The sequence below is a fragment of the Chelon labrosus genome (assembly GCF_963514085.1).
Source record: "Chelon labrosus genome assembly, chromosome: 2".
In the NCBI taxonomy this organism is placed as follows: Eukaryota; Metazoa; Chordata; class Actinopteri; order Mugiliformes; family Mugilidae; genus Chelon; species Chelon labrosus.
This window is the reverse complement of record NC_140338.1, coordinates 17690531-17750401: the sequence shown is the minus strand read 5'-3', so window position 1 is coordinate 17750401 and position 59871 is coordinate 17690531. Positions and strand designations below refer to the sequence as shown.

At 41.1% G+C, this 59871-nt stretch overlaps 5 protein-coding genes across 7 annotated transcripts; 1 reads left to right on the top strand and 4 right to left on the bottom strand.

The window, feature by feature from the left end:
- Nucleotides 1-1729: 1729 nt before the first annotated feature.
- Nucleotides 1730-8493, bottom strand: LOC311502682 (group XIIA secretory phospholipase A2-like). The gene is made up of 4 exons (XM_084565011.1): nucleotides 7990-8493; nucleotides 7600-7676; nucleotides 4717-4882; nucleotides 1730-2401 (listed from the first exon to the last, which is right to left on the bottom strand). The coding sequence occupies exons 1-4, from the start codon at nucleotides 8243-8245 to the stop codon at nucleotides 2283-2285; spliced, it is 618 nt and encodes a 205-aa protein (XP_084421137.1). The 5' UTR covers nucleotides 8246-8493; the 3' UTR covers nucleotides 1730-2282.
- Nucleotides 8494-9333: 840 nt separating this feature from the next.
- dnajb14 (DnaJ heat shock protein family (Hsp40) member B14) lies at nucleotides 9334-18938 on the bottom strand. The gene is made up of 8 exons (XM_084565022.1): nucleotides 18789-18938; nucleotides 14431-14605; nucleotides 12346-12491; nucleotides 11917-12105; nucleotides 11042-11127; nucleotides 10804-10913; nucleotides 10323-10495; nucleotides 9334-10234 (listed from the first exon to the last, which is right to left on the bottom strand). Exons 1-8 carry the CDS (start codon nucleotides 18925-18927, stop codon nucleotides 10110-10112), a joined length of 1143 nt encoding a protein of 380 aa, XP_084421148.1. The 5' UTR covers nucleotides 18928-18938; the 3' UTR covers nucleotides 9334-10109.
- A 1531-nt stretch (nucleotides 18939-20469) lies between these two features.
- LOC311502536 (tetratricopeptide repeat protein 39B-like) lies at nucleotides 20470-28578 on the bottom strand. 2 transcript variants are annotated; one of them, XM_084564809.1, is made up of 18 exons: nucleotides 28208-28578; nucleotides 25456-25487; nucleotides 25039-25143; nucleotides 24753-24884; nucleotides 24588-24664; nucleotides 24238-24367; nucleotides 24031-24136; nucleotides 23835-23900; nucleotides 23609-23717; nucleotides 23409-23476; nucleotides 23254-23313; nucleotides 23014-23175; nucleotides 22832-22923; nucleotides 21990-22110; nucleotides 21806-21917; nucleotides 21606-21723; nucleotides 21247-21363; nucleotides 20470-21063 (listed from the first exon to the last, which is right to left on the bottom strand). In XM_084564809.1, the coding sequence occupies exons 2-18, from the start codon at nucleotides 25479-25481 to the stop codon at nucleotides 20949-20951; spliced, it is 1716 nt and encodes a 571-aa protein (XP_084420935.1). In that variant the 5' UTR covers nucleotides 25482-25487; nucleotides 28208-28578; the 3' UTR covers nucleotides 20470-20948. The 2 variants fall into 2 exon arrangements, with proteins under 2 accessions (XP_084420935.1, XP_084420934.1); XM_084564808.1 differs by lacking the exon at nucleotides 28208-28578 and adding an exon at nucleotides 27222-27889.
- Nucleotides 28579-29969: 1391 nt separating this feature from the next.
- snapc3 (small nuclear RNA activating complex, polypeptide 3) lies at nucleotides 29970-37313 on the top strand. The gene is made up of 9 exons (XM_084564944.1): nucleotides 29970-30230; nucleotides 31108-31191; nucleotides 31278-31356; nucleotides 31472-31576; nucleotides 31675-31824; nucleotides 31964-32046; nucleotides 32898-33056; nucleotides 36773-36880; nucleotides 36972-37313. The coding sequence occupies exons 1-9, from the start codon at nucleotides 29998-30000 to the stop codon at nucleotides 37117-37119; spliced, it is 1149 nt and encodes a 382-aa protein (XP_084421070.1). The 5' UTR covers nucleotides 29970-29997; the 3' UTR covers nucleotides 37120-37313.
- Nucleotides 37314-38304: 991 nt separating this feature from the next.
- psip1a (PC4 and SFRS1 interacting protein 1a) lies at nucleotides 38305-48548 on the bottom strand. Of its 2 annotated transcripts, XM_084564836.1 has the most exons (17): nucleotides 48412-48548; nucleotides 47979-48068; nucleotides 47713-47789; nucleotides 47093-47231; nucleotides 46541-46630; nucleotides 46091-46210; nucleotides 45145-45204; nucleotides 44996-45056; nucleotides 44757-44850; nucleotides 44411-44594; nucleotides 44234-44313; nucleotides 43958-44013; nucleotides 43791-43861; nucleotides 42391-42492; nucleotides 42098-42299; nucleotides 40421-40514; nucleotides 38305-39207 (listed from the first exon to the last, which is right to left on the bottom strand). In XM_084564836.1, exons 2-17 carry the CDS (start codon nucleotides 48048-48050, stop codon nucleotides 39177-39179), a joined length of 1533 nt encoding a protein of 510 aa, XP_084420962.1. In that variant the 5' UTR covers nucleotides 48051-48068; nucleotides 48412-48548; the 3' UTR covers nucleotides 38305-39176. The 2 variants fall into 2 exon arrangements, with proteins under 2 accessions (XP_084420962.1, XP_084420963.1); XM_084564837.1 differs by lacking the exon at nucleotides 46091-46210.
- Nucleotides 48549-59871: the final 11323 nt, after the last annotated feature.

The following is a 59871-nucleotide window of genomic DNA, read 5'->3' as shown; positions in this document are numbered from 1 at the left end:
TGTGCGTCAGCTCATTACCCGTACCACAAAAGTGCAACTACAATGTTTTAACTGCAGCCCCCACTGATTTCAAAAATACTGTCATTACGCAAGAATTTTTTCCCCCTAGAAGACGCCGCATCGTTTAACAGTTAACAAAACCAGTTCCCCAGAATACGTTGACCCAGGGCAACTGGGGGCCAGTTCATCAAGGTGTCAATCATATTAAACCTTATTAACACCATATAAATAATTAACTGCATAAGGCGTTAGCCATCATATCTAAAGACGAAGGCCATTTTTACAGTGACTTTGTATAAACACAAACATATATCTAAAAATCCAATAAACAGATCAGTGCCAGTTAAAGACGCTCTGTCCCTGAGAAAATCTACAAGTCTGAAAGCAAAGTTTATTGCAGGCACTCTTCAGTTAGTGTTGTGTTTCTGACAGTCGGACAGTCTTGTGGAGCCGTGCGGTGCTGGTGTCACAATTCCCTCTTCACTTCATACTGACAGACACAGGACTCTCGCTGACTGTCCAAGTACGGCTTACATCCCAAGTGCATAATGGCGTCAAAAAGCAGAGTCACTGCTGATTCGCATGCTGTTGAAACAGAAAGAGAAAGCATGAGGAAGTAGTAGTAGTAGGAAGAACCGTCACTGTTACTGTCAGTCTAAATTTAAACACACGGCATACAGCATGGATCAATACAGATTTTTATCACAGATTAAAATCAGATGTATTAATACCTTTGTTTTAAGAGGATAGCTTTTAAAACAGCAGCACTGAATCTAAATCTGAGTTTAATCTATTCAAGTTTTCACATCATCGACATCTGAATTAAGATCAGAACAGAGACGTAACCACTGTAATCTCGTTTATGACAGACAAACAGTAGTCATACCTCTATCTCTTACTGAAAATATTGTATGAAGGTTAGACTCTGCATGTGAAAGGAAGTCGTAGTAGTAGGAGGAACTGTCACTGTTACTGTCAGCAATTAAATTCTTCCTTTGCGAGTTCCCTTCACACAACTAAAATGAACAACTAAGTTCAACTAAAGCAAAGGCAATAATCTTTAATCCAAGCATAGCAAATAAATAAATAAATAAATAAAGTAAGCAAGTACTGTGTACAAAAGGGTGGAGTGTCAGCAGAATACAAGGTGCTATTAGTTGTGCAATACTATCACAGTTCAGGAAGACAACGCTTAGGATGTTCCTGTTTTCAGCTGTGGTCTAAGTTCAGTCTTAACGAAAAGAAAACTCTAATTCAGGATGAGGAGTGAAAGCCATCAAGCTCAAAACACAGGGGGGCTTGGACCCGATGGGAGCTTCCTAAAAGGTCGATCACACTGGCAGAGTTGGACATCTGGAGATGTTTCATGTCTCCTTTGTGCTCTGGACTGTAATAACACCAGCAAACATGCACAGGCTGGGAAGAAAGGAGGACTGTTGTGCAGGTTTTGTGGAGCTGAACCCCACTGGTTCAACGTCACAACCCAAGGTCGCGATTGGTTTTCGCACCTGTCAGTCAAACAGCCTGGACTTCCGCTTTCGCCACTTTGCAATACAGCTGAAGATCAGAGCTAAAAAGTGCAATACAGACTAATCTAAATATGTTTCTATCACGTTAAAAACGCATAAGGAATAAAACATTTGGTTAATCTTAACAAAGATTCTCATACTCAAAAACTTGGGATAGGAAATTATTACTAAGCATGTTTTTTTATTTTTTTATTTTTTATTTTTTAGGACAATTTAACATTTTTATTTACACAGAATTCTGCATCAGCCTTGTGCGTCAGCTCATTACCCGTACCACAAAAGTGCAACTACAGTGTTTTAACTGCAGCCCCCACTGATGAGCTCACAAGACTCATGGAAGAATGAAGTGAGTGGCAAGATTTAAAAAACGTCATTACGCAAGAATTTTTTTCCTAGAAGACGCCGCATCGTTTAACAGTTAACAAAAACAGTTCCCCAGAATATGTTGACCCAGGGCAACTGGGGGCCAGTTCATCAAGGTGTCAATCATATTAAACCTTATTAACACCATATAAATAATTAACTGCATAAGGCGTTAGCCATCATATCTAAAGACGAAGGCCATTTTTACAGTGACTTCGTATAAACACAAACATATATCTAAAAATCCAATAAACAGATCAGTGCCAGTTAAATACACTCTATCCCTGAGAAAATCTACAAGTCTGAAAGCAAAGTTTATTGCGGGCACTCTTCAGTTAGTGTTGTGTTTCCGACAGTCGGACAGTCTTGTGGAGCCGTGTGGTGCTGGTGTCACAGTTCCCTCTTCACTTCATACTGACAGACACAGGACTCTCGCTGACTGTCCAAGTACGGCTTACATCCCAAGTGCATAACGGCGTCAAAAAGCAGAGTCACTGCTGATTCGCATGCTGTTGAAACAGAAAGAGAAAGCATGAGGAAGTAGTAGTAGTAGGAAGAACCGTCACTGTTACTGTCAGTCTAAATTTAAACACACGGCATACAGCATGGATCAATACAGATTTTTATCACAGATTAAAATCAGATGTATTAATACCTTTGTTTTAAGAGGATAGCTTTTAAAACAGCAGCACTGAATCTAAATCTGAGTTTAATCTATTCAAGTTTTCACATCATCAACATCTGAATTAAGATCAGAACAGAGACGTAACCATTGTAATCTCATTTATGACGGACAAACAGTAGTGACACCTCTATCTCCTACTGTAAATATTGTATGAAGGTTAGACTCTGCATGTGAAAGCAGCAGCTCAGGAGTTTTTAGGAAGCTATTATCAGTCATCATTATGTACAAATGTTGAGGCTTATGAGTTGAAATGTATGCAACCTGCAGTGAGGCCAACTTTAATGAAGATTACTATATTATAAAGAAACAGTTGTTTGTCTTGACATCCAGGGCCTCATCACCAGGTACTTTGAGAACATCAAACTAAGATTCCCATCCTCCAGCTTCACAACAACTGGAGAAAGTAATAGTAACAGGACACGCCATCTCCCCCGTCTTGTTGTTCATGGACATGAACCTAATGCAACCATTAAAGAGTCAAGAGGGCCAATGGTCGTCACAGGACATTAACATCCAACAGGGGTTTTATGGATGACTTCACAGTGAAATTAACAACCCACGCGCAGGCAGTATGGGTCTTGGCAGAACTCCACCGCATGGCAACTTCACTTTCAAGACCAAGATATCAAGGTACCCGGTGAAACAAAGAGGAAAACCAACTGAGAAGTTCAAGCTACACACACGGAAGGTAGTCTGTATGTGTGTAGTTCTGTCTCTAATTTTGGATGAGGAGTGAAGGCCATAAAGCTAAAAACGGGGGGGGGGGGGGTTGCTTGGACCTGATGGGACATCTGGAGATGTTTCATGTCTCCTTTGTGGTCTGGACTGTAATAACACCAGCAAACATGCACAGGCTGGGAAGAAAGGAGGACTGTTGTGCAGGTTTTGTGGGGCTGAAGGTACCATGGCGCACGGTAAATGATTTGTAAAACAGGACTGACTCAAAAAAGACACAGTGGCACCATGACAAAGCATTAGCAACTCGTAGACAGACGTCTTGGCGCTTCAAAGATGGAAGAAACGACCAGTCAAAATGAAACTACCACTGAACGCTATCATCTATGTGAAGGATGAGCAACAGCTGGTGGTTAAGGTGAAGTCAAACATAATCTACTGCATTCAGTCTCAGACCTTGGCAATTCCATTCACTACTCTAAGACCGGACGTCATTATGTGATCCCATTAGGGAAAGAAAGAAAGACCTCCTGGTAGAACCGACCGTCCTGTGGGAGCTGAGCTGTGAGAAAAGAAGTGAGGTAAGTACGAACATCTGCTCCAAGACTGTCGTGACAAAGGGTGTACGAATGGTTATTACTACTGTGAAGGTGGGGAGAAGGTGACTAAAGGAACGGTAAATACATTCATCATCAGCACAACAAATTACAGCAATGGAAGGCTACTGTTTTCTTTTAACGAGGTGTAAAGAAAAAAGACACATAAGAACTGAGTCACTGGTGAATCCGTTTGACCCTTATGACACAGCAACCACGCAGATTTCTAAATCTCTGAGTTTCTAAATAACAGAAATATAGGGAATTCCTGACCATAATACATACAGCAATTACAGCAGTTTGGGTTTATGCTAAGTATCTGACTCAAAGGTGTGTTGGTTTGCCCATTTCGTTTCACTTTTGCTTTGTAATTCTTCTCAACTCAAGCTTAAACCTTTTTTAATACTATGTAACTATGCGTAAATTATGATAGTACACATAACAGTAACAAGATCTGCAAACATATATATATATATATATATATATATATATATAGTTTTATTTTTTTATAAATACACCACTTTGCTTCCCCCTGCTGGATGTACTGTATATTACAACTATATCTAGTTAGACTACACAGTAAAAAATGCATCTGAACTTTTAATATTATTCTTGAACTCAATCAAATAAGTTATGATAGATATTAGATATGACATGTTATATATGCTGTATAAGATTTTATTGTCACTGCTGACTATGATAATGTCAGGATCGATAACCCAGAAAAACATTTAAGAATACTAATATAACGAGTTTTGCAAATGTATACATACAGGACATACAGCCCTTCACTTCTTTAGTGAAGGTCCCCCCCTCCACTAGGACAACCTAGAATCATCTACAGTGCATCACTTGAGCCAGGTCTTACCTTGGACACTCTGGGACAGTCCCAGAGTCCTTTGCACATTCCTGCAGATGGTCTCGAGACAGTCCTGAAACTGGTCATCGCAGTCATGCTTCTCATTGCCGCAGGTGTCATAGCAGCGGTCGTGCTGGTTACAGCATTTGGTCATGGACGGGATACCTATATCAAACTGGAAATGTCAGCACAGTTACTTTTAGGTTGTGATACAGGTGTTCAGGATTGAGATAAGAAAATTATATGATGATCATATTATATATTGCACTTCTGATGTTAAAACTGCCACGCAGACATGACATTTTGAAGTACCTAATAACATTATGACGACAATTTAAACGCAAAACACTTAATAAGAATCACTGTATTTTTTAGATGGTGTGATGAAAGTCCACAGCTGCAGAAATGTGTCAGTTGCAGAAATGAATCATATCTTATTAGTCACTCATAATGAAACTTCAAACTCTAGATTAATCACAATTTACACATTTAGTTTGTATTAGTAATCTGGATAATGTATTGTTTACAGTGCAGAACATAGCAAACGTCTAACACACAGAGTGGCCCAATATATACAGACGTTACTGAACTTATGTCTAGTCCATCCAGTCCAGTTTGTTAAAATAAAAAAATATACCAGATCCATCATAATAATAATAATAATAATAATAAATTTTATTTATAAAGCACTTTACATCAAATATCTCAAAGTGCTACAGGTTAAAAAGAAGAAGAAAAGGTTTTAAAAAAGAAAAAACATCTAAAGGGGACCAAAAGCTTTGCTAAAAAGAAATGTCTTAAGACCTTTTTTAAAACAGTCAGTGGATTGTGGTGCCCTCAAGTCATAAGGTTTTATAAAGCAAACAGGACACATGAGATCACAACGTAGAATGCCACAGCCAATTCTCTGAATGCTTTCGGAGATTCGAGATTTCAGTTCTGAACATTTACTGAGGTGACTTTATTCCATTGAAAGAAGATTTCACATTGTTGCATTGGGTAACTGAGAGACAGTAGGTGGAAATCTACCGTAATAAGTACCAAAAGTAAGTATGAAAAATGTTACGTGCATTATGTTGCATAAATGTGCATAAATGTTTTAGATGTGCAGTTTTTAAGTACATCATATTAAGCTTGTGGCTGCGAGTAGCTTCATATAAATTACACTACCCACCAAGATGTCTCCCCTTCTTCTGTACAGTCATCACATAATATAATATACATTAATACAAAAAAAGAATAATAAACCAGAGATGCAGACACATACAGAAACATTGTTATTTTGTTGTTTATTTTGTTTTAATGATTTTAAATTGAATTTTAATTTAGAATGAGATTAATTGTAGGTAAGTTTGTAAAAGTTGTAGGTGAGGAGGTGTGGGAAGATGGAGATGTGAAGATGAAGGAGGAAGAAGAGGATTTGAGGAAAAATGTAGAGGAGGGAGGTGGATGAGAGGCATAGAGGGAAGGCTGGGGGGGTCATTGAGAGGATGTAGAAAGGGGAGTTTGAAGGAGGTGGAGAAAGGGTAGAGAGAAGATGGAGACAGGAGGAAGAGGAAGCTTCTGTTGTCCGGCCTACGCCGAACAAAAAGGTTCAAAAAAGGCAACTGGACTTGTAGAGATTTTGAGAAGATGTTTCACCACTCATCCAAGTAGCTTCTTCAGTTCTAGGGGACTTGTGGGAAGTTTGAGGTTTAAATAGGGAGCTTCCTCTCCTCCTCAAGTTGTCTCATGGCGTCTAATAGAACTTTCTTGTCCTCCTCAAATTATTTTCTGTCCTCCCTCAGTTCTGTCTTTTCCTCCGACAGCACCTTCTTCTCTTCTTCCAGTTCTTTCTTAGCTTCTTTCAGATCTTTTATCTCCTCCTCCAGTTTGCCATTCTTCTGCTCCATTTCTTCTTTGATCTCCTCAAGTTTCCTATTCTTCTCTTCCATCTCTTTCTTTGTCTCTTCCATTTCCTTTTTCGCCTTTTCAAATGTCGCTTTCTCCTCCTCCAGCGCCTTCTTCGCCTTGTTGAGTTCAAGGATTTCATGATCTTTCTGGCACAGCAGCTGGTTTAACTCCTGCTGGTGTTCATTGGAGTTACTCTCTGTCTGTGAACCGACCTCATGCTTCAGCTTGTTGTTGTCTGACTCTTCTGCGAGTTTGGTCCGTGTAGCCGGTGATTAAGTCAGATCTGTTCCGCTGTTCTGCTAGGACTCCGCTAGAACCTTTGTCACCGGTTCTGTTCATAACTTTTATGGACAGAATTTCTAGGCGCAGCCGGGTGAAGGAAGGTGTCGGGTTCGGTGATCGGAGGATCCTTGCTTGTTGCAGATGATGTGATTGAACAAGGCCCTCCAGCTCTTGCTGGGGCAGTTCGCAGCCGAGTGGGAAGCGGCTGGGATGAAGTTCAGCACCTCCAAGTCTGAGGCCATGGTCCTCAGTCGGAAAAGGGTGGCTTGACCACTCTGGGTCGGGGAGGAGGTCCTTATCACAGTTTTATATCTTTCTTTTCTAGACCAGATGTTGAATTTATTGAATTATCAACAGGAGTCGTCCAGTTCTAGACACTGAGGGTAGAATGAGGATCACTGAATTTTATTTTATTTTATTTTTTGTTTTTCAGTTATGTTTTAAATGGACCAAAACATGTTTTCAAGTAGAAATTGATTGGACAATGTGAATTTTAGGCAATAAAAATTACTGACAACACTAATATCAACATATCCCATGTATTTGCCAGGTTCCCTCCTTTGTCTCGTACTGCAAATAAAAAGTGTAGTATATTGTATTTCTATTAATTTGCATTTAAAAAAAATAATAATTAAGCCAATATATATGCTGCACAATAAAAGCCACATAGCAACATACTTATTGTGACACAGACTCACAACCATCTCCTCAGATTACCTGAAATCCAAAGAGCGGGGAGCCACATCCATTGGGTGGTGGTTGCTTGTACCCAGGACGAGGCACCGGCTTGTACCCTGTAAGACAGGAGCAAAGGTGAAGAGGTTTCTTGTTCTTGCACCGTCCGTTATCTCGCTGTCAGAGATAACCACATCATGACTGAGTAGCTTACTATGCCGATCAATGGGCAATGATATATTTTGCATTTACCAGCTGTAAACATGAGCTCAACCTTCAAGCTTTTTGTGTCTAATTAACCAAAGTTCTTCGGTACATACATGGAAAGTGTGGTTTGGATGTGCAAGGCAGAATGTCTGTTACTTCTACTGGGTTGACAGCTGTTGTATTCTTGGAGAAAGGCCTTGAAGGAAGAAAGAAAGAAAGTCTTACCATCACTACATCTGTAATGACACAGTCCGTCATCGCCACCAAACAGGTCCAGTGCTGCGTTCAAGTACGTGTCAATCTTGTGTATTCCATTTCGAATAGTTTTCAGAGTCATCCTCCAGTCTGGAGTCTCTGGCTCTTGTTTGCAGGCAGACACAGGTGAGAAACATCCGCAGGAGTACAAACTTAACAGGAAAACACACATGTAGCTGGGGCGCTGCATAATAGTCCACTTCACGTCAGAGCCGGAAAGACACATTTCCCGGCTAAGCGGTTTGACTCAACCGATTTATTCCTCGAAACGCTGTCTCATTAGCATCTTAGGTTCTACCTCTGTTTGTTTGCATTTTCATTCCCAGGTCGCTGAAGAGGCACTGCCGCTGCTCTGATGTCGCTTCCGGGTTTGACGCTGTCACGTGACTGCTGATAAACCAACGTGGATGATGTCACCAGTTGCAACGAAGAAAAGTCTCGAATACATTTTGAGGTTTGAACAAAAACACACTATTATTGCAGTTAAATTGTTAGAATTATTAATTAATTAATTAATTAATTATATAATTAGATTTGTTTATTGTTTACGTCATCCACAGTTAGTTAAAATGGTAGCGGGACACCAACTCCCAGAAAACCCTGCAAAGATTAGCTTATCTTTTTTAGTTTAAAAGTTTAGTACAAAAGTGTAGTTACTTCATTAGATCATCGCTAGGCTGGCATTTTGTTTGTAAAATACACGTTTAATGTAAAGATGCAAGCCAAAAGAAATAGAAGGTAGGAATAAAATTGTTATTTTAAAATTAAGATCCATTTTTACCTAGGATAAACCTTTAATTCATCTCGCAGTGGGATAAATAAACATGCTTGAGAAATACACTTGTGTACCTGCCATTGATATACTTTTTAACACCTCTCTCTGCGCTTACGAAAAAAGCTTAACGTTATATCGTTTCAATTCTGGTTTCCATGGTAACAGCAACACGTATCCAACTAGCATCTGTGTTGCTAAGGAGATGCATCATTCAACATTACTAGCCAAGAGGTTTGATTTTATTTATTTTATTTACATCCAGGACAATAAAATGTATTTAAATGAAATTTACGCTTTCTTTTGTATCTCAAAATTACATTTGCCGTTATATTTTGTGCAGTACTGGCCCAGTTACTAAGGGTAACCTACAAACACTAAATAATAATAAAAAATAAATGAATGAGAAAAAAAAAAAACATGACTCAAATTCTATTTACATCTGCTATATTGGAGTAGCAGCAGACATTTTAGTAAATTAAAATCTCCATTTCAGCTTTTTGAATTTGTGCAGATTAAGAGACACACAATCACACACAATCTATGGTAACAATTTTACTTTATTTAAATGATTAGTCGAGCACTGAAGAAAACCCTTGTGTCTTCTATAGTTACTTAAATTACTGCATAAACATTCAAAAATGAAAATGTACAACCGCTTATGAATGAACAGCTCCAGTGTCCTTCCATGTATAGTCCCAACCAGCTTCACATTTTGGAGTGGACAATATAAAATGTTCTCTAGTAGCAAAGTCACTCTTCATGATCTGTTGATCTTCATCCACGCGTGGAGGTGAGTAGGCAGCTAAAACAAGCATTCTGGTATTTTTTTATATTTCCTTCTTTTGTCTGAAAGTGCCCCCAGATGAACCATGTCTCCTACTTTGTATTTACGACAAGCAGATGATGCCAAAAGCTGTTTGTGGTTCTTAAGAGAGTAACTTGCTTGTGCCGAATGCCTCTCAGGATGTCACTACTCAAAGCACATGCCTTTACAATCAAATGTCCTTGTCCTTCTTGCTTCCAGGAAAACACAAGAAAAGCAAAGTAAAAAAAAAAAAAAGATAAAAGGTGTGGGGCTTTCTACAGTGTGTGTAGATTGGTTCAATATGATATAACAAGGCAATCCCTGGGGTCAGGATGGAGTGAGGAAGAGGAGAAGTTCCAAGGGGATACGAGGAGGGACATATTATAACTTCAGTAACAGAGCTAAACTATATCATTAGTTTTTTGCTCCTAGTGTAAAGATTCTTTCTTTTAAAAATCATGAACATACACATCTATTCATATACATTTACATCATCTAGAAGCATCCAACTCATCCACCTCGGAATAGGTTATTTAGTCTGTCCAGCTCCCTGCAGTTATCCATGGTCATGAGCTCTGCCTTCTTGCGCATTCGATCATCCCTGTACACCTTAGCAGCATAAAGCAGGTCTGTTTCTGAATGAGACAAGCAAAGAAACAACGTCAGAGACTTCTGAATTCAGTAAAGCAGTGCTAAAGGTATTTTACAACCACGGTTACTTACTTGTCTGTCTCTCCTTCCAGCAGTTATTTCTGACATTAGATACATAGTCCTCCTCTACGTTTTTCTCAATTTGCTGCAGTGCTGTGCCCTTGAACTCTGACTTGAAATCTCTAGTGACGTAGTAGTCAACACGCAGGTTCTCCGTCTGCCTTTTTATGGTCTGACCTGTGGACCTGGGAGAGACAGAGGAAGTACGAGCTTGTGTAAAGTGTCTGACAACGTAACAAGTTTCACCCACATTCCTACTCGGCTGTAGAACACATTTCCTGCAAAGAACTATAAAGAGACTGTGTGCTAAATTAACAAACCACAGTCAACAGAAGTGTTTAAAACACACCTAAAGGCCAACTTAGAGAGGTAATGTTTATCAGTTCTGAAGGTACAGTATGACAGGTGAATAAGTGAATGTTGCACGTGAGATTCGAGACTTGCTGCGTACTAGTGCAGGCTAATGACAGGAAGAGATTGAGTGTTAACATACGGTCTAGAGTAGAGGCTGTAGGGTGGAGGGGACACCATCATCTGGCTCAGTATTGACACTAAAATCAGGACCACAATGGGCATCAGCTGGATAAACATTGAAAAACCGCCCTGTAGAGAAGCAGAGAGTGGTTACTTTCGTTTCAGTAACAAATGTATTGCATAACGTAGAACAACACAAGGAGACATGCATCAACTAAACACGGGCATTTATTAAAAATTACAAATTTTGAACGTACATCTCCTCTTTCTTCTGTTCTCTCTTGTCGGTAATCCGTCTGTTGGCTGTAGCTCGTCCTGCCGTTGGTGAAAGTGTGTGCACTTGCTGTAGACAAATATGAACAAAATATACAAATATTAGCCAGACACAAAGTTATGGAATAGATATGTCACCTACTGTACCTATTCTGAAAAAGCTACAGGATAAGTTCATGCCATGTCATCTGGCCCTTTGGGTAAATTCAGGGGAGAGGACAACAACAAAGTGCCTCTGTTGTAGTAATTATAACAACGACTGGTCTGTTTTACACAAACTAATGTCTGGCACAATTGTAACATTTGATGAGTAGACCTTTTCTGAACCATAAACTCATTGGTATGCGGTCTACTGTTTTAAAGTCTTGAGTTTACTATTAGTCATCATATTCAAAGAGCTGGGGTGGCTCTAATGGAGAATCTAGTCATGGCTCATCAATCACTACAGAAAAGATCTGCCAATCAGGCACATTCCCCAACAATGCCCTCTTTGACGCCTTATATTTACTCAAGGAAATCAAAGATCAAGAATATCATGATGACTAGTGGGAAAATTTTTCGGCTTTGTATTATTTACGACTAAACTGCGGACGTAACCGCTTCACTTTTCAGACCTGCTGGCTAAGTATATTTCTCATATAGAGTCTTTGTTCTGAACCCACGAACATCAAGTTATTATCTAGGGACCTTAAGATTCACCAAAAAAAACAAGAAAACTAAAAACAATCTAACTTAAAAACAAGGTCATTGACAATTAAATTGATAACTGACACCATGATCTAAATATGTGGAGCATACACCTGTTTTAAGTGTAAAGTTATGTGTCAGTGTCACGATAGACATATAAGTGCTTACTCACAGGAGGGGAAGCCGCCTCCAAAGAACATGTTGAAGAGGTCCTCAGGTGTGATGTCTGCCTCGAAGCCCCTGTGGAAGTCAAAGCCCCCTCCATGTGAGTGACTGGGGCTGCTCGGCTCCTCCCCTCCCGTCAGGTCATACTGCCGCCTTTTGTCTGAGTTGCTCAGCACTGCGTATGCATTGCCAATCTCTGAAGAGGAAGAGGGTCACGTTAGAGGGCTAACACCGAGCCATTCATTGCCTGTGCATATATGTATGTTTATGTACAATATAGCTTCGATTTTCCAATACAATTTAAGCTATTACAGAATGTAATACTATCCTGTGCCAGTTGTCAGGTCTAGACACAGATTAACTTAGAAAACGTCAAGCTCAGTCAATTACTATCAAACTGAAAAAGAAATTAACAAAATAAAAGTAGTAAATTTACTCTTAAAGGCCTCTGTTGCTCCAGGTGTCTGATTTTTGTCCGGATGGAACTTGAGAGCTAGTTTCCTGTAGGCTTTCTTAAGTTCCTCTTCATTGGCTTCTTTACTGACTCCGAGCACTTCATAGTAGTCCTTACACCGCTTTATTCTGAAAGACACAGACAGAAGGTGAAAGGCTCTAAAAAAAATCATTTGTTAATCTACAGTAAATGCATGTTGATGATGCCATATTGTCACTGCAAGTAATCTCGGGTCTCACAGACGAGTGACAGCCAAATACTAACCCTAACACAAACAGCTATATTCACATACATTGTGGCTTATGAAGTTTACATTTCTACACTTACACAGACAGTACTAAGTGCTTAGATGCCACGAGCTTGCTGCAATCATCTAGGTTCTCATAATACATGACGACCTGGTGAGTTAAGAGTGTATACATCAGGTATAAAATATTTTATGAAGCTAACTATTAAGTCTTAATAATGTTTTTTTTCAGCACTTTCTAAAATGTAAGTTCGGTATCAGCCCCTCACAACAGACGTGTCTCTTCTAAAGTATGACGCAAAAACACATCCTGTCATTTTTATTACCCTTGTATGTTTTGCTAAACAATGAATTAAATGACCACAATGTACACGATGTAGACAAGGCCGGAGCAGTTAATGACATGATGCAATTTTAACTCACTAAAGCATCCCCCACAAGATTTAAACCACCAGGGGAACCTGTGAACTTAAACTGCAATACACTGGTAAGATTGCGTAACAACGAGCTGCATGTGTTATCTTATAAATGAATTATGCATAGGATATGATTGGTTGTTTTGTGGATAAAAAGGTTGGCTCACCTTTCTCTCTCTCTCTATATCTAGTCCTGTCTTGTGGTCTAAAATTAAATTTATGCGTTGGTTACTGGGTGTCTACTTGACACTCTCATCACGCTCATGGGAAATACAGACATCAAGATGCAAAGGTTCCCTGAGCAGTAGTTATGTGTGCATGACACTGCATGGCTGCCCTTGTTTAGCCAGAAATGAACAGTAGATCTTCCACAGTGCCCAACATCCATGTGCGGGGGGTCCATAGAGAGCCGAAGTCCCGCCCCCTCTACTTCCGGGTTATGGGACCTATCTTTCGAAAAAATATGAACGGCAGTCTATGGCGAAAGATAAATTATTTTCTGGTCCCGATCGACTTGTGCCTTGGATTATACATATGTTGTTTTTCAGAATAAAAAATGATTTTGCATGTCAAGAATGTCACAGTTTGTCGCAAGATAGTTAAGTAAAACGCTATGGAAAACTACAAGTCCCGCATGCTGGCGCGTACAGAACCGACCAAAACTCCCTTCGTGCAACTACAGCTCTCGACATGACCCGATTTATTTTCACCTCGTTTGATGCTTCTGCCTTCGTCCTGGAAGAAGACGGTAAAGCTCAACAAGGAGACAGCCATAGTTCTCTAGTGACGTACATTGTTCGAGACGAGAGATGTAGTTCACTAAGCGATCTCATACAAAACCTAATGTTGTTCAGCTTATTGACGTCAAATAATTTATCTCTTGACGTGAAAAATTATCTTTTAAATTCACACACATCATATGTGAAATTCATGCCACAATTCGAACGGGACCAAAAAATAATTATGATCTCTCCATAGACTGCCGTTCATATTTTTTCGAAAGATAGGTCCCATGACCCGGAAGTAGAGGGGCGGGACTTCGGCTCTCTATTCCCATTGAAAAATTATGTTGAAAAGCTGTGGCCATAATTAGCACTAAAATTCATTCTTCTGTAATTCTTCAAAAATGCGAAAAAAAACAGTCGACAAATGCGGGTACAGAGGAGGAAATAACCAAACTCTCTCTCGCCTTCACAATTCTATGGGAATGGACCCCTGTATAGTTATTAACTGTCTAACCTAGCAACAGTAACACAGGAAGTCAGAACCTGTCAAAGGCTAAAAGCCCTCTGGTTGGTGGTCAACAGGCCAATCAGAAGGCAAACAAAGCATTCATTGTAGGAAAGGGTAAAACAACTGAAATGGGACAAACCATAGACTCTAGTCGGGGGCCAACATTCTCACCTTTGCACACCTTCCAGCTGCTCTTTGGTGAAGGATTTAGAAGAACCACTTCCTCCAGATTCTTGGCTCTCTCTTTCTGACTGGGCACCAGTAGTTTCTGAGCGTTCGGTTGGTCTCCTGCGATATGCGCCATTTCCCGCCGAGCTCCCGTTCTTTGTTAATGCGTCCAAGAAAGCTAAAAGGAGACAAATTAAATGATGAGTTATTACCATCTGGGTTGTGTCCAACCTTACTTGAGTGAAGGTGAATGTACACAACTATAAATTGCATCTGAATACCACACTTCATACACTGCTTTCACCGCTTCAGACTTTAGAAATTGTTTTTTTAAGGCACCTACATGCTGCGTGTTTTCAGCAGTCTCAAAAGTTTATGGCAAGCTGCAGCGTGCCACTTGCATCGAATAAACTTGGAAATAAGTCAGCAGACAGTGTTAGTCTAGAAACAATACACAGACAGAAATCGCACACACCTTCCATCTGTACTGACACAGTGGTAAACAATGAAACTCAGCAAAATGTGTATAGAAAAAATATGTCTGTGAAGGTTCTCAGTCATCCAGGTTATGGTATATCCAACAAAGGTTAAAAAAGGCAACTGGACTTGTAGAGTTTTTTTTGGGAAGACGTTTCACTACTCGGATGAGTGGTGAAACGTCTTCTCCGCAGGTCATTCCTCCCTGCTGCTGTGAGGCTGCACAACCAAGCCTGCTCCCAGTAGACCACAGACACACACATTAGACAACCTCAAGGCAACGGTAACATCTCTAATATGTATGCAATACCCTACTTACACCGATCAGCCACAACATTAAAACCACTGACAGGAGAAGTGAATAACATTGACCATCTTGTGATAATACAATGTTCTGCTGGGAACCTTTTGGACCTGGCATTCATGTGGATGTCACTTAGACATGTAAAACCGACCTAGACCAGAGCAGGCACCCCCACCCCATAGCAATGACACTCCTTGATGGCAGCAGCCATCCCCAGCAGGATGCAGCCTGACACAGACACACACACACAAACGCTTTAGTAACAACTCAGAAAACATGAAAAACAGCCAAAGGTGTTGACCTGGCCTCCAAATTCACTAGATCCCAGACTGATCAAGGATCTGTCTGGGATGCACTGGACCAAGCTGTTATTATATTTTTTTTGTATTTATTTAATGGTTACTGTATGCACTGTCCCTTACTGTATGCTACAGCGACACTGCAAATCTCCCTATTGTGGGGTAAATAAAGGATTATCTTATTTCATCTTATCTTAGAGCAGACCAATTATTTCTGACTTGGCAGCAGAAGGGCTTTTAGCTGGTACATTGCACTGAACTGTTCTCTGAAATGCAATATTTATTACAGTCCTCATAAAATACCTGCTAGTCCTCTAGGCTAATTTACATGATGAAAACAGTGTACTGTCAAGTGTAACTGTTTCTACTACTACTCTTTGTATTCTAGCTGTGTGTTTACGTTTCGTATCCTCTGATGTTCAAGAATATATCTTTGGCAGCCACAACAACTTAATTTGTCCACAGTGGACAGCAGCAACCCTTACACTAATTAGATTATTAGATTATTAGATGACAACATTGTACAATAATTTCTTTAGAGTGAACTCATTCACACCAGACTGGAAAATCCTGGGTTACGGGTGAGCTAGTCGATAAGCAGCGTACTGATGCCAGATAACTCCTTTAGGACAAATATGAACTTGCTGTACGACACGGACTCCGGCATCATGTGGGTGCTTAATTGCCATGATGAAAGCTACGGGTGTCACCTTGGCCCATCTTTTCCTGTCTACCCTTTGTTTAGAAGTATCACGGTAAGGGACACACTACCTTACACAAATATTACACCATTTAGTGGTTTGTTGGCTTTCAGTTCCAGCAGTGTAAAGGTAGCTGCAGAGGTAATACAAGGTACTGAACCTAAAACTTAACATCAACTAATGGTGATATCTTTTCCCCATCCTGTCTTTCTTATCATTACTTATGAACTTATTTGATACAGACTCCTTTCAAATCATATCGTGATTAGGCAACAATTATTTTTGTGTAGTTATCAGTCTGCTTATTAGGAAGATATGTGCCGTGGTCTTTACAGTTACTAAATCCCTGCACTCATCCAGCGTTTCAAACGAGAATAAGAAGAATCAGAGACAGCGTTTGCATCAAAGCCACCTGGAATAATGGATTTAACTCTAATATCGCCAGGCCCTGAAGGTACTCCACATACCCTTTCACTATAAAGCACTTAATGTACATTTACCTACACATAATCAGGTTTAAACCCTGTTTATAAATTATCTTCTATATGTTTTTATAATATACACTTTATTCTGGTGTGCAGGAGAAGCTGGCTGTTATAATTTTACATAAGTATTAGAATCGTTTTCATTCACCTGTACCAAACAAACAGATTCAACTAACAGAAATGCCATATTTTCACATCATGAACTTCTTCTATGGTTCAATGGCACATCAGGGGAGAATTAGTGTCACTAACTGAAAGCAATTAACTTCTGAGTTAGTTACTATATTAGCTGTTGATAGATATCGAATGGTGAGGGAAACAGGGTTGTGCAGTGGCGGTGTGGAGGGGGGTGACTCCAGGACGCTGGAAGTCACTGTTAAGCCTTCTCGAGGTGTCGTGGGCCTAACTTAACGAAACATTGGTGAAGGGAGGTGCCCACTTGAAAACCCCAATGACATGCTGCATACTGCTGTTGTCTTCTTGTTACGTGGTAGCTATGGTTAGCTGCTGAGCGGGCCATACAAGCCAGCAGCGTTTAGTTAGTTTATGTTTTACAATGTCTGAACTATGCTGCTCAATGGGCTTACAAGCCAGCAGCTTTTACTTAGTTTATGTAGATTATAGGTTAATTGTCATATTATATGACCATAGGTTTGGTAGGGTCTCTTAGCTGAACAGGGCCTCTAAATGTGTTTTGCCTGGGATTTTGGCACAAGGGATTATAACATCTTATCCTGTGTATTACTGAATATGATAACCCATGTTCGACCGCAAGTCACAATTACGTAGTTTACAATAATTTAGTCAAATGTAATGAACACCGTACCCCTGCAATTAACAATTATTATCAAGGTTATATACAGTAGGATTATTATAGCAAAATGTGGCTACTTTAAAGGATCTAAACTACAAAACATATTCTGGTTTGTTTACTACATAGTTCAGTGTGTGTTCCTTCATAGTTTGATGTCTTCAGTATTAATCTAAAGTGTAAAAAATAAAAAATAAACACTGAATGAGAAGGTGGGTCAAAACTCTGGACTGGTACTGCAGCAGAGGATTTGAGAAGCTGTCAGAAAGAGCATATTAAAATGATTATGTGTTGCAGGGAGTAAAAAAAATAATAATAATAATCAAAGCTTAAAGAAGATTTGCTTAAATAACTGAAAAGGGTTCACTTGAATTAGCTGCCACACCAAATACTGAGGGTGCAGGCACAGACTGACATGCTACACTTCAACAACTGAGGAGTTACTGGTCAGCAATGTACACTTTCAGAGTCTACGAGAACCACAATCCACAAAAGAACAAACACTTTAGCCAAGCACTTCCTTGACATCGGTTTACTCTCATCTCTCAGATGTCTGTCCTGGATTAGCCTCTACAGGGAAGCTCTCTGGGTTAGTCGTTCAATTAAAGGATTGGTGGGTGGTTGAGTGGCCTGGACAGCATGACCTCAGCGCCCCCCTTTCCCCATCTCCAGGCTCCACTGCGGTGCTTTACCCGCACAGAAACCCCTACAAACTCACGACAAGTCGCAGAAGCTTCGTTAAAATCTACTACTTTTGAGTAAAAGTGAAATTAAAACTAATATTGGTGTCGATGTGTTCGTGTCATGACCGACAGTTAGCATTGCGTTATTGAAGAGGTTTAATCTTGTATTGACGATTCCGGGCTAGCTAACAACTTCTATAAGATGGCTGATATTTTGAAACACAGTATGATCACAGTTAGCTACTCACTTACTCATCATATGACTAAGATCTCATTTTATTCACTGTTAAGTTTTTTGGTTTTTTTTACGGGAAGTGCTGTGCAGGGTTAAGCTATGAGGCCCACGACTTAGCTAACAGGGATGCTAAATGTGCCCTTTTTTTTAAAGCAGGTTTCTTTTCCCACACACATTGAGTAGTCATATAAATACAAATGGCCCATAAACACTCGTCAACAAACAATTTTATGTGAATTTAAACCCAGACTGATGCTACCAGCCGCCGGCTACATGCTAACAGCTGATAACACACGGAGCTGGTTGCTGCGTCGCTAGCTTAGCTTTAGCCGGCTAAACAGGCGAGTTAGCCGCGGACGGCGTTACCTTTGGCTCTGTCAGTGGGGTAGAGCTTCTCCGCTTTGTGGAGAAACCTCAGCGCTTTCTCTTTATCCCCCGCTTCGATGGCCTTCGTCGCTATATTTATACATTTCTCCGCTTCGTCTCTGTTCCCCTCCATCTTCATTCCTCTTCCTTCCTCCCCCCCAAACGGTCAGCTGAGCGCCGCTCGCGCATCACGTGGTCAACGCCACTGACAGGCAGCAGCGTCAGAGAAACATACACACACACAAAAACCTCATGTGTCACAGACGGGATGTTATGTTTGTGTCATAGGAGTTTATCATTTCATTCATCATGCATACTCTCTTACTAGTTCATTAGGTAGGCTACACTCGTGAAAAGAAAAGAGAAAATAGTCTCCCTTGTGTCTCCAAAACAGTTGGGACTCATCAGAGAATGGACATGGTCCTTCTGAGGGTGTCCTGTGGTGACCGTTTTTGTGTGTGTGTCTGTGTCAGGCTGCATCCTGCTGGGGAGTGTCATTGCTATGAGGATGAGGAGTCTGGTCTGGTCTGGTCTGGTCTAGGTGGGTGGTACATGTCTATAGTATAATGCCAGGTCCAAAAGTTTTCCTGCAGAACATTAAATGTTTTGTCAAAAGACGTTATTTACGTGTATTTTTTTTTTTTACATGTTTTGCCCAATTGGTGCAAGTTAAAGCAGCAAAAGAAAGGTGGCAATTCAATGTTCACTGAACACTGAAAACACATCAGATCTCAATGAGGAAAAAAAAAAAAATCATGGCATCTGTACCGATATTGACAGGGTAATGCGTTACAATAATATGCCACATTGTTTGATAAAAAATAATTTCATCGACTTACAGAGGTCCGCTGAACTCAAAAACACCCCCAAAAATCAAAGCCAAGAACTCATACGGCAGGTTAGTCTATTTTTCTGAAATTTCATTAAAGCAACTCAAAATGGTACTCAGTAGTTTGTACGGCTCCAAAATGGTTGTATGCACACATGACAACGCTGGGGGGCATGCTCCTGATGAGATGGCGGATGGTGTCCTGGGGTATCTCCTCCCAGATCTGGACCAGGGCATCACTGTGCCAGTCTTAGGTGCAACCTGGCGACGTCGTATTGACATAATGTCCCAGAGGTGTTCTACTGGATTTAAGTCAGGCAAGTGTGGGGACCAGCGAATGGTATCAATTCCTTCTTCCTCCAGGAACTGCCTGCATACTCTCGCCACATGACTAGTCTATGACTACTATTGTCATGGACCAGTAGTGACACTGATCCTAGCCTAATGTTGTTAATTTAATTAACACCATAGCAGCTGAAACTGATTAACAACCCCCTCTGCTAATCCCAGAAGTTTAACTGACTTGATGCTATACTCTGACTAAAAAGTGCTCTTTATTTATTTTGGGGCAGTGTAGTTTGTGTTGCTGTTAAAGTGTATTGAACTAAACACCAAAGTGTTTGTTATTTAGCCTTGAAATTGCTATCTCCATCGCACACAGTACTGTCGAACATGCATGTGCAAGAATTGGATAGAAATGAATGAATAATAGAAACGCATGTCACACTACACCACACTTTGTGTTTTTCCTTATTCATATCAATTTTCAAAGGTAATTTTAACTTCAGTGATCAAATATACAAACACCTCGCTAATGCTTGATGTTTTGCGTCATGGAAAAAAAGGCATTTGAGTAATAAGATTTATTCAGTAAATACCACGTGTCATTTAAGTAGACAGATTCATTATACAGACTTATTAACAAGAAGACTGACAAGGACCCATTTATTTAAAAATAAAACTTTAAAATATGGAAGTGATCAAGCAGGACAGCTGGACACTTTGAAATAGTCTAAAATGTCATTTTTTTATTTTATTTTTTTACAAACTCCAAAGAGTAAAAACTATCATTTATTTATTTATTACTTACTATGTCACTTATTTCTTAGTTCCATCTTCAATTGCAGCATTCTCCACTGAGGATTATAATAATATGATAAGTAGAAAGAGAGAAAGAAAAAGTAATCTTTCATATTCAGTCACCAGCTTAGGCCATTTCATCATTTCTTATCTCAGCACCACAAAAGGACTAAAAGACAGAGCGCTATCCTGACATACTAGTGACCCAGTTTACCCAGCTTTCTTTCAGGTTTCCTGCCTTTTAAAGTCTTTTAAGCTGGAGTACGTGAAGGAGGAAGTTTGGCTGCAAAGGATCCCATCGTGTTGAGTGCTGCATGGATGCGGAAGTGTAGCCTCGACTCCATGCTGTAGTCTTTGTAGTTCAACCTACAAATAATATCACTTTTTAGCTGTTGGACTTTACAGATGCTACTAGAAACAAGACACATCGTCTAATCTCAACACAACAGCCAACATAATTACCTCATCTGCTTCATATATACAGGGAGATCTTTATTTTTGGAGGAATTAAAACTTTTTAACAAGGAATAGTGGACTGAAAGCACTTACTTGGCATTTTCGATCACAGTGATGGCCTTGTTGATGTCACCTTTCTGCTTGTGCAAAAGGCCCAGCTCATACATGGTGTATGGAACTAGATAGTTGTCATGCTTGATAGCGTTTTCACTGCAAAAAAGAGTAAAATTGTTCAAAGCATGGGTTAAGCGGATATGTGTTTTTTGTTCTTCCAGATACCTAAATGTTTATTTCCATTTTTAAACATATACCTTCTTCATTCTATTCTAGAGGAGGGGCATTTTGTACATGCCTACTGAGGTATTCAATTAAATACTTGCAGGACCACAAGCCAGAGAGTGAGCAGTTTGACACCTGGCACATTGTCAAAGTACAGGTAGAATCAAACTCACCAGGAAATGACATGGTTGAAGCAGATCTCGGCCTGGACCATACGCCCCAGATGCCTAAGACACAAACCCTTCAGCAGCTGGATAACACACTGGTCATCCAGGTGATACTCCGATGGGTCTACACATAAACAACAAGCCATTAGTTTCACTTAAGTACTGAAAAAAAAAAGCAATTAAGTGTTTGAGGTTATTGGTCTCACTTGGGTCATTTCTGAGCTCCTCCTCTGCTTTCTCTAAAGTAGACAAGATGGCTTCAGTCAGCTGAGGTCTTTTTCCTACTACCGTGAAGCCATTCCACACATACATCATTTCCTGTGGGCAAAGATCATCGTTGTTTAGTTTAACAAACACAGTTGCAGATTCAGCGAAAGAATTTGTCCTCACCAAAGCAGGGACGACTAGCTTCGCAGGGTTAGAGGAAGAGTATCTCTGAGCCTTCTTCGCTGCAAACTTCTCAGTCGGAACCGACTTGCCAGCAATTCTTAGTCTCAGCCCATCCACCTGCCTACAAACCACAATTACTTTATTAAGATGGAGTAGGACGTTTCCACACATGAAACAAAATTTGAACTGTTTGACCATAATGACCATCGTTATGTCTGGAGGAAAACAACTGGAGGTTTGTGAGATGAAAAACACCATCCCAACTGTGAGGCACAGAGGTGGCAGTATCATGTTGTGCTTCACTGTAGGAGGGCTTTTTTGGGCACTTCAGAAAATGGATGCCAGCATGAGGGAGTGTCCAGTATGGGTATATTAAAGTCGCATCTCAAGACATCAGCAAGGAAGTTAAAACCAGGTTACAAATGGGTCTTCCAAATGGACAATGATCCTAGGCATACTTCCAAAGCTGTGGCAAAATGTCGTAAGTACAACAGTTGAGATATTGGAGTGGCCATCAAAAAAACCCTGACTCCAATCGAAGGGGAAATTTGTTGGCAGAACTGACAAAGCATCTGCGAGCAAGGATGCAAAAATTCCTGCAGCTTACATTACGAAGCTTTTGGAAAGGTCTGACCCACATTAAACAATTTAAAGGTAATGTTACCAAATACCAATACACGAAAAGCTTAATTTCTACCAAAGACAGTAAAGGTTTATTAGGATTAAATGTCAGGAATCGTTAACAAAAAATTAATGAAGTATTTGGCCAGAGCGTATGTAACCTTCTGACTGTAACTACGCAACTGTAAAGATGAGTTATTGATCTTTTTCTTTACACACACCTGAATAACTCCACCACATTTTCCCCCAGTTTAGTCACTTCTTCTTCTGGGAGCATGCTCAAGATCGCAGCTTTCTGGAACATATAGATGGCCTGCGAGAAAGAAGGAGCTCTCAGTTTGTTGTAAGAAGGAAAAGAAACTGAAGGGAGACCGAGTAGCAAAGGTAGAAACGTTTACATTACCTGGGACCATTTGCTCTCTTTGCAGAGCAGGTTGGCGTATCGATAAGCCTCTCTCCAGTTTTGTTCGAAGGAGTAGGCCCACATCAGCTCCCAGTAGCAGAGGTGGTGAATCTGACGCCACTCTTCCTGGGACGCGATACAGGCCAGGAACTTCTCCTCAGCCTTCAGAAAAGACCACACTTATTTCAGTTTCAACAACAATATCAGCAACACTGTTGTTAACACATTACCAGTACTCACAAATGTGAAGTTCCCTTTGAGCACAGCAATTCTTGCCGTGTAGAAAAGAATGAGGGCTCCCTATGGACAAAAAAAAACTTTTAAAATAATGCAATTTCACTGAGGGTACATTCAAATAGAAACATATGCATCAGTCAGATTCAGTGACTGCTCACATTAGGGAACTTTTCAACGTATGGTTCCAGCAGAGCTTCAGCCTCAGCAATGTTTCCGTCCCCGGTACCTCGAAGAAAGAGAGCAGAGAAATTATTTTGTGACCATTAAAACTTCCAGCACAATGAAAAATGCCATTTCATTTACAGTTTAGATTTTAATCTCGGAGAAATGAAAGCCCCACTGCACACAGTCCACTCACCAAGTATCACTGTGATGTAGAGATGAAACGTGAGCAGAGTCAGGGTGCTGAGGATGGAGCGAAGGCTGTTGCTAGCTGCTCCTTCTCTCAACTCTGACAAACCCAAGTCCTAGGGAAAGTTTGCAAATGATTCTTTTAACTGATGAAAACCGTTCCTTTAGTAATACTGTTATTGGATTATGACAAGAGAGGACTTCTGTATTTGTTTATAGGTGTTGTGACCTACTCTGTCTCCAGAGAAGCCCAAAAACTCCATCAGTCTGAGGACTCGGGATGGAAGCAGAGACAGCATCTGGCAACAAGAACACATGCAAACAGTTCATTAGGATGCAACTTAAAAAAATACTTTTTTCTCCAAAACCTTCAGTTTTTCAAATTAATATTTGTTCCTTGTATTAATGTATGCTTTCTGCAGCTCTCACCAGATTAAACGATCCAATGCCCATGCTGACCCCGCCTCTAAAATGGATGTGTGTACTCTTTTGTTGTTCTATATCTTTCATGACATTTGCCATGGCCTGGCATTCCCTGTCGTGGAGAGACATTTTAAAATGCACCCATTATCACTTAAATTATACAATATTTTTTTAGGTTAAGGATAATTTCCAAATATCCTCAAGGCTTCTCACTTGTAAATCTGATAACTGTTCCGGATTCTCATCCCTCCTTTGATGAAGCCCATTATACTTTCATCCAGGAATGTGAGAGCGGCTTTCTGCAGCAACACTTCAGCATAGCACAGCTCTGCATGCATCTCTTCTGTTGATGAAAATGAAAAGGCGAAGAACAAAACATTTTAAGAAAAATCTGTTAAAAAGGAGACATTTTCAGAAAACAGGTTTTCACAGCAAATGATTAGCAAAGAGGTTGAATCAGCATTAATTCAAATCTGCACATGTTGTGTGTCTTCTCATGTGTCAACATTGTAATCAAGCATGTTAATTTACTTAGGTGACTAGTGAGCAGGTGGTCCACTCACCTTCTGTCAGACTGTCAGCTGGTTGCCTATACCACAGGTTGGCTAAGCTCTCCATTATTCCAGTTTTCTTCCGAAATCTAAGTTCAGAAACACACGGTTTATAGTCACATCTTAAACAAATCCCCAAGCAGACACTTGAATGAAACGTCTTCGGCCAAGCCATACTTCTGGCAGGTTATCAAGGATTCTCTCAGTGACGTCATGGCAGCTTCCATGTCCTTTGGATCAAAGGTCATCGCTGCTTGCATCACCAAGATGCTGCTGTAGCCCATTGCATGGTACATACTGTGATCCTTCCTACAAAAAAAAAAAAAAAAAGGATATGAATGCAATAAACGTTTTAAATTAAATGCAAATGTCCAGTGTTTAATAAAGTAAGTAATATAAACTGGAATAGCTAATAACCCAAAGTAAAACCAGGAGCACTCTCAGGTTGTTATCACTGACTTACGAGGGTTTTAAAAGGGCCAGTGCATCCGCAAACTTGTTATTCAGGAAAAGGTCGAGGGCATAGAAGCATTCCTTCAATGCGCTCTCCAAATCCATTTCAGATGATCTGAATTAGAAAGTGGAAAATTAATTGTCAACAAGTTAGAAAACAGTTTAAAGCTGCACGGTTTTACTGAAGCAGTTCTGACAAATGAGGGAGGATGACGCCATCAACATATCTCTGACCTCTAGTGTTTGTGTGGTGCACTATAGCGAGTCATTTTCATCCTGACACAACATCAGCTTGTACACAGAATATTTTTAGAGCATTTGAGTTTTGTAATGTAATATGTCTGATTATTGATTACATTATGTATCAATGACATGCTTGAACACGTTTCTGAAAGCTCATATGCATTGCATTTAAATTTTTACTTACTCTGCATCCTCACTGGGATGGTTCATGTCGAACTGAAAAGTAAAAAACAAAACAAAAACAAGAGTATAAGTCAAAACCTCCAAAGTATGTAAATAGATTTTTATATAAACCTTAAAAAAAATCTGTTTAAAAGATAAATATACCAATAAATACATTAAATAAATCAGTCAGTCAGCCGCTGCCTCCTGCAAAGCCTTTCCCCTCAAACAAAAAAACCAAAGAACCTGTAACATGATGTTTTAAACCCATTCATCTGTTTATTTGGTTTAATGGTTTATATCAGCTACTGAACTTTCATCCTAATGTAGATTTCTGTATCAGGCAAAGAGAATTAAAAGAAAACAGATGTATTAGTAATATGAATTGTCAGCTTTACCTTTAAGTTCTCCTTTTAAATGCTGACCTTTGAGTTGCCTTAAATTATATTTAATTTGTCTGAGTATTTTTATTTCATTCACAATAAAAAAAAAAAAACCATGAGTTTACTTTTTGAGTCCCTAGTTTAAAACCTGCACACTACAATAATCCAGTCAATTTATATAGTCCCCTTTCATGCTTGCCTGATTTGTTTCACATTTTATTTATTCACGTTTTGTTTTTTGTTTTTTTAAACACATTTCGGTTCCATTAAGGGGCTGACTCTTAATGTTATGGTTATGGGATAAACTCTATGGCTGATCAGAGCCAGGCTCCCATCAGAAATCATAATCTTTATTTGTATAGCCCTTTGCAAATCCACGTTACAAAGTGCTTCACAAAAACATAAAAATCTGCAGCACATACAACAAAGTTGATAAAAACCGAACAGTCAGGTGACCTGACTTCCTTAGGCAGTTCATTTCACCGCCCCGCGACCTTTTGTTTTCAGCTGGTCCCCTGGGACAGACAGAAGACCTCTGCCCAAGGATCTCGGGGTACGTGCTGCCCTGTGTGGTGTTAAAAAGGGCAGTCATATAGCCCAGGGGCAAAGCCATTAAGAGCTTTAAAAGTAATTAGTAAGACCTTAAAATTGATTCTAAAACATATTAAATAGTCTCTCTTTAAAAGATAAAATGGGCCACGTTTTGAAAATGTTCCTTGGATTGTAAAAACAAGTTTGTACTAACTTGGACTAATATGGGACTCAAAACTTAATCAAACCAGACACCAAGGTTTTTCACAACAGAATGTTGTTGCAGAGGGAAGAACTTGCTTTGGCAGCTGTTGTGGTCCGATTACAGTTATTTAACTTCAGGAAGTTTTTGCTCATCTGACATGTTAAAAGGTAGGTAGATCTGAGTTAGCCTGGTCGCCACCATCCAAACGTAGGATGGTGACGACCAGGCTAGATCCGAGTATCGCAGCTTAAAAACGTAAAGAGACACCATGCCTGCGTATTATGTGTACCAGAGAAATCATGTACAAAGAAAATAAAATTGGTCCTAAAACCACACCCTGAGGCACACCAGACATCACATTACAAACAGATTATTTAAAATGATTCACGGCAACATAAAACCTTCTGATAAGTATGAGGTGAACCAGTCGAGGTCTTCCCCTGATTCCCAAACAATAACCCAGCCTGTTTAAGAGAATGAAATGACCTACCGTTTAGAAGGGAAAAGATAATGATGTGACAATAATGTAATTTCAAAAACATTGCGATGATAATAGTCCAAAAATTATATTTGATAAAATACGCGACCCCTAAGCCCCAAGAAAGTAAGAAATACTTTCGACAGTGTTTCATCAGGACGTTTAAAGTATAATATAAATATAAAACTTGCCTGCTGCAGTGAATTCGTTTCCATTTGATGCTGGAGTCAAAAAACAAGATGTCCACAGCAACTCGTTGAATGAAATATGTGATTTTTTTTTTTTCTCCTGCCAGAAACCAGCTGGACTCGGGGATGCACTCAAAGCCTTCCTCTCACAGTCAACGGGAATTTGGCCTGTCGCGGTATTTATTAAGTCTGAGTCCGGGAGTGGCTTTAATTTACGGGGAGTCCATAAATCTGCTTCTTCAATGCCACTGGACATTATCATTGTACGCACCGCCTTGTCATTTTATTTCTAACCTGCGCCTCGCTGTTTTTTAATGTTTTATTTCAGTCTCAACAAGAAATTTATTCAGACTTTACAAAGCCGAACTCTTTTGTTATTAACGCATTTTTATTAGATATATTTTTGGGGCCTCTCTGGAAATTAATTAATTAATGTTTTTGTATCGCTAGCTCATGCAATTCCCCACAATGCTCCAACAATTGACAACTCAACGCAAATATTTGAAAACGGCAGAAGTATTTCAGTCTCCGAGTTTCCGGTCACGAGACTGATGACATCAGACAGGTGTGCGGAACAAAGTTGTTGATTGGAGACCACGTGTAGGCGAAAGCACTAATTAGATCGTTTACAACAACATCAAACTAAACGCTTTGCAAATTATATTCAAATTATATCAGAAAAATATTGTGTTTGGTGCGAAGTCTTTCAATAAGAAACCATTTAAAATATACAAAGAATTTAATGTCTGGTTTTAAATAGAGAACTAGACTGTATGTGCAAAAAAGTGTATGTTTGCAGTCTATATTAGGTATAAGTCAAAGAAAAGTGCATTAATATAGGGTCATAAATACTGGTTGAAAAAAAAGGGAACTATAAGTGTCAGATAAGTGCAGTGAAAAGGAAGCGTGAAATAGTATGAAAAGGAGATAAAGTGAATGAAGGTAAATACTTAAAGTGGAATGGGAGATAATTTCCCATCACAAATTACCGTGTATGTCACCAAGGGGCAAATCCCTGGAGCTGTTCCTTGTAGACTATGGATTAACTCAACTATAACAAGGACTGTTTGCCTTTGATTCAGTCACTATCTCTGGCTATGTGCGTACATGTGACGTCCTGAGCTAAATGATTATTTCTGGTGGTTTTGGCATTTCTCCTGCTGCATCATATTCATTCAAATGTGAGTGTTACAACAAGTTTCCAAGAAGAGCAATCCATGACAGGTTGAATATGTAACAACCAAACAAAACAAATAAATTCCAGTTCAGCACCATCACCACCAAAAAGTCATTTTTTAATCATATTTATTTATGCATGTTTTCAGCTAACCTGGTCCTTAAAATGTGTAGCTTTATTGATTTTTATCTCTACAACAGCATAATTGTGAGATTATCTGTTGGGGGCGTGGTATTATACTAAAATATATGAATACATTATTGGATCAAAAATCTTGTAATACAGATACTAGAGTCATTGTAGTCCAGACACAATGAGTTCAGATGGCTTTATTATATGCCCATCTCACTTCTAGTGTCAGTGTGATAGAGAAGCTATATTATTATTGACCCTGTTCTTAACATCGACATTAACATTTAGTGTAATATTTGGTGTATAATTTACCATTATACTATATGGCTCATGGTCTGCTATAATCACAAAGCAGCAAAATTAAGATTTCTGTTATATGGAAGCCCATTTCAACCAATGTGATAAAAATGCTGTAAGTTTTTACACTTCAGAGAAACTTCAAAATAATGAGAAAATAATGAGCATCTCAAAATAATGAGTTAGTATCTCAAAGGAATGACTAAAGCCCAAATTATGCTTCCGCGTTGACACAGCGCGTCCGTGCGTACGGACCTATTACGGACCTATTGCGTCCTTGCGGACCCCCGTGCGTCCTACGCAAGGGCCAGACGCGCACCTCCCAAAAATCCTCGACGCGCGTCGAGGCGACGCAACAGCAACGCAGCAGCAACGCAGTGGCATTGGCTGTGATTGGTCCGCTAACTACATCCGCTGGAGACCGCTTTTCCGGTTTCCACTCATAAACATCATTGTCTCCTTTGTCGTGCCCTAATTTGCAATAGAAGTATTTCTTCCTCTGCTTGAATAATTTGGAGCTCCAACGCCAGTCTCTCTGTCTCGGTGTCCATCGTTCACTGTGACTACGGCAAAAGCCGGAAGGTAAATAACGAGGCGAGATAGTCACAAGAGTCTCGGTCGGTCGGTCACAAAAAATCATAGCGCCCTCTACCGGTGTGGCATGCATTTCGACACGTAAACCCCACGCAGAACCATCACGGTCTCACGACTGCGTCCGAGCAACTGCGTGGCCATTGCGTGACCATTGCGTGATCACTACGCGGAAGCATAATCTAACCTTTAGTTGTCATTACTTTATTGTAGTGTGTCTAACTAATGACTTCATACCTCAATTAATGTTAAACTTTCTTAAAATAATATCTCAAAATAATGAGAAACCAACAGAGAAATTGTCTGAATTATTTCCAAATACTTTCTTTCTTACTATACTCAGAATCTAAGTCATTATTTTGAGAAAGGTTTTCATTTTAATCTTTCTCCTTATTTTTCTTTTTTTCAAATCACTTCAATAGACATTGTGCTGGCTTTGTAAGGACATATGAAATATGAATACAAATATGAAAATGAATGTCCATTTTCGCAGTCGTTAAAAATAAGGGGTGCAATAAGAGGTGCTGAGATCAGTCCTAAAACTACATCCCCCACAATGCACCGCGCAGTGTTTAAGGAAACATGGCGGCGTCCAAACCGTCGACAGCTCCGAACCAGAACATCCCGGAATATGAATATACCGACGTTAATACTAAACCATTTCACATCGGCTCTTTCAGGGACGAGTGGCTGAGCAGACTGAAGCCAAGTCATTATTCTTATCAGCAGGAAGACGAGGACACGTTTGGTGCTAACTTCGCTAGAGAGATGGGCATCGGTGCGGAGATCATGGATGAACTGAAGTCCGTCTGCAGGTATTCACGCCGACGTTAGCCCAACGTTTACTGGACCAGCTAACTCTGTTTACAAACACTGAATGCTTGTCTTTGGGGCACAAAGTCACTTTATTAAAAAAATGTGTTTATTTATTTATTAAAAAAAAACATCCTCACTGGCTTACCTCATCAGTTACACCTGTGCAACTGCTAGTTAACGCAAATCAGCCAATCATATGGCGGCATTTAGGCACGTAGACAGGGTCAAACTGAGCACCAGCATGGGTAAGAAAGGTGATTTAAGCTGAGGACACTTTACAAGATGTTTTGCCAGATTTGACCCATGATTTCCAGTTGGGTAAAGTTTACACCAGTACCTGGGGACAGTCGGCATGGATATCTGTAAGTGAGTGAGGGGAACAGACCCGACCAGACCTCAGTCACAGTCAATCAAACATGTTTGAATTTCTTGAGCCAAATCTGGGCGCAGTGGAGTAGTTTGAACTGATTACCGGCCCAACTGCAAACAGGTGTTGCTCGACAGACTCTGGGCCCCAGCTGAGTATCATTTAACTGAGGATTGTTGCTCACCAAGTCCTTCCCTTTATGGCCATAGTTGAGCCATTTTCTGATGGCGACTTCAAACTGGATAACGCACCATGCCACCATCATGGATGCGCATCCGACAAATTGTCAGCAATCGTGTGATGCTGTCACATCAATATGGATCAAAGTCTTAAAGAAATCTCTCAAGCACCTTTTTCAATCTATCCCTCGAATCACTGAGGCGGTTCTGAAGGCAAAATTGGGCAATGCCAAGTGCTAGAAAGGTGTACCTAATGTATGGACAAAATGTTTCCTTTTGTCTGTTGTTTCCTAATATAACACTGACAAGTTTGTTTCTATTCTTTTCAAGTCTGGATTCACTTCGTTGCCATCCTGAAGATCAGCCTCCTGACACAAAAGTTGTACCTCCAGATCCAACGCTGAAAACACTAGTGTAGGACTTCTCTTCACTTTATACAAACTATGTCGATTCACCAGTGATGCAAATTTAAATGACGTAAAATTTTGTTTTCTCCACAGACAAAGGAAAAAGAGGCAGGATTACAGGGAGTCTCTGAAAATCTCCAAGAACAGACATGACATGTACGCGGATGAACTGGTGGGTGAATTTATTATCACTGCAGTGTGATCAGACTGATAGAGAGATTATCATCAGACAGACGTTTGTTGTTCTGTATCTAAATGTGTGGCTTGGTTCTCTGTGTGATTTCCAGGAGCGTTTAACTATTGGTAGAAGACCAGAGGCAATGACTGACTTGGTCCCTGAAGGAGAAATCATTCTAAGCATCAACATCTACTATCCAGCCATTTATGAAAAAGTGATTATTCATCTTTCTTTTCAAAGTGTCTAACTGAGGCATTTATATTTCACTGTTGACCTACGTGGCACTGACTTTTCTTCCATTACCATCCCCAGTTCAACAACACCAGACCCCACACTACTCTGCTAATGACTGGCTCCCACACCTTGGCAGAACTTAGGGATGCTATTTGCTGTGTCAGCGACTTGCAAGTGTGCGGAGAGTTCAGTAACACACCAGACATGGCACCAGACTTCATCAGCAAAGTAAGCACAAGACCACCTCTTCTGGAAATTGAAAGAATTTGGTACACATAAGAATATACTATACATGAGAGAAAAAGTGTTTTGTTGTTTGATTAACTCACAAAACTTAGATGTAACATTATGTTGTGTTTTGTTTCAGGATCATTACAAATCGGCCTTTTTTTTCTTCGAAGGAGTTTTCTACAATGACATGCGATTTCCTGAGTGCCAGGACATCAGCATGTAAGTTTTTACTTCCAGAAAGTCTAAGGCTGGTCATATAGCCACCAAACCCGAGGAAAAAATGGAAACCAACTATAATTTCACATCGTAAATATATTTAAAACCCTTCAGTGAGCCACAGCACTTTGATTTTTGACTAATAAAGAACAGGTCTGGACATTTTGACCAAAAATAGGTTGATTCAGAGCCTACAATATTGGTTTCCAGTTAGAGTCATATAGCAGCTGGATTCATGATGACCATGAAGTTGTGTTGAGTGGGCTCCTATGAAAGTAAATACGCCAAGTGGACAAGTGTCTAACCTGTTTGTCCAAAAGCACTCAGCCTTTAATGTCAGCATAGATGTTTAAACAGAAGCTTGAACTCGCATCTCAGAAAGTTAAATTAACGCCATAGTTTAAATATTGTGACGTTATTGTTTATGGCATACTGCAGTTTACGCAATCAGCTTAAGATGGCAGCGTGAACAATGACCTTTGCCATCCCTTCTGATTCCTGCTCAAACCTTAGCCAGCTGATTAAATTTGTGGCAGAACATTAGAGTCGATTTGTCCTGAGTCACACTCAGGCATATTAGTTTGTTCATTAAATTTAAATCCACAATCACACTCTAGTAGTCATCCTTTCCCCAGAGGCATATATCCGATTGAAATTATGAATGGGCATCTGATCCACAGAATGACTCTGTGTCCTCCAGTACATTGTCCTATGTTGAAATCTTGTGAGCTGTGTTAAACGCACGGACGCAAATCCACCAGAAACCACAGACTGTTAAACAGTTTAATGGATAACTTTGACGTTCTGAATGGCTATGTTTTTAATGATTTGTTTCCCTGCTGTTTGTGATACAGGACTACTATTGAGTGGGCAAAGAGCCGTAACTTCCCATCCTACAGCCAGGCCAAGATGGAGGACACACGGTTTATGGATCTGAAGGTGAAAGTTGGATTCCCGTACCTCTACTGTCATCAGGGAGACTGCGAACATCTCGTCATCATCACGGACGTCAGGTTAGTGCTTCTCATTGCATCTTTACAAAACCCACTCATCCTTAAGATGACTTCACTTGTCTAAGTATAAATATATAGACAAAAACAGTATAAAAACACAGGTAGCCATTACAGATACAAAAATATTTGTGCCCATAAACAAAAGTTAAACTTGAATGAACTGGCACAGTAATGAGGAAACTGGACTCATAGCTGTCCACATACAGTATATATCCAATATACCAGTGTCTGGCCCAACTTGGCAAAGAAGTCATTAGGTATTCTTAACGGTATTGAGTGTTATTTTATCATATTCTAACTTATCTTGCATTTGGAGGTATATGCTAATACAAACCAAACACACAGTTTTCCCAGTGTATCTCCAGAATACAGTGTGTCACCAAACCAGTGGCGGCTGCTGGTCTTTCAAATAGGGGAAGCCCAGTTTTGTAAAATTGGCCAAATATTACATCATTAAATTTAACAGGGTTACTAATTAATTCTCCTTATATTGTATAGGCCTATGTTTATAGTTATTATTAGTTAATTACAGTGCATGAAAATGCACTCTACTGTTATCAGAAGCGTTCTTCGTATTATTATTATCATTCTTCTAACCAAAATTAATTTAATTAATTCAGCTTGAATCGTTTAACGTAGAAACTTCATTCAACTTTTAAGCTATCAACTTTTAAACTACAGTGGGTGCAGCTAGCTAGCTGGCTGGCTAGTTTACCCCCTACAATTGCAAATAAACGAACTTTTTAAAACTAAAATGAAAACAAGTAGCAAACTCAATAACGCTATATATTCACGATTTTATTTTGACAGATGGAAATAGTGCGATATATCGCAACAGATAATTAGCAGTAGCTTAGTATACCCTATGGTATTACTGTAACTTCACTCGCCAAATATCCGCATGGGACTGACCTAAAATCCTTCGATGCAGAAGTATTCTGGTATAGGCTTAAAGCGCTGTCAATCACGACGAGTTCCAGCCACGTTAACAGTTCATCCAATCATCATACAGAAGCTCGGCGTCCTGGTACATCCCACTGCCCATTCACTCCCAGAGACGCCCGGCTTCCCTGGAAGTGACGATTTTGGAGCGTTTGTCCAATAAATGTCGAGCTTTTTTGCCCTGAGATCGGCCCATTCTGAAGCCCCATTGAAAGTCCATTGAAGCCGAGCCTCAATGGGTTTTTAAACGGGCCGTGATATGAGAAAAAAAATCACGATAGGCGAAAGGCTAAAACTTATTAACGATTGTCTTATTATAAGTAGCCATGAAGTCGATCATGTTCTAGCACATTTTAGTTTGAGTAGTAACGTAAATTCGTAGTATTTGACGAAATTGCCAGTGATATTTTAGGGGAGGCTGAGCTTCCCCTGTAGTCTTAGAGCAATCGCCTCTGCACCAAACTCAGAATACGAGTCTTGTAACACACCATTGGGATTTCATTATGTTTCAGCTGATGCAGAGGGAAAAAAAACACCTCTGCACACAACTGGATAGTCCTACAAACAATTGGAGCCATTTTGTTGTTGAAATCTTCCCACAAAAAAAAAAAAATGTGGGCATAGGAACTTAGCTGGGTTCAGCTCTCAGCTCCAACATGTATTGGTGCTGTTTGCTCAGGCCACTCGAGCTGACCAATCAGAGAGAAAGAAACAGGAAATTAGTAAATGTGTAAAAGCAAATGGCACCACGCTAGCTGTTTCATGGAGACTTGTAAGTAAATGTGGCTACAGCACACTTGAGAAGTACTCCATTGCAAGTATAAGGTACCATAAAATAAGAGTACAAGTATCTGAAATTTAAACCTAAGTACAGTACTTGAGTAAATGTAACTTTTCCCTGACTTTTTCCCGTTGGTGTCACCATTGGTTTGACAATTTGCAAAAGCATGTCTGTTATTAATTAGTTGGCCCTGTACACTTTCACTGCACGGTAACTGCATTTAAATTTAATTATATTTTTTAACTGTCCAGTCTTTGACTAGGTGAGGTGTGCATATGGCTGTTTTTGTCCCGTCAGTTGTGCAAAACCTTAAGATATTCAGTAAAAGATCAAATAAAAGTCAACATGCAAATTGAAAGGTTAGAGTCAGCAAATGTCTCATGGATTTTTTTTATATATTTATCTGTTAAATAACTTTTCAGTGATGACAAATTATGAATTGGGTGCTTGTTCTGAGTTAGAAGCTTTTGTGGAAAAAGGTTACCGTCAAACCCCAGATCATACCATGTGCTATAATTAACTGTCAACGCATGAACGGAGGCGGTCATGAAAGGTGATTTTGTCAGAGTTTCGCCTGCAACATGATGCCCTCAGAATCTCTGTATTACTCTACAAGCTTGAAATAGAGCACCTCATTGTCAGACAGGATTTGACGACTCTCACAAGACATTCAGTCGGGTTTTGGTGTCTTTGCACTAATGGGTGTGTGAATGTCTGTGAGCTGACGTTGCGTAAGCAGGGCAACCACACATGAAAGCAGCTTTTAATGTCACAAATGTGAGACAAATCTGTTCCCAGTAGCCTGGTGTGTAATGGGAACGCAACACTATGGGGCATGTTTCAGCCGAAAGATGAAAGAATACCTGTTATCAATCAGTCAGAGAAACAAATCATGTGATGTGTACTGAGCGACCAATGCTTTAATCACTGTTAACGGTTTGTCCTTATGAAGTTATTTTGTGAAAGCAGCATCTAAACACCTCACTTCTCAAATAGCTGCCACTTTGTTTGAATTAAAATCAACTCAACATGCTCAGTGGACGTGTATTACTGCTGCTCTTCTGTCCATCAACGCATAAAGTCTGACTAAACGATTTAACCAGGATAATGAGTTGACCCTCTGATTGGTCTGCTGACCACTAACCAGAGGGCTCCTACCCTTTGTCTGTCAAGTCCTGACCTTTTCTGTTGATAGGTTAGTAAAACTATAGCCATGTGGGGGTCCATAGCCATAGAAAAATGTTGAAATCTTTCAGACTTGAGGAGTACTGCGCTCGTTAGTCTGGCTCGCTCTGTAATAACGCCACTCAAACGATAGTCAGCGCTGTGGCTTTTTTGCCAGTTGGGTTAATTTCGGTTCTACTTCCTGATTCACTTTCAACAATGGCAACTGAAATACTAAAGTGGAAACACGCTACTATCAAGCGGACCAATCACAGCTCTAGCGGTCTGCGTTGCCATGGCACGTCGATAGATTTCTGGGGAGGTGCACGTCAGGTACGGCGCTAGGGTCTGCGCTGTCACCGTAGCTTCTGCGTCAACTGAACGCAGAACTCTAAACCGCCTATTGGTTTGCATTGAAACTCTTCGAATTGCGCTGTACCTATTGGTCTTGTCGATAAGCGGCTACAGCGGAGGAAGTAACCAAACATAAAAACTGACAACTGGTGAAAAGACTATTAAATTTTCCCAGAGTCTGCTAACGTTATCCACTTTCTAATGTTGTCTGTCTCACCTCCATGTTGTCTCTAGGCTTTATTATAGGTTTTCAATGCTTTTCTGCAGTGATGGACCCCAGCATGGCTATTGATTGTTTAACACTAACAACAGTTACATAGGAAGTTGGGACTTGACAAAAGGTATGAGCCCTGTGGTTGGTGGTGAGCAGACCAACCAGATGACGACTAAAATTTTGTGGGTGGGGGAACTTCAGCTTGGCTTCCAGAGAAAGAAATGGCCCTCATCCTCTTTCTCCCTTCTTGACACATCACAGGCTGGCCCACAAGAATGACTGTCTGGACAGGAAGTTGTACCCACTTCTCACACACAAGCACAGAGTCATCACCCAGAAGTGTGCTGTTTGCCATGTCTTCATTGGCAGGTGTGTATACATCAAGAGTAACTTAAAAGAAAATGCTATTTAAGAGCTATTTAAAAACTGATCTCTTATGTCCCATATCTGAATTTTCTAGATGGTACACTACCAACGACCAGTTCGCTCCCAGTAGCCCGTGTCTCTTCTGTGATAAATGCTTCCGGATCCTGCACTACGATGCTCAAGGCAACAAACTGGGAAACTTCTTGGCGTATCCCTATGTGGATCGTGGTGCATTTAACTAATGCTTTGAACTGCTCAGATCACCATTTATTGCTGTATAATACAGTTTATGTTTTATATTTCACAAAGAAATGTTTTAACGCAAATGTATATTTTATTTAAGAAATTACAATTTGTTAAAATTTTCCAGATTTTTCTGTTCAAAAATAAACAGCGTTGACCTTTTTAAGGTGAAACCTTATTTGCATTGTCTAATTTGTCTCATCAGTTTAGTGCTTAATACTCATGAACATTATGTTACATTCAAGTTACTGTCATTTAATGAATATGGATTTAAAGTGCATGTAAAAGGTTTGGAGGTGTTTCCAAGTGCAGCATTTTAATTTAGAAACTTTTCCCATGAACCTACATACAAAGGACCTCTTAGTTAAAATGACAAATATCAGTGTTCCAAGACACACTGACACACAGCCAAAACAATAAAACAACCGACAGGTGAGGTGAATAACACTGATCATCTCTTCACCATGTAATGCTTTCCTGGGAAACCTTTGGTGTTGGCATTCATGTGGTTGTTACTGCTGAGTAATGAGACCACAGTGACGACGCTCCCTGCCATTTGCATCTGTTACCAGCAGGACGAAGTGGCCTGCCGCTCCATAAAAACTGCTCAGGAACAGCTCAAAAAAACACGATAAATATAACTCCAAACTCCCAAGATCATCAACTGATCGAGTATCTGCTTGATGCGCTGGAAAAAGTCCTAGTCCTAGTGCCAGACACCACAGGACGCCCTCAAAAGGCTTGTGTTCATTTCCCAATGGGTCAGAACTGTATTGGAGGCACAAGGAAGACCTACATAATGTCCTAATGTTGTGGCTGGTCAGTGTTTATTTCAGTAACAGTGAATAAACACTGCCCCTACTTATAATTCATAAAAGCTTAGCAACCAAAATGCTCAGTTCACCTGATCCGTCAGGGCTGCTTCATTGTGGTGTAATCCGATCTCACATGACTTGCCAACATTATGACATTTTGATATATTTCTAAATCCGGATTGGTGCTCATGTGTAACCTCACTCACAGTAACCTTATTGGCATTACTGTTTAACATGGCTCAGTCGTCATCCTTGTGTATGCAGGACTGGTAGTTTGCGTTTGCAGACATTAGAAATCCTTCGTCGTAGCCAACATGCCAATTAGTCGACCACGAGGCCCTCAAGAAATAAGTCATATGGTCAAATAGGTTAAGGCTGCAGCAAGGTTTATTTTTGCAACAATGAAACAGTAGCATGATGTGCAATAGCCACATAGTATGGTTCAACAGGCAAATGTCACTGAGAAATACACAGAAGTTTTACTATCAACACAAACGTACGATAAAAGACGAAAAGTGTACTACAGCTACCACTTTATTACTGGATGTTGAAACAGGTCATCAGACAGGCACAAAAATACTCTTATTTACATCTATGTTAAAAGAAAAACGTACAAGAGACACTTAAACGTGGTGGAAAATAAAGCATTTTCCTGGCAAAAGACACTTTGGCAAAATTTAGAAAACACCATTTTCTAAATGTGCATCTGTAGAGATTATCAAAGAAGCATGCTTTACAGAGTGTCAATGCAGCTGCTATTAGACATTTTAACTGTGCTTCTAACTACAGATAATCCTGTCATAGTTTGTCAGGTTAAGATCGAACTGTCGTTTCAGTAATTGTCAAAAACAAGCTTCAAAGCATGAAAAAAAAAAGAAAAATCACAATATTATCTACTCCTAACCTCGTCTCTGTGAGCATGCTCAGTAAGACCTACGTTCAGCGCTGCAGACTTACAAATTCTTACTCTATTCTGTTGTTACTCTAACGAAACGTGTCGACGCATGTAACAGGAGGTGTCTGGAAAGTCAAAGTAGAAAAATAGAATATGTAGTCAGTCATTATCTTGGTGTACCGAAACCTTTGAGCAGCAACGCTGATGAAAACGGTCAGTCAGCAAACTGGAAACCAGTGAACGTAATCGGTCATGAACTGGACACGACATAGCAGCAGGTCAGCCCAGTTTTTTCAAAAGGTTGCATTAGTACAGCAGCATCTCTCTCTTCCGGCATGTAGGACGCTCAAGTGGACTCCTCCTGAGCTTTCGGGGCACTACAATAAAACAAACACAAAGGTTCAAAACAGTTTTATTAAAATCGGGCTAGATTGAAATATATGAATCCTGTTTGACTACAGTCCCCAGAGGTTTAGGACACAACTAAGCTGCAGATTCAATTCATCAGCAAGGTTTAGTTCCGATTCCAAAATAAATGCAATATAACTAAATAACTACAAATCAACTCTTGCAACAAAGTCTTTCTAAACATTACATGGTTTGTTCATTCTGTTTGAATCTAAATGAAACAAAAACTAAATATATTTTTTTTTCCCTGCTGTATTTAATGAACACCAGTAATGGACACTAGACCACTGCAGGTTTAAGTAATGCTCAAAATTATTATTATTTGCATCGTTCTTTAATAATGTGTTAGAAACCGTTTTTCATTAAGCACTACCACTAAAGGCCATGACACAACCAGGTGATCTTGGACACTTTAGAACGATGAATACGGGCTACTGTCACCTGCTGGTATGAAGAGTAATTGTCTTTAATTGCAGGTGCAGACCATAGACTGTATATAAATATGGACAATGCGTCCCCACTTCCGTGCACTGGCCAAACTGACGCCATTTTCCCAGGGATGCAGGCGGCGCCATCTTGCAAGTTTGGAGCCAGAGTCTCCACGGTACGGTCCGAGAGTGGAGCTGCGTTATCGATAACCCGCCTACACTTCTGCCAGACTCACTCCCGTTTTTGTTTGATTAATACTGCGCTCTGCTCTACGTCCACCAGTTACACTGTACTTATTTATTTTTTCCCACTCTCATGGTCCTACGGGAACTTGTAGTCCTCATAATGTCACATCCTGTTTCTATAGCATCAAATACCAACTAAAACTAAACTTGTCTGACAAATACAACATTGATGCATGCTCAATGGTCTATTAACTAGCTAAAATCACTGAAACTGTCCTCGAAAAAAAATTATTTGAAGTGAATTTTAGTGTTTTAGTTTCGCCCAAGTCTCATCCACTAACATGGAGTGGGTGGAGCTTATGACCTATACTGCAGCCAGACACCAGGGGGAGCTCTACTTGCTTTGGCTTCACTGTTGAAGAGTTGTTCCATCGTCCATCTTTATACTGTCTATGGTGTAGAACCTATGTGCCAGCTGATCATTGGCTGTAAAACTGTGTATTTTATGTCTAGCTCAGTGGGTTCAGATTACACACTCAGTGTTGTGGGTTATTTCTGTGATGTGTACCTGTGATTTTCTCCTGCTGAAGCGTCCTCCAGGAGCTTCTCTCTCTCAGTCTCTTGCTTCTCTTCGGGGCTCACTTCACCATTTGTCACTTTGTCTTTAGGAAGTGAACAGACACAAAGACTGAGTCAAACTGTGCATCAGTACTCAACTTAAAAGCACCGCAGAGAGGAGCGCTCGCAGGAGCATGTGATGACACATGCAGCACTCCAGACTTTACTGAGGTAAATAAGATTTTCCATCTATTTGGCATGCTTTACTCCAGAGAAAGGTCTTTCACAGAGGCAGCCAGTTTGGTGGTAGTACACGCCAGGATGTGGCCGCGAATCTCTGATCATAGTCTGTGTGTCTTCTGATAAGGCCAACCACAGAGATCCTGTGACATCCCCACGTAAAGGAGAAACCATCAGCATCAATGTCTCTCTTCTCTGCTTTGGTTTTAATGCCATAATGGATTTATCAATAACCACAGACATTCTTTCTGATAAAGCTCCATCACCTGATAGTGCTGGACATACACTGATCAGGCATAACATTATGACCACCTTCCTAATATTGTGTAGGTCTCCCTTGTGCCTCCAAAACAGTTGTGACTCATCAGAGAATGGACATGGACCTTCTGAGGGTGTCCTGTGGCGTCTTGCAACAGGATGTTGTTAGTGGGTGGCATTTGGGTCCTATGGGTTGAGGGGAGGGGCCTCTGTGGATCATCCCACAGATACTTGATCAGTTTGGGATCTAGTGAATTTGGAGGCCAGGTCAACACCTTGTGCTGTTCTTCATGTTTTTTTGAGTTGTTCCTAAAGCGTTTTTGTGTGTGTGTCTGTGTCAGGCTGCATCCTGCTGGGGATGGCCGCTGTCATCAAGGAGTGTCATTGCTATGGGGTGGGGGTGTATGGTCTGGTCTAGGTGGTACATGTCTAAGTAACATCCACATGAATGCCAGGTCTAAAAGTTTCCCAGCAGAACACAGAGTTGTCACAAGACGGTTAATGTTATTTACTTCTCCTGTCAGTGTTCATAATGTTGTGGCTTGACACTACCAGCAACAAGGTAAAAAAAACTGCATTAATAAATATTGCCTTTCAGAATATTCTGACATCTTATTGATAAAATAAATAAAATAAAACATCTCCACATCATGAAAGTGAACCGTACTTTGTCCAGTCACACAATTCTCCAAACCTCCTGTGTTAATATTAAGTAACTCAACGTTAGCCAAACATTTATCTGCGTCTGTCATGTGGAAATCCTCTCACACTGTGCTCACATCACAGGCTGCTGAAGGTACACGACTGCACGGAGCTTAAATGAAACAGCTGGAGTTACAGAAACAGAGTAAGCTGTTGTTCATTAGTTTCTTTTTTGTTGATTACTTATCATGTTCTCAGAACCCCATGTAACCAGCAGCTTCACTGAGACGGAAAACCTTAAATAACCACAACAAAAATAAGCTCTTCGTGTAATCTTCAAAACTTCTGAGGCATTATTAACAGTCTTGTTATTGAATAAGCTGATTTGAACACCTCGCAGTCTTCGAGTCCATGCGCAATCAAGGGGATGTTACAAGTGACCAAAAAGGCCTGAACCTGAAAGACTGTGGGAGATTAATCAACATATTGAAAAAAAAAAAAGATTACTAGCTAGAAAAAAAACAAGAGAATTCATAATTAATAGTACCTGAGTTGTTTTCTTTGGCTTGTTCAACTCTCTTCAGTGCTCCCTTCTTTGCTTCTTCGTGCTGCCGTTGTTCAGCTAAAGACTTGTTGAGCACCTGGCTGAGCACACAGTCGCCTTCTCCGACCAGAAACATGCTCTTAAACTTGTTGTACAACATGGTGGCCTTGTCCATGATGTCCTGGCTGGCCTTGAATCTGCGAATCTGTACAGAAGCGCATCGTCACCTCTCAGTTACACACTTAGTGAAACACATTTCTTTTAATTCATACGCATTTGGCAAGGGTTCTGCTTGCCTTCTTGAGCGTTGCGATGAGTTCGCTGTGTTTCTGCAGGTGCTGGGTCGTGACCTGAAGGGCGCCGATCTCATCCAAAGCGTCCAAGCACTTCTTTACATCCTAGTGGGGTGAGGGCAGCAAGGGAGGAGGGTGAAGGTGGTGCAGAAGGAAGAGAAAGAAGCACATGCATAGAAATAAGAAAAAAAAATAGCAATATGTGCTCTGCTACAAGCACCATACAAAAAAAGAGGGATGACTGAAAAGAAATGGGACATGAGGAAAATCTGCAATGTGTGATAGCAATTTTCAGCATGGCAATGACATTATGTCTTGTGATGAATAAACTTGTGATTGCCCAAATAACCTGGCATCAAACTGACCCCAATTAATCCGATGGTTAGCTGGGGCTCAATTTGAATGCGTGGCCTATATATCCATTTGGAAGGTCAACACTTTAGGTCTGAAAGGGCGTCACTGTCACAGATAAAACATCTGACTCTCACACTGCTGAAGTCCCACAGAGGCCAAAGTTCAGCAAATTCATGACACTCACTTGCTTCTGTGTTAAGCCCGTGTCAAAATGAAGTCGAGTTTATACTGTTAAGGTCATGAACAGACACGAACCGCAACCGAGAGAAGATGGAGTACAGGGCGTGGTGTGAAACTCACACCACGAAAGACTAAAAGTGTTGTTTTGTGGATACCAGACTCATCACCACAAACCCACCATCTCCGACGAGAAGCACGGTGGTGGCGGCATCATGCTGTGGGGATGCTTCTCAGCAGCCAGCCCGGGATGGTTTGTAAAGGCAGAGGCAGCAAAATATAAACAGGTCCCAGAGGAATTCTGATTCAGTCTGCAAGGGAGGCTTTTCATTTTCCAGCAAGACGACGACCTAAACCGTACCGCAACACATAGCTGGGTTCAAGACAAGTTGAACGTTGCAGCGAGGACGATATCAAATGCCAGACCTCAAACCAATAGACAATTAGTGGCCAAAGGTGGATGTACTAAATACTGACTTAAAAGGGGGGGGAATATTTATGCGATCACTTATTTGTAGATTACTTAGAAACCTGTTTTCTCTTTGACTGTCAAGCGTTTTTATTATTAAATAAAAGTAGCCTATTTATAATGACCATGATTCCTTTTATGAAAGCAAAAAAAGTGGCTGGTAACTTTTCACAGGTACTGTATTCAGACATTGCCGCTTCCAGGTTCACAGCATTTTACGGACAGCTGAGGGGAAACGATGTGTAACAAAGTGCGTCTGTTCTCGACCCTCAAAGTGAGTCTAAAGCCTTTTCTCTGTCAGTTCGGCGCACGTAGGGGGGGAAACACCAATTCACGAACCTGTCAGATGAGAAAGATTACGTGCGTGTGATATAATACTGTCCGACTGATGAGGAGAACTTACAGGGTTGTCAATTTTCAGCGAAATCTTAATTTCACTGTGCAGCCTCTGGAGTTTCAAGTCAGTTGACATTTCTGGGTAAACGCAAAGACAAGAGAAAAACAGTGTTCAGCTTTATTTATTATGTTTAACAAAACTTTACACTCACAAAGAAATGTAAAAATCCTTACCTTTTTTCTTGGCTCCTGCCTTCTCTTCAGTTTTCTTCCCGTCATCTTTGTTTGTTCTGAAAGGACAGCGTTAAGCAACATGTCAGGAAATTGTTCATTTAAGGCACCAATGCTGAAGCACGGGTGAATTTGGGTGAATTACTTATTTCCTGTTATGTCTATACATGTCAACCTTTATGTCAACCCTGTAATTAAGGCATATATACAAAACTACTTTTCTCTAGAATAACAACGTATTTAATGAGCAACGTATGGTCACTACATCTGTGAACTTACTCTCTCAATTCATCCGCTTTCCGTCGCCGCACATCTTTGTCCATCTCTGAGTTCGTCTGTTTCTTCCTGCCTTTGTTCTTCTGAAATCGAAAGAAATCCACATCATAAACTCACTGTTCAACACAAAACATCTATTTGAAATAACGTTGACGTTACTTGTGTTGAGCGGACACCTGCCTCATCATCGTCAGAGCCGGAGGAGCTGTCATCCTTGGACTGCTTCTTCTTCTTGGCGTCAGGCTCCTTCGCCTCGGCCTCCTTTCCTTTGCTGTCCTCCCTCTTCTTCCTCTTCTCCTCCTCTGCACTCTGGGACTTGTCCTCGGTTGCCCTCTTTCTCTTTTTTTCCAACTCGCTAGTATCCCTGAACAGACGGGTAAAGTGGCTTTCATGAAGTGACAGTTTCACGTTCTGCTCTCTCTCACAACTTCACAAATGTCTTCACTGTTCACTTTGCAGGTAAAAACACATGTGTGAGACTTATGTGAGAAGTTTGCATTCGGTATACTCGTGTCCATGTAGTTACATTTCATTTCCAGAGCCGTGTTGTTCCTGCTGCTGAAGCAAAAGCAACTTCTCACTTTTGGGCTTCCTGCCTCTTCGTTTGGGAGGCTCTCCACCTGATCACACGCACGGACAAATGGTATAAATTCAGCGTGGATATGGAGAAATAAATGCTCAGAGCAAATCACACATAAAGTCTGGAATGAGCCACAAGCCACAAACAGCGTTATGGGCACCAGCGTCACAGGAAACACAGCCTACCTGTAGGACTAAGAGGACTAACTGGTGCAACCTCCTTTTCATTCTCCTGGGCAACATCACTCTGAAAATAAGAATGAACAATCAGCATCTTTTTTTTTGTAATATACTTCCTTCAGTCTATTCTGAAAGCAAACCAATTAAAGACTGACCTTTTTCTTTCTTCCTCTCTTGGGTTTAGGAGCATCTGTTGATTCTTTCTGAGCGGAGCCCTAAAATTTGACACGGTTGAATAATTTAATTACAGCTGACCAGACGTTATTTCTCTTTATAATTCTATTTATCACATCAGCAGCTGCAGCAGAAAGAGGAGGACAAACCGGAGACAAGTGAAAGACAAATATGAGTCAAGCTCTGACTTGACTTTAGCTCAGTGGGACCATCTAGTGTATAACTGTGGTATTACAACACTGGCAAAATCAAATGAGCCACTTTTTAATTCACTATGGAGGCGTCCCAGTTCCATAACACATATTATATCGTTATATATTTATAACACACAGACATCTTGGGCTATGACAACTTCAGTAGTTCATCAAGTAGTATGTACTACAGATGTAATTTAAAAATTAAAAAGACATCAACTGAGCACCAACTTACCTTTCTCCAAAGAACACAGAAAGCCGTGTGAAAATAAAATAAAATCAGCTAATTGCAAACAGTGGAAAAGACAGGAAATGAAAAGCGCTAGCAGAAAACATCAGGGTGGTAGATAGGAAAATAGAAAAAGCGTTCTTTGTAATAGTCACGCAAAGACTTGTGTCTCAAGCTTTAATAGATTTGAGCTAGAGCCACAGGTTGAGCACCATAAGACCCCTTTGTGCTTGTCTGATATTGTTAATCACAAAAAAACGAACTGCTTTCCCACATATTTCAACTGAAGTCACCTCAGTGCCGTTAAAACACCAAACCCACACACCAGGCACGCCAGTAAAAACATCCGGCACCAACAAAACTGTGTGGTCACCAGCAAGAAGTCTGAGTCAAACTGAAATAAACCACCGATCGAAAAACCACCAAGTGTCACATGCTTTTCCACGGAGAGGGGATGAGACAACCTGCACCGCTTTATTGTATCCCAGCATGCAAAGTACGTACATCCTGGTCCTGAGGACCCTGCTCAGACATCAGAGACCCTTCCTCCTCCTCCTCCTCCTCCTCCTCCTCCTCCTCCTCCTGATCATTCTCATTCTCCTGCTCAGCCTCACTTCCTGGAACCTGAATGCACCCAAGACACAGCATAGGACGCAGTGTGGAGGGGTAAACGAGTCTTAAAGGGGAGAAAAGTTAGCGAGTATTCTTCTGTTGCACACACTACTCTTAGCACACAAGCCTTTTGATCTATCATCAAAGAATGGCTATTAATTTGTAAACCATTGCCTGCAGTGATACCTAATTCAGCACGAAGCAGACACACATTAGAGGAAGATCTGACAGACAGCGAAAAAAAGAAAGACGCTGGCAACAACAACAGACCAGTAGAATGTCAATGCAGTGAAGCGACTGTAAATATTTACTCAGTAATGACAGATTTAAAGAGTAGCTTACTTTGGATTTCATCCCCTTGTCATCCACTCCCTCTTCTCCTTCTGGACCGCTGTCTGAATCCTTTTCAGTGAAAGACTCGGGAGGGACCGGCTTTGGATACAGAAGGAAAAAGCCTCGATGAGACCACGGTGCAATAGTAACAACAATGACAGACGACGGCGTCAATGGCATCTTGTTGCATCTCCAAGGTAATAAATGCAGCTGCATTCATTTTGTCAACAATATTTTACATTTCTGGCAACAAATTGTGACAGAGGTCAAAGGTCAAGATGGTTAATAAAAGACTTTAAATGTGAAGCAGCTGAAGGAAGTGCTAAGTGTGCATTAACGGGATGCTGCCAAATGAAACATTAGTATTTGTCTTCCACAGACAGTATAAATACACGTTGGATGCACATATATGTTTGATAGGAGCCAAGAATAGCAAATACAGGTGAATGCACAACAAAACTGTATGTGAGGTGCGGTCAATCCAACCAACGGTCAACATCTGGGGGACAATTATTGGAAAAACGTCTTTGAAGGAGACAAACAAAAGGAAGACATACATACCTTAGGTGCCGTGAGCTCTACTTTCGGGTTGTTCTCAATCTCCCACAATCCTTCGTTGAAGCCTTTCCTCTTGTTGGGCTTGGCGTACTTCTCTTTGTTGGGGAGGTATGGAAAGATATCTTTTGGGCCAAGAAACGCTCTGCAGGAAAGAAAATAATTTAACGAACGTTTGTCCATTTGATACTCTGTGAGGCATTAAAAATGTAGCACGGGTCTAGTATGCAGTGGAGCGGGAGAGCACACAGACAAACTAGGCAGGTAACTCTATTCAGCTGCTTATCAAAGATTTATAGATTTAAGGGAACACCGTAAACAGAGAACGATGACGGCTTAGAAGTACTATAATAACACAGCCACTTACCATTTAAAAGCTTTCTTGTGTTATCAGCTCAGTAAATGAAAAACTTTCAAATAATAACGTCAAAAGCTAGACTTGAAATAATAGCACAAACTGCTCCCTGAGCTACTGCAAACCAATCACTGCTCGGTTATTTCAATGAAGATTTGAAAAACACACTGCAACACTTGCTTCCTTCAGACTAGGACTAACATTAGATATAGTTTTACCTGTGTGGGTGCAATGCACACCCTTCGAACTAAAAGAGCTGATTGCTACTCACGTTTCATGGGTGCCAAAGAAGAAAATGGGAAACTTGATGTTGGATGGCTTCACGGCACCATCAGGCACTTCATCAATCTGTAAAGACAGGAGAGGAAGCAGGTGCCCGATTACAGCAGTAAACAACACAAATGTGTTCCTGTGCATGTTTGTCGGGGTAAGTGTGGATTATTTGTATTTACTTGTAAAGCACATTCAGTTTTCTGTTAATCATACATACAGCAGAATATATTTTTTGCTTTGCATAAACTGCAGCCTCAGACTCACCCTTGCAGGCCAGTGCGGATAACCCTTCATCTTGGCAAAAATCAGATCACCCGGTTTCCAGTCTCGAGCCATGTTGGATGAATCACTAAACTGGAAAATAAAGCAAATACACACTTTACGATGCACGTAAACTACCCTGAGGCGCATCTAGTCAGCCACGGGAAACGTGCACACAGGGCCCCTCCCACTAACCACAGCCAACATCCTTTACAATTCATTCAAACATGACAGTCCGTTTTATTCTGACAAATGCAGTCCTGCATTACACAAAGTCACTGAATGTACTCAAGCTGACCTCACAGATGACTAAATATAACAGAGATAATGAAAAACATGCGCACTGTGTAAGGGTGGGGGACGTTTCATAAACACATATGCTAGTTAGCTTGTAGCTGTTGTTGCTAGCAAACTCAGACAAGTTCCTTCCACTAACCTCCAGTGTGTGCAGTAGCCTGTAAGAGCACAGGATATTCCCAGCAGTTCTGTATTTTTTTTTAAGTATCCCAAACTACACCAGGAAAAACACGTCGCTCCTTTTCCGCACTGTCGGATGCACGTTTTCCGCTCCCGCGCAGGACGTCCACAGACTGTACCATTCATTCTAATCGACGGGGGAGCGTCCATATTCATTACATGTTTATTCCGGTGCTGGGGTTTCGTTAAAACGCATAACCTAAAGTCTCAAGATAATTTTAACAGATTTAAACTGCGTGTTAAGTTATAGTTGATGATAAAATAGCGCAAAATATGACTTACATGCGCAAGCATTTAAGCGCTTAACCCCGCGAATCGTCTCACCTCTTCGAAGATCGTCTATGTAGACGACTGTATCAAAAACAATGCTCAGAGTAAAGTGTGCCTTGACATCCACGCATGCGCATTTTACCCACAGTTTTACACACAAATATAGAAACCATCAACGTCGTTGCAAAATAAACTGGTTAGGGGCAGATATAGAGCAAATACACAAATCACAAAATTTTCATTTAGTGGTAAATATGAGTTTAATCCAATAGATGGAAATGAGGATCCTGAAGAGAGGATAGGAGTGGGACCTCTGAAGCTGCTCATCTCTGCTGCTTGGTACCACTCTGCTGCAGGCTGCACCATCCTGAAATGTACCGTACAGATTTGCCTTTGATTTACATTTGTGGTCATTAATAATGAGTAGCAGACAAATAAATTTAAGCTCGCACTCATCTTAACAACATATAAACAACTTCAGTTCCTTAGAGCCTTTTCTGAAGGTTTACATCTGCTGCTTGAGTTTGAAGTGACATCTTGTCCCTGTATTTACTTTTGTAAATGACCCATGAAGAATAATTAAAGTTAATTCTGTTAATTTCTTAAACGTCGATCAGGCAATTTCACTACAAAATAACTTTTAACATGTCAAATGTTTATGTATAGCGCCATTTTTTTTCTATTGTCCATTTAATCGGGAACTTTAACCTTTAACTACAGACCAAAACATTCAGAGGAAATCAAACATGATGTCGCACATTGTTCAGAGTCTGACCCATCTAAATAGATATTTTAAGTGACATAATTTGTATGCTAGATTTCATCACTATCCCTGACATGTGCGTCAACAAGTGCGACACTTTCTTGACACCCTGGCTGAATTGTGTTGACATTCAGTGACCTCTAGTGGCACGACCAGGGAAAACACCCTAAGTGCAAATCAAGAATTCGTATTAAAAAGCATCTGATACTTGAACTTATTTAACAGTGATTTTATTACAGTGCATCTGACAAAGTACCAGTGGAAAGGAGACACAGCAAACTGATCTATGAATCTAATTATTAGTCATTATCGGTTACACCAACAATTGCTTTCTTGGCTGATCATTTAGTTTGATAAATGTGCACCATATTGAAGTATTCAAATGTCTTGAATCTAAATCTAAAACTGATTTACAGTGACTGAAAGAAATAGCAGCAAATTCACACATTTGTAAAGCCGGCGTGTGTTTCTCATAATCCAAAACACTCTTGTTTGGTTTTCTTTTTCTTCATATTACTATTATTGTTATTCTGGACTAAAAAAAAAGAACTTAATTTTAAATGATGATCAAAATTTTCTTTCCACTAGTCAGCCACAAGACAGTGACGTGCTTTAAAGTACAGTAACACTGCAGATGAGGGAGGTAAATGAAGGTGACCTCAGCATTTGTGGCCACACAGGTACCAGTGTGCATAAATCCAAGTGCGCTTGTGTGTGTGTTATAAAGACAATAGAAGATGCTGATAGTTGAAGGACAGGCGTTGCAGCCACAGGGTCCCAGAGAGGGGGATAAGGGAGAAGAGGAGGCCAGGATGGGCCAGAGAGAGGTGGAACCCAGGTCTATGCCCAGGAATAGCTCACAGGAGCTACCAGGCCCCCTGCCCAGCCTGCGAGGTGAGAGACCTTGGAGTTGGACCCCGGCCAGCTTAGTGGGGTTCCAGCTTAGACACACGGCTGCAGCAGAGGCCGGGGATGAAGCTGTAGAGAGATGACAGTGTGCTTGTGTGATATGAATGTGTATCCTTCACCCTGGCAGGCGAGGTGTTGGCAGAACATCCTAACCCACTCTGTCTCCGAGGGCCACAAAGTCCTGCCATCCTTCCTCACTCATTTGTTAACCTGCCTCTCTTCTTCGCGCCGCCCTCGCTCATGCTGAGAGAGGCTACCTTATGTATGAACAGTGCCATTCAAAATCACCTCTCTGCTTTGGTGCCGTCCTCTGGCCACCGTGACAATGAGACAACCCAGAAACGGAACAGCTGGATTTCGTGAAGGCAGTCATTTGCTTTACACCTTCTATTTAGTGTTGATCTAGTGAACTGCTCCGCAGATAAATGAAGCTTGGGCGCAGACAGGTGAGCTGCAGGCTCTCAGGTGGGCTGTGTAGTCGCAGTGTTGCCTCATGAGTAGAATAAACTGTTAAAATGAGCGTGATATTTTCGGGGCCAGGCTTTGGAATTAAAAAAAAAAATCCTTCTTACATTTGGATTTATTCAACAGTGATTTTACTGCTCTCACAGAGCGCCAGTCAAATAGAGGAGCTTCTTCTATTGGCACATCGTCTGATCTAACATGTTGTCTAAACTCTGGCATGGAACTGAACCTACTTATTATTTTTTTTTGTGCCAACAATTGTTTCCTTGACTCCTTGATTGATCATTTAGTTTATTAAATGTGAGATGCAATTTTGTAGATCACACACTGAAGAATTCAAATGTCTTGTTTTGCCCTATCAACGATCTAAAACTCATGTGTGTTCAGTTTACAGTGACAAAACGCTGATTCACACATAAGCTGCAAAGCCGGCATCTGGCAATGCTTCCTATCTCTTAAATAAACAAACTTTTCTCTACCCATGATGTGGTGGGTGTACATTCAGTCGTTTATTCTTCACTTTGTCTGCGAGTGTGCACATTTTGTGGATTAAGACACGCAAAGCCTTATTTAAAAACAATTGTGGCAGCAAATTAAATAGTTAAAGTAGTCCTCTCTGGATTGTCTGGCCCTGTCCTGACACACTCTGTTGTCCTAATGTGCATTAATGTTTAACTTTACAGACCTGCTGTTCTTCATGCAGCCACTAGATGCCCTCAGACCTTCCCACCTGATCCCCTGCACCTGCCAGCACACCCCATTTCTTGGAATTGATTTGTAATGAAAACAACAGTTATGTGCAAAATGACATGTATACATTTTTCTCAGGGGTCAGTTTTCTGAATGGAGGAGTGTTCTGAGTTTTCTAATCTAAATACATTTGGCAGTAATAATTACTGACTTTTCCAGGTATCTGAATCATTTAAAACTGTGGCTCTGTCGTTTCCGCTTAAGTAAAAACTTATTGTCTTGCAGATTTGTCCACATATCAGGAAGACCGAAAGAGAGCAGAGCCACAAAATAGTGCTGCGTGTCGAAAACGTCTCCCAGACTATTGGCAGGAAGAAGAGATGTCTATATTTCCAACAGTGATTTAAACATTGAGTTAACTGAAGAAAAAGAGTGTAAATCTATACAATGCAAGTTCTGTTTTGGGCAAGCTGCGTAAGCACATGCATATTTCATACAGTTGTTGTTGTTGTGTCTCTGGCTGTTTGACATAAATGTCGTTACTAATCCTGAAAGTAACCCCGCTGCTCCTGGCAGTAAGGCAGCAATTAATTCATTTGTAATTATGAATATTTATTAGAATGACAACTTAGAAGTCAAGCTGGGTTGGTTTTATTTATATAGCTACACCAAATAATAATTTGTAAAATCTCCTCAAAGGGCCTCTCCTCAGAGAGAAAAAAAAATCTAAAATAAAATAAAAATCATACCAAGTGAGCCCATCTGCTATTTCTCAGTGTAAATATGAATAATGCTGAACATTTACAAAGGTTTTTCTTCTTCAAACTTTGATGAAATCATTGATTTTGGATATTTTTCTCTCTCGTCTGTGGCATCATCTGAAGGGCACCTTCTCTGGACTTAAATGAGCGATGGTGTCCTTGAGCCTGTGTGTGTGTGTTTCTATGTCTGCGCGTGTTTTTGCATGTGTGTGTTTGCGTGTGTGTCATACACATGGATTGGCATCTTTCCCCTTTGCTTCTGGCAACCCTTCAGCATGGCTAGGGAACGGACGGGGGTGCCACTGGAGAATGATAAAGTAGTCACAAGACAGGTCAGCCCGTTCATTAAGGCGATACGTGTTAATAAATATGGCTTCGTTTGGCACGGACTTGGCAAAGCAGAACCTAAACGCTCCTCTTGAGTGTGAATTTTAGAGACGTTACTCATGCACTGAAGGGTAGTCACCGTGTAAAAACAAAGAAAAAAGTTTCCGGCGTAAGCGGTACGTTTGATAGTCGTGTTTGCCTCTTCGCGCTGAGGCCTGTGATTCAATAAAGGTGAGAAGGAGTGGGCGTGCAGTGTGTGAGATCTCTAAAGGAGGCGTCCAAGAGCTTCACACAATCACCAAGACAGCTCAGAGAGGCAGGAGCGAGAGTGGGAGGGAGAAAAAGGAGGAAGATGGAAAGAGTCAGGCCCTCGGACAGCAGGTGAGTGTGTGAAGGCAGGGGATGACAGATGCTTCTGTCAGCGTTCCAACAGTCGCCGCTTTGTGGGAGCAGCGCAGATGCCTTCTCCCCCTCTCCCTCCATGACTTCCCTCCCTCTCATCCCCTCCCTTCCTCTCGACAGGCCGTGATGTGGGGATAACAAGACAGGAGCAGTCCTCTCAGCAGTAAAGTGACCACACTGGCACAGTGCTACATGTGGACGGAGGAGGGGGCGAGGTGATGGAGAGGTCCAGGCCTGAGCCCAAGGCTTAAGGAGGTCTCAGCGGCGGCGGTGGGGGTGGGGTTATAAATGTGGGGGTCAGCGCGCGAGGACAGGGGAAGGGCTCTCTCGCTGGGCTGTGGGAACCAGCTGAGACGCGGGGTCCGTGGCGGTCCTGCCTGTGAGGAAAGCAGATGTTTTCGCTCGGGGGTGTGCCAAGTTTGCGGAGCAACCTTCAGCTGCTTGGAGGTCAGGTCTTTAATAAGGGGGCTGGGCGCAGGACATTTTGGAGGCAAATGCTTCAACTTTGATACAACAACATATTAATTATAGTGGTAGACCATAGGGCAGAGGGTTGTAGCAGAACATCCCACCCCACTGGTTTGGAGCCTCCATCAGGCTGACATTAGCCAAGACTGGCTGGCAGGATTACTGCTGTCCCAGCATTAGCCCTCTTATTCAAGCAGACCTCAGTGATGCAGAGGTAGCAGTTTGGACTGGTTGAACCACAGCTGACTATTATGTCTGAGGCGACATCCAAAAGTAACAGTCTCAGTTTGCATAAAGTGAAGGGTGTTTCTTAAAATGAGAATTAACATCCCACTCTGCAGCTTTCAACTATTTTTAGAACAGTTCAGCCATCAAACCGTTTGGATTAGCAAGTAGTTACTTTCCGTTTAAAAAATAACATCATACAGAGGTCTTCAACAGGGGGTCCGCGGCCCCTAGGGGGTCCATGGAGGTACTGCAGAGGGGTCGTGAAAGTTTTGGTTTCACAGCTCTACAAAGTTAGCACCCACAGGGGGTTTGATTTCCTGCGCCACATATCAGACCCTAAACTCAATAAAAAGTGGTTGTGGGAGCCCATTTCCAGAAAAATAAGCTCACATAAGACAACTGAGTCCCGTATTGGATGCACTGGGAGAGCCAAAATAAATGAGAAGCTGTTGAGGAAAGTTGAACACCTATAAACTAAAATGACCCAGATTTTTTATTTTTTTTTTCACCAGCAACTAAATTCTAAGTGAATATTGGGCTAACATTCAACAGGGATGCTCATGCTGCACTGCTTTTCCTCTGTAAGCGAAGTGACTATTAGCTGTCGCATTATCCATTTATTCGCGCATGGGTAATGAAAAGACTCCCTCTTCAGCTTCCCTGTGAATATCTCAACTTTTGAACCAGTAGCTTAATTCACGACTAGCGCTGACATTCTTCCTCTGTTTTTCTAAGCGCGGCGATAAAGGACATTTTGAAAGGCTCCACGAAATAGGACAATTAGTTTCATCATGGAGCTACGACGATTACAAAAAAAAAGTGATCATAAGACTCTATCACTTCCCAGCCCGATGAGTTAAGAAGGGAGTTTCACCTCATCTCAACCTTTGCATTGATTTTCGAGAGAGTGGGAGATCTGGGGATTACTTTGGAGAGCAGCGATGAAGACCTAGCTTATTGGGTCTTTTTTGTATTTGGCAAATGGGCTTGACAAAGATGGAGGAGACAAAATCTAGGGCTTACAGCTGCGGCACCCAATCGGGGGAACTTGAAAGCAGCGCTGGGATGGGAAGCTGGGAGAGAGGGTACCTCATTTAGGAGTGGTGAATTTGGACAGGGGGCATAGGGAAATGCTTAAAGTAAACCACAGAGGCCCCAACAATCGTCAGGAATTGAGACGTTTTAAACCTTTAACGGGGGACTGCGATCAAAGCGCCAGCGGATCCTCACTTGAGTGCGAAAGAGGAAACCGGGGGGAACAGAGGGGATTGGGGTGGATCATGGCAGGTTGAAAACGTAAAATCAGCACATTAGCTTTATAAGGGCATCAGAATATAGATGATCTGGGGATCATTGGACCCATGGGGAACCAAAGAGAATCCAGTATGTACCAAGCTGAGCGGAGGAAAAACGAGGCCACTGCCGACAGAAAAGCCTCCCTTATCAAAGATGCAGTTAGAGTGGGAATAATGTTTCTCAATTCCCACAGAAGGCAACTTCATACACAAGTTTTGGATGAAAACTGCAACATTACCTTGACACAAATAAACCTAATGACATCTCGTATTTTACTTTCAAATGAGCCGACTTTTCCCGTCTCCACTCGCGAAGTCATTTACGACTCCGACCATCATTTCATCTAATCAGGGAGCCAAAGAGAGACACCTTTAAAGGTTCATCCTTAAGCCGCTCTGTGTTATATTTTATGATCTAACGCCTGCCGGGTCAGCGTATGGACCTCACGTCTCCTTCCCCTTTTTAAACCCACCTCAAATAGAACACAAATTAGTCCGGTTCTTCGCCCCTCTTCCTCGCCGCTGCCTCTCCCAGTCGCAGGGCTAATTCAGAGGAGCACTGGCCCTGAGTAGCAGGGGGTTCTCGCCGTGCTGAATTATAAATCAAAGAGCACTTACATAAAACCTCTTGCTAATTACACGTTCACTTGGCTCTTTTTTCTCCTCACCGTGTCGCTTTATACAGGCGGCGATCACCGGGAGACAGGGAAGGTACAGAAACCTGCGGCTGGCTTTGAGACGTCTAAGTGACCAAGTGAAGATGATAGAAATTATTTTCCTGTGATTACCACGTGCCGCACTGATGTTAATGCCCGCCGCTTGGGTTTTGTCCTTGATGTGCGCTCAGCAGAACAGTCCTGCAAGGCTACAAAAGCAGCTCTTGCGTTTCATCCCTCCTGTACCTTCAGCTTAAGATATTTTTATCTTCAAAGTCCCTCCTCTCCTGCACTGTATTTGTGACTTCCTCATCCTCTTCATGTCCTCTGAGTGTCATTCTCCACCCCCCCTTCGTCTGTGAGGCAAACCAATTTATCACCGACCAAAGGAGGGCCTTCACTTTGTCTGTTTTTGAGGCTCTCCCCTCCATAAGCTGCTCTCCTAATGAAAGGGAGTGCCGCGTCCCGGCCAGTCCACTGAGACTGAAGGGGGCAAGAAGTCCAGTTCCAAGCCCAGTGTGGGGAAGTAATTACCCCTCTGGCGGACCGCTGAGAGGAGCCCTGCCTGCCGGCCAGAGCAACTCACACACTGTGGACTTACACTTGCAGGGCCCGTGGCCCGGCCCTCATTGTTAGAAAGGCTCCTGAACCTGAATGTCACATGACCCGGACGGGGGCGATGCAAAGGGGTCGACTCAGCGCGCCTTGGCCTGGGTAGCCGGTATTGGCGGAAGGATTGGAGGACCGGTGCCAAACCCAGCAGAGGAGAGGAGAAAGTGGGGAGATGGAAGAGGAGGGGCTTTGACAGGAAGAGGAATGAACTGTCAGGGAGAGATAAATAACGAGGGGAAAGCGGGCAGCAGGTGACCCGCGGCAGGGCTGCCTCGTAGGGACAGTGACCGGCTGACCTCCGGGCTGGCTCTCGCGGGGGCCACCCACTGGTCACCTACATCTACTCTGTCACATCGCACCAGAGGCTGGGGGTGGATGGACTGCATGACGAAGTACCGCGAAGCAGAGATCAGGATCACCAGCGGACTGCTATTAAAAAAAAAAAGGAGAAGTGCAATGTTGATGAGCTCTGGCCAGAGGAGGAGCTTTAGGTCAAGGAATTGGAGCGCGGATCCACATTTTATAAAACTGTGGCCCACAAACCAGACTGCCAGACCTGAGACTTGCATGCAGCGGATTTACTGAAGTTCTGTACATACTATGAGCATGAGGCACTTTACTTGACTGCTTCCATCCAGTGCCACCGTATACTTTTACTTTACAGGTTAAGATTTTACATGCAAAGAACATAATTATCTTTTATTATTTATTGTTATTACCAATAAATTATGCCCTGTACTACAGTGGCTGAGAGTGCTCAACACACTGCAACTTGAGAAAACAAACAGAATATGAAGAATATGTAGAAAGAAGATTAAGAAAATGCCAATTTGACATTGAATACTTGACTGCAAAAATAAAAAAATATAATGCAAGTACCACAAATGTCAGTGGAGATGTTTTCAGGAAATGTTTTCACCAATAATACTATAACCTGGGTGATCATTTGAGTGCAGAACTTTTAATCGTGACACAGCAGTTGCATTTTCCATCGCTACTGCTTTAACTTAGGTAAAGAATTTAAAATACTTCTTCCACAACTGCTTCCTGTTAATACGTTCCTTTAAAACATCAGCGAATACAACATTTTGCTGCATTTACGATTTGTCACATCACATAAAATGTCCACGGCTCCACACACCGTCAACGTGAACAATGCCTCACTGAAAACTTCACACAAATTGCAACCTGACGTTTCAGGAGCTGATTCATTTAAGAATGTAAGAGCTGACTTATCCTGAAAAAAAAAAGAAAGAAAGCTCCCTCTGGCTGTTTTTATCCTCTTCTCTACTTTTTTTTTTTTTTTCATCATGAATCAGTGTCTGAGTTTCTAATGTAATTTACTTCAGTGAGTTGCCTGGGATGCCCATCATTCTCTCTATCTCTTCCTGGCGTTATTGATCCTCCTCCCCGACCAATTTGAGATCTGCCTCCACAGGAGCTGCTGCATCCATATCTGCACCACTGGACCAAACCCGGCCAGTGACAACCGTGCTTCTTCACTTATGGTATCAGATCAAGTGGATTTTGGATTTTCACCGACTCTGTGGTCTCTAAACTACGCCAGACTGTTGAATAAAAGGGAACTTTTAATTAACGTGTTCATTGTATTGTTTGCGCAGCTAAAGTGAAGTATAAATTAATCTTTTCTGCTATTCAGTATCATCCACCAAAATCATATCAGTGAGCCACGCTGCTACACTGATTGACATGTTCTTCAGTTTGAGATACTCGCTCCTGTAACACTGACTAAAGCTCTAAAGTATGAAATCTTGATTAAGTGCTAAAAATAGTCCCTGACAAACACAGTTTACTCCTGTTTGGTTAACGTTTAAGATGGTTTACACATTTACAGATTGTTTAAAATGAATTTGATAACAAAATTTAAATTAAAGAAACTTTGTGAGCCTATATATTCAGTAAAAAATTTGTGTACTTGGGCAGGAATTTTGTGTTTTGAGCCGAGCCTGACCGGTGTTAACGGATGCAGCCATGTGAATGAAATGGAGATAAATTTCTCCCAGCTGGGGCTTGAATCATCACCCTGGTAAAAAAAAAAAAAAAAAAAAAAAGAAAATGGTGGAGAAGCTTGTTGCATTCTTTGTGTTTAAAGCTAACCAAGTAGATTAGCTACTTCTACCTACCTCTAGTAGTTTAGTTACCTAAGCCTGACCAGACACAAATAGCTTCATCTCTGCAAGCATTTGATTTATGACACGCTCCTCCAAAAGTGCGCAGTCATACATGTGATTTCTGAGCCAAGGGTCAACATTGTCACAAATAAGGTCCAGAGAACTGATGAATTATGACAAAACAACGTTCATACACTGCCTGGCTAAAAAAAAAAGTCGCCACCTGGATTTAACTAAGCAAATAGGTACGAGCCTCCTATTGGATAATTACAGCATGGGTGATTATCTTTCAGCAGGCAACAAGTTATTTAACCCCAACTGATGCAATGAGTAGCTTCTCATTTCTTAAACAACCATGTTGAAAGACACATCCTGTGGTCATGGAAAAGATGTAAGTCTGTTTGAGAAGGGTCAAATCATTGGCATGTTTTAAGCAGAGAGAACATCTAAGGAGATTGAAGAAACTACTAAAATTGGGTTAAGAACTATCCAACGCATTATTAAAAACTGGAAGAACAGTGGGGAACCATCGTTTTCGAGGAAGAAGTGCGGTCGGAAAGAAATCCTGATTGATCGTGATTTAAGTTTATTGGGGATCGCTTAAACGTTTGGTGAAATTAAATCGAAGAAAAACAACAGTAGAACTCAGGGCTATGTTAAATAGTGAAAGTAATAGCATTTCCACACGTACAATGTGAAGGGAACTCAAGGGATTGGGACTGAACAGGTGTGTAGCCTTAAGAAAACCACTAATCAGTGAAAGCTAACCGAAAAAAAGGCTTCAATTTGCTAGGGAGCATAAAGATTGGACTCTGGAGCAATGGAAGAAGGTCATGTGGTCTGATGAGTCCAGATTTACCCTGTTCCAGAGTGATGGGGGCATCAGGGTAAGAAGAGAGGCAGATGAAGTGATGCACCCGTCATGTCTAGTGTCCACTGTACAAGCCTGTGGGGGCAATGCTATGATCTGGGGTTGCTGCAGTTGCTCAGGTCTAGGTTCAGCAACATTATGTGTCCAAAGAATGAGGTCAGCTGACTACCTGAATATACTGAATGACCAGGTTATTCCATCAATGGATTTTTTCTTCCCTGATGGCACGGGCATATTCCAAGATGACAATGCCAGGATTCATGGAGCTCAGATTGTGAAAGAGTGGTTCAGGGAACATGAGACATCATTTTCACACATGGATTGGCCACCACAGAGTCCAGACCTGAACCTTTGACACATGTTAGGAGGGGATTTCTTTATGTGTGTAACAGGAAACAGGAAAGAAGAGTAAAGCGAAAACTTTCCTTCCACTATTTTTAATTTACATTAGCATTTAGGGAGGTTCCTGAGACTTCTTTACTGTAAAGGGTGATGGCAAAGAAGCAATTTAAAGGCACAGATCAGTGAATTAAATTTGATTTGGCACGGAGAATAATATGATTTCCTGTT

Excerpts from the sequence above, each read along its gene's own strand:
- LOC311502682 (XM_084565011.1), bottom strand. The coding sequence starts at position 8,245 with ATGTGTCTTTCCGGCTCTGACGTGAAGTGGACTATTATGCAGCGCCCC. Across the intron at positions 4,883-7,599 it reads CCCCGCTCTTTGGATTTCAG|TTTGATATAGGTATCCCGTC; the intron begins GTAATCTGAGGA and ends TGACATTTCCAG. Across the intron at positions 2,402-4,716 it reads ACTGTCCCAGAGTGTCCAAG|CATGCGAATCAGCAGTGACT; the intron begins GTAAGACCTGGC and ends CTGTTTCAACAG.
- LOC311502536 (XM_084564808.1), bottom strand. The coding sequence starts at position 27,245 with ATGGAAACGAATTCACTGCAGCAG. Across the intron at positions 24,885-25,038 it reads CTGGCCCTTTTAAAACCCTC|GAAGGATCACAGTATGTACC; the intron begins GTAAGTCAGTGA and ends TTTTTTTTGTAG. Across the intron at positions 23,314-23,408 it reads ACGTTGAAAAGTTCCCTAAT|GGAGCCCTCATTCTTTTCTA; the intron begins GTGAGCAGTCAC and ends TTTTGTCCATAG.
- snapc3 (XM_084564944.1), top strand. The coding sequence starts at position 29,998 with ATGGCGGCGTCCAAACCGTCGACAGCTCCGAACCAGAACATCCCGGAA. Across the intron at positions 32,047-32,897 it reads GAGTGCCAGGACATCAGCAT|GACTACTATTGAGTGGGCAA; the intron begins GTAAGTTTTTAC and ends TTTGTGATACAG. Across the intron at positions 33,057-36,772 it reads GTCATCATCACGGACGTCAG|GCTGGCCCACAAGAATGACT; the intron begins GTTAGTGCTTCT and ends GACACATCACAG.
- dnajb14 (XM_084565022.1), bottom strand. The coding sequence starts at position 18,927 with ATGAAGATGGAGGGGAACAGAGACGAAGCGGAGAAATGTATAAATATA. Across the intron at positions 10,914-11,041 it reads GAACAGAAGAAAGAGGAGAT|GGCGGTTTTTCAATGTTTAT; the intron begins GTACGTTCAAAA and ends GCTTCTCTACAG. Across the intron at positions 10,496-10,803 it reads TACAGCCTCTACTCTAGACC|GTCCACAGGTCAGACCATAA; the intron begins GTATGTTAACAC and ends TGTCTCTCCCAG.
- psip1a (XM_084564836.1), bottom strand. The coding sequence starts at position 48,050 with ATGGCTCGAGACTGGAAACCGGGTGATCTGATTTTTGCCAAGATGAAG. Across the intron at positions 45,205-46,090 it reads AGGGTCCTCAGGACCAGGAT|GGCTCCGCTCAGAAAGAATC; the intron begins GTACGTACTTTG and ends GTCAAATTTTAG. Across the intron at positions 45,057-45,144 it reads AGAGAGGAAGAAAGAAAAAG|AGTGATGTTGCCCAGGAGAA; the intron begins GTCAGTCTTTAA and ends TCTTATTTTCAG.